This window comes from Marmota marmota, unplaced genomic scaffold, assembly GCF_001458135.2.
Source record: "Marmota marmota marmota unplaced genomic scaffold, marMar, whole genome shotgun sequence".
In the NCBI taxonomy this organism is placed as follows: domain Eukaryota; kingdom Metazoa; phylum Chordata; class Mammalia; order Rodentia; family Sciuridae; genus Marmota; species Marmota marmota.
In genome coordinates this window covers 556491-627758 of record NW_026000037.1, presented here as the reverse complement: position 1 = coordinate 627758, position 71268 = coordinate 556491, and the positions used below count along the sequence as shown (strand labels likewise).

At 49.0% G+C, this 71268-nt stretch overlaps 1 protein-coding gene across 3 annotated transcripts; it reads left to right on the top strand.

Annotated features, from left to right (window-relative positions):
- Positions 1-10726: 10726 nt before the first annotated feature.
- Positions 10727-29024, top strand: Ndnf (neuron derived neurotrophic factor). Of its 3 annotated transcripts, XM_048811970.1 has the most exons (5): positions 11086-12214; positions 12540-12669; positions 22282-22470; positions 25853-25977; positions 27018-29024. In XM_048811970.1, the coding sequence occupies exons 3-5, from the start codon at positions 22283-22285 to the stop codon at positions 28409-28411; spliced, it is 1707 nt and encodes a 568-aa protein (XP_048667927.1). In that variant the 5' UTR covers positions 11086-12214; positions 12540-12669; position 22282; the 3' UTR covers positions 28412-29024. The 3 variants fall into 3 exon arrangements, with proteins under 3 accessions (XP_048667928.1, XP_048667927.1, XP_015334483.1); XM_048811971.1 differs by lacking the exons at positions 11086-12214; positions 12540-12669 and adding an exon at positions 10727-10962; XM_015478997.2 differs by having other exon boundaries at positions 11086-12669.
- The last annotated feature ends 42244 nt before the right edge of the window (positions 29025-71268 follow it).

Sequence of the window (71268 nt, the reverse complement as noted above, 5' to 3'; positions counted from 1 at the left end):
GGGCGCTGGGCTGGCGCGCGCCCGGTCGCGTTCCCCTCCGGCCCCCTTCGGGGCGCTGTCCATCTCCTGCTCCGGGATGTCCGGCTCCCAGAAAGCTAGACCTTGAGCGGGAAATGAACCTGAGCAAATGTCTGGTTTTGTTTCTTGGAGTTCTTTTTAGCAACTTGGGTTGGTGAAGCTGTTTACTTCTCGTCTTTCGGCCCCACTGGATCACAATGGAGAATTAATTTTTTCATTTGTCTTGCTGATCTCACCGAACACTGCCCGCTCTCCCCGCCCTCCTCCTGGCCTCGCTTCCTGAACCCTTTTTCTTTTGGGAGGAGGGAATCTCCCACCTCCTCCTCCCTCCTCCTCCTCCCCGGTCCAGGGCGCCCGTGAGAACCAGAGAAGTCCCCCCTGGCTCCTAGAGGTAGAGATAAAACATCTCTCCCGAGGGAGCGGAGTGGAGGACTTGGTGGGTTGAATTGTTTTATTATCCTGAAAGAAGTGATGGATGGATGGGAGGGGCGCGATGGTGTGGAGCAGGGTGCTGAGGGCGACCGGTATTTATGATTATTAATTATGTTTATTAAGAGCGATAATAAGGCCATAACCCTAGCTAAGGACTGTGTTTACACTGGGTTTGATTTTATGTCAGTCTCTTATTACCGTGGTTTCAGAAAGTGAAAACACCAAACGGAATTAATTCCTCACACTCACTCTGCATATGGGATTCATCAGACCCCCCAAAGATACTGTCATTTACCAAAGTTTCAATCCGTGAACTTTTAGAAGGTTTTAGTCTTATGAAATGTCATTTACCTTCCTCTGCCTTCTTAAAGTTTTTAAAAAAATTCTCAACATAATTAATTATGGTCCCAATTCCCATTTTCAATCTAAACCTATATTTCAGGATTACATTAAAATATCCCATCATTGTTCTCTAAAAGTGATGCTTATGAGTTTAAATTCCTAGTTGGGGGAGGGGGACAACTGGGAACGAGGGGCCCAGAAGTTAGAGATTAGTACTATTTCAAATTTCTCTCAAAAACCTCTTGCTTCTTCCTTTAAAGAAAGACATTCCGGGCTCCTTCTCTCCACAGTGCCGAGCTCCGTGAACGTCCTTAATCTTTTCCACACACTGAAGCATAACAGCTTGCAGCCTTGTCCCCGTTATTGTTTTCATGTTTGTGTCAGGATGTTTTATTCATTAAACCTGTATGTCAAAGGCTGAGGCTCAGCGTGGCATAACGCTCTGTTTTAATTAGTAACTATCATAAAAAAGAAGCTCTGACTCTGTAATGGGTCTAAATTGCTATGAATTATGTGTGGTTTAAATTACGAATTCGTTTCAGCAGAAATGAAACCACGAATATAAAACATCTTTTAATCACTTGCAGATACAGCTTTTATCTCTGAAGACGTAACAAAATATATAATTGAAAAATACCCTCCAATGAAGGAGGGAAGCCCCCGCCCTTGGTTGTTTGCCCTGGGTCTTATTAGCACTCTGTGGTAAAGCATGGATGTTGAAGAGGAACGACCACATCACCAGCTTGCCCAGACCCTGCCAGGGTCTGCATCAGAACTCGAGCTGTGGGTCAGTCTTCAGATGACCGTGGAGAGGCGTCGTCAGTGGCATCCTGAGCCTGGCAGTTCAGACCCAAGTTTTCTCACTTGAATTCTTCCACCAGACCCTGCATAGGAAGGGAAAATGTGTTTTAGAACTTTAACTAATTGTTTGAGATGAAGGAGAGAGACAGAACTGGAGTGAACACAGAGTGGCCTTATTGCTGTCGCGGTTGGTGCTATTCAGCCTACTCAGAGAGCAGAATTTTTTTTAAAAAGCACAATAGTCTTGTTGCCACCCTTATTAGAAGAAAGGTCTTTTCCATCTGGGTGTGCTGGATGGTCGCTGGGGATGGGGTGGTGTGCCTGAACCATAGCACAGGAGCCGATGGAGGAGGGCTCAGTCTCCCTTCCTTAGTCTCCCAGATGGGGCGGTTGATTCCAGTGACCCAGCCCTGTGTCCCCAACCTTCCTGCTCCCTGTCTCCCTGTCTCTCTTGCCTTGGAGAACCCTGCGCCAGCAGGGACAGCTGGTTGAGTAAGGAACCTGGCCACCCGCTAGTCACCAGGAAGAAGATGCGTGGCTGGACCTTCTGCGTCAAGCCGCAGGCAGGCAGAACATGCAGCCCGGCTCAGCTTGCTCATTTGACCTTGAAATAATTTCTAAAACCTTGAAGTGTTTATTTTGGAATGATTGTTGTGAGGAACATAACTTATCCTTACCCTGTTGGTCCCCAACCATGTAGTAGAAACCACAGCACCTTTGAATAGTTACAGAGTAAACCGTAACAAATTGTTGCTTTGAAAACTGATTTCAAAATCCAACTCCTCCAGTATTTAAATACTCCCTTCAAGAATATGCTGTATTTATGCAGCAAAGCAGGGCACATTCCGCTTTTTTTTTTTTTTGCTCTATATTGCAAATGGAAAATGAAACCACGCGAGGGTGTGTGCAGTTGTACTTGGATGTCGCTTTCCACCAAGGAAGAAGAGAGAAGACCTCACTGCTGTTGTTAAACAGATAATCACATGGTGGGACCTGAAACACAAGACCTGCTGAGACCCTGTTGTGTCACGTAGTTGACCATAAATCCCATTATATTTTTTGGGAAAATCACCCCATTTCAGTGTGCTCTGTGTGTGTTCAAGTGTGTGCAGATTCATGAGTCCTGGAATTTGCTGTTCCAGAGCCCACAGGGCCCGAGCCAGTGCCGAAAGCAGGTATATTCTTGGGTACTCACTTCCTGAACACAAAACCCAAAGATGCATGCCTTCCCTCTTCCTTTTGTGTTTTACTAAAAACTGAAAACCAAAAATCCACGAATTTTAGTTCTTTGAAGTACTTAGAAAATAGGAAATGTATGTAGTAATATAAATTCTGTCAAGATTTTTCTAAAAGTTATTTTGCATTTAAAAAATTAAGGGTAAAGAATGTGAATAAAAGTAAACTAGCAATACAGCAACACATTTCCTTAGATTTTCCCTGTGGGCTGGAGAGATAGACCTGACCACAAACAGCTGGGTGCTGGGTCCTGCTATGGTGCCAGTTGTTTAAAGAACTCACTAAGCTCGATTTGATCTAAACTTCTCTCTGAATTCTACAAGCCTCCCGTTCATGGGAAAGCTATGGGAACTGTCCCTAGTTCACATGTCACTGTCCTTAAGTAACTTCCTGATCCTTCTGAAACAGATTTATTTTAGTAAGCTGGTAAATAGCTCTTGGCTTTTGTTTATCGATATTTTCATGTAGAAACTTTGAACATGATGCTTATTTAACGTTTCATCTATTTCTCTGAAGTATTCTGGCCTCACTTGTGAAAACTCTGGATTGAATCTTTTCTTTAAAAAACAAATCTGTGGCTAAAGTAGCATAATTGGATAAATGTCAAATGTGTCTTGTAATTCTGAAATAACTTGCTGCCTTTTTAGAGTTATGAGAAAATAAATCATTTTATAAAACAAGGTTCTATTAAGTTTGGAAGGAACTCTATAAGAATATATTATGCACTATTAGAGATAAACTAATTTGAGTGGAACTACGGGGCACCGCCCTGCAGTGTAGAGGCATTTAAACATAATAACCAGGTTACAGAAACTGAGTTAGAAGCATGCACATTTCTGACTGGGAGGATTTCAGTTCACACCACATGCTGGTGACGGCTGAAGTGCATGGAGACGGTACACATTTGTGGGTTTCTTCTAAGAGGAAGTCATTACAACAACACTCTCTTGCAGCTGTGTGCTGGGAGAATACACACTCCACGGCCTAAAGACGCAGCCCAGACAGGGACTCCAATCAATGTGAGTTCTATCAACAGTTAAAAGCCACGTTCCTGTCTAGTGTCCTCCGAGGCAACACCCTTGCCTACACAGATGTAGGTAAAGTGATCCTGAAGGTTAATACTCTGAAGTAGATAGATCTGACCTCAGAAAGACCTGTGCAGTGGTTTTTAAGTCACGGTGACTTTTAGAATCATAACACAGGAACCATGAACAAGTCTGTTTTATGCCCAGACGGCGGACACTGTGTTCCGACAGTTAGCACACACCAAGGGCAGCACAGGGACTGACTTGGAAGCACTGTGTTTAAGAAGGACCCGGTTTGTTCAGGAGCAGCCCTTCTGCTTGGATGCTGCCGGTGTGAGATGGCCTTGGCGTGCCCATGATCGTACGTCACGCACACCACTGTGACACCAACCCCACCGCATGCACGCTTTGGGGATGGCCTCCGTGCCTTCTGAGGTCAAGGCATGTGCAAAATAAACACTCAGATTGCCTTGGGGGACGGTGTGCATTTTACCCCAGCAATAAATGACATGACTTCTAATCAGACTGTCCATCATGCCCCCCAAAATATTTTGCTCAAACATAAATGTCCTTGGCCCATTCGCATAATCTTATTTAAAATACATTTAAAGACACAGTGAAGACATGTTTATGGGTAGGGATACACTAATGTGTGCACACGTGTTTCGCAAGGAGGCCTGAGTGTGTCTGCGTGTCTGCACCACGACTTCCTGTTAAGTCACAGCACTCGCTCAAGCTTATCAGTATCAGCAAAAGCTTCAGACTTACATCATTCAGAACTGGATCCCGTAACTGAAGAGACATGTGTGGCCGCAGTGTTGGTGCAAGGCCCGTCCCACTGGGCAAGGCCCACAGTGGCTCATCTCTGCCTGCCTGGGTCTCAGACATGCAAGTTCCACTGGTGATGTCTGAAAGTTTGAAAAAATAAATTGCTTTATCGTGGAAAAATAAAACCACCTCTTAAATGGGAGATAAAAATGTCATCTGTAACAATCGCACTGGCAGGATGCTTCATAGTAGGTGACAGGTGTGTCACCTACAGGAAAGCCACCTGTCCCAGGTGTTCTCAAGCCTCCTCAGGAGACTAAAACACAATCTCTTAATTATTAATGTAATTTTATTTTCAGAGTCTTCTGTAACTAGAGAATACCTTTCGATGGGGAACAGTAAGCTGACATCGGTTAACCTCTTACAAAGGTGTTTAGTAGCTGGATAAAACCGATGGAAACGAGGCTACCTTAAGACAAATTTTAGGGAGAAATAATATTTAATTGAGCTTCTTCGGCCTTTCCTCTTCTGAACAGCCTAGCTCTTCCATTTCTCTTTGGAAACTCTGTCTCGTATTTCAGTACAAGTTACCCCGGGGCCTGCTTCACTGGTCACACTTAGAATTGCACTCGGTTGAATTTGCTGCTGTTACCATCTTGAGAATCTTATTTTGGAGCAGGGAGTTTTGCCCTGGGCCCCACAGATTCGGTAAACTGTCCTCATTATGCCTTGGTGTGAATTCAGGCATAGAATTTCCATGTCCAGGAATTAGGCCATTGGAGATTATCTCGGCAAGTGTAGGCCCGGAGAATACTTGCATTTAAAAACTCGACGTTCAAGTAAAATGAAAGATGCTGGATATGTCTTCAGACGATGTGCTGGCTTCCCACTGCGTGAATCCCGCCCATCTCACAGCTTCTGAAGACGTCACCAGAGGCCCTGAGAGGGCTGCCTTTTCACAGGACTGTGGTGCACGGTGCCACCTTAGGTGCTTGTGTTCAGGTCACTCCTTTAGCGTTCACCTCTGTGGATGAGGATGTGAGTTGTGAATCTTAGCTAGGGGACAGATTAACCAAAGCTCTGGGACTCCACACGTCAGAGGGTCAGTGACCAACAAAACCTGGCAGAGGTGACCGCCTCTACAAAGTGAAAAGGCAAGACAAAGCCGTGACATCATAACCAGCCCTGACATCATCACGCCACCCCTGGATGTTACTCGGGAAAGATGTGAAGGGCGCCTCCCGTGCCCACGGTGGACCAGGACTCTCGAGTCAGTCCAGAGCACTGAGTTGTACATGAAGGTGCCTTTCCACTGTTACAGTGCTCAGAGGTTTGGAGACCACACAGCGCAGACACTCTCTACAGAATGAGAGGTCTTGGAAAGGGGGGAACAGGAAGCTGAGAAAGCCCCCAAGTGAATGACCAGATTATACTGCCTATTGTGTGCATGTTTGAATATGCAACAATGAACTCACTGCTGTTTACAGTCAATGCACCAAGAGCAGCTTTTAAAAAGGAAAAAAAAAAAGACCTAGGATATATTTTAAAGGAAGAATTAAGATAAATAAAATATGTAAGATTTTTAAAAATATTTAAATGCCCCCTAAATAAACCAGTTACTCTCAAGCATTTCATAGTTCTTCTGTCATCCATAGATGTCGAACCCATTATGTTCTGAAATTCTGAAAATGTCAGTATTCTGAAAGTTTTGAATAATGCTCTCCAACTTTTTTCATGTATATTATTACATTTTGAAAATGTTCTTTGAAATGTCACTGTTTTTTCAGTAACCTCAGTCATTTGCTGAAGCTGAGGTCATTTCTCGTGCTTGATTTCATGGTGTGGATGACAGTGCACATTGCCACAGCACCCTGGTCCTGTAGCTCACGGTTCTCTCTAATGTGTTTCCACATCTGTCACTTTAGCAGCCTGTGACGTGACGTCATATGCTCCTGCTCATGAGAAATCTGAGACCCAGTCTCAGTGAAGAGACAACCTAAACACACAAAAACTTTAAACAAAGTGGTAACTCTCTGGATTCAGAAGCAAAATTGACAGAAATGTCTACCAATTTCAGGGTGAGATGAATGGCCACATTAATTTGCATGGACATGATTTGCTTAGAATTTCTCACAACTTAATGATTCAAAAATGCCTTTTATGTAGCCTAAGTCCACAAGCTCATCCCCATGGTATGCCATGCACTCAATGTTGGCTTGTTTGTTTGGGGTAGTAATTTATTAGTAAGTGTTTAAGGAAGCTGGTTAAACTCTTTCACTTTTAAATTATTATTTAAGGTAGAATACGAACACATTTCAGAATAAAAAAACCCTCTGGTTCTAAAAGACAGACAGGACTGGCCTTGATAAATAGTAGTAATGCTCCACATCTGTCCTTCTGGAAAGGCTGACTTGACAGGGATATCACTGATGGTGAAGTGGGTGTCAGCCCCTGATCACAGCAGCTCCCAGGTAGACCTCCCTAGCCCCCCGACTTGGCCACTGCCGTCACACAAGTTATGCAGCATCGTGAAAGGACGTTATCCGTTTTCTGCATTAAGTCTACGTATCGCCATGAAATTACCTCTCCAGGCAGATGCCCTGCCCTTCTTCAGCCTTCGATCCGTCTGACTACCAGCCATCAGGTCAGGGTGTTAAATGCTCTGAGATACCTAGGAGATAAGTTATCTGGAGAAGGAAACAAAACACACTTTCTTTAGTAAGTAGAGCATAATAAGAAAAATTTGGATTAGAGAAATGGGCTCTAGATTTATTTGGGACTCACAATCCACGATATGGAAACACTGCTTTTGTGCCAGGTGGCAGCAGTCAACACGCTGCAGGATCCCCTCTGACATCGGTGGAGCTTGCTGGTGGGTCACGGTGGCTCCGGCAGGGCTTACTGGTGGTTCGCTAGCTGTTCCGCTACTCCACTGGCTGGGTAGCAGTCGTAAGGGGTAAGAGCTGAAGTTAGGTTCAGTTTTAGGACTTTTTAAATAGATGATTTCAACAATATTGGATGGGATTGTACCTTTCAATGAACTGATGAGAGCAATTGCAGACAGATGAAAGAATGCTATAGATATTCTATAAAAGCCTTTATAACAGGAAAGAAGACGCTCCGGCTCTGAAGGTGTTTATACACACCCATGTGAACACGTCAGCCCTGAGCTCCGGTCGTCATTCTGTGAAGATCTCCACATTTAAAGTGTGTCCACACTTTCGAGGCAGGGGCAACGGTGGGGCAGCCTGATGACCCCCTTTCCTCCGGCCCTGTGATCTGCCTGCTGCAGCCTTCTCCTGATGTGTCCCCAAAGCAATGGTTTGTCGTCTCCCTAGTGGTTGAAGGCTTATATTCCTGTATCATTTCATCATACTTTGATATAATGTCTTCCTTAAAAATGACTGTGGGGTCTGTTTGCATCGTCTGCCCTCTGAAAGTGTCCTTTAAAAAAAATCAACTCTTAATCCAGAAATAATAATGCAGAACATTCCGGGAACCGGTCCTGATCCACAGCTCTCTAATCCGAACACGTGCCTCTCAAATCCTCTCGTGCGTCCAGGCCTGGGAAGCCGCAGCACATCCACTCTGAGCCGTGTTAATCCAGCTTTGTTTATTAAGCTTGTGGATGTCGTCAGATACGGTGGATGATCAGATGCACAAACTCCTTCTCCTTGCTCTGTTTGAAGAAAGCAGCTCAAAAGGTGACCTGCTGTTGGGAAGGACTTTGCAACTAGTTTGAGAAACTGGCCACACTCTCTGTAGGTGAATAGAAGACTTCTTTTAAAAGCACATTCATGTCCTCTATTTCATTTAGTCTCCTAACAGTCCGAGAACAGTTGTCTCGGCTTTGCCGACAAGGGAACAGTGAGAGATGAGGGACTCCAGGTACAAAAGCCAACCTGGCTCAGTCGACCGTGGGCCTGTCCACACGAGTCTTCTTACCCCGAGTCAGGGATATTTTCTTCTTTTGCTTTGGCAGCTTTTAAACTCCTCGAACTTGAATAAATGAAAGTAGCAATTGCATGATAGTGAAGGACAGAAAAGTGTAAAAGAAAAAAAAAAAAACAAGAACAAAATTAAATTCAGATGTTGGTTAAAAAAAAAAAATCAGTCCTGAATTGATGGGAAACCAAGATGTGGGGGGACTTCACCTCAGATACTTGAGCTAGGAGAGAGCGAGGGGGAGAAAGAAAAAGGTCACAGCTGCTGCGGTGGCCCTGGGTAATCCGGCTCGGGGAGGCTGAGGCAGGAGGCCTGAGCAGCTTATCCTCATGGAGAAAATGAAGCTTTAGGAAGGGTCTGTGGAGCTCAGTGGCAGCACTCACCCAGCACGTCAAGGCCTGGGTGTCCCCAGCACCACATCGCTCAGGGAGCTCACCTTAGCTGGGTACTGGGTCCTCCTGGGCCGTCAGAACCAGGGTCTCCTCTTTCCAGAGCCGCCCCTGCCTTTGTTTCCAGGGTGAGGGGCTGGGGAGGAGGGCTCCTGGACAAGCACATGTAAAGACAGTGACTCTTCATTCCTCGTTTTTCCCACAAAAAAAGACAATTGCATACATGTATCCCCCCCTTTTAATTCTAGAACTAAGGATTTAGGGTTTGGCCGTGGTAACTACTCAGGTTCTTCTCACTTTCCATTGTGGGTTATATCTTAATCTTGGTAACAGTGACCTTAAGTTGCTGGAATAGCCTGTTGATATTTTGGGAGTTCAAAAATAAAATGTGTCCTCACTGGACCAGGAAAGACGTCTACAACTGGGCTACTCAAAGTATGAGCTCTGCCTTGGCACAACCTGTCCCAGAACTCACCCAGACCCCCTGAGCCTGGGTCCGCTTCCTATGGGAAATCTGGGCGCGTGTGGGCACAGGAAGGACTGGGAAGCACTGGTCTAGGCCATTCCTCTGCTTAGGCAGAAGGTCCCCTCCAGGGGGAAGCTCTGGCCGCAGGCCTGCGCTGCTGCAGCCAGACGTGGGTGTGTCTTACGCAGGAGAGGCAGGCCTCCTGCCTGTGCTCCGTCCTCCCAGGACGGCTATGCCCATGCCTGCCCCTGAGCTCCACCCACGACGGTAGGACATAGTTCCACACTATGACCTGATAGTAAACTCAGCCGTTCTAACATTGTCCCAAACATCTGTACCTGGCTTTGTATTCACCTCCGTGGTCACTTGGTGAGCTGGCTCCCTGAGAGTGGTGGGGGTTGGTGAGGTGTTTTCAGTTCCATCTGATGGGAGCCTCCCTCATGGCTCTAGGGCTGGCGGTCAGCCCTGCGACTGCCCAGGCACGGGTGGCACCCACTTCACCTTGGGGACGTCACGTGCACAGTTAGAAGATGGTCTGTGGACCGCGTGCAGCTGTCTTTGCAGACTCGGGTCTCACAAGGCAGGAGCTGCCAGTGTGGAAGGGCCTGGCTGGGAGCAGGAAGCAGAGTGTGAGGATGCCGGGACACCCGGTAGCAGAGTGGGTGGGGGGACCCCGCCTGCCCTGGACTCCCCCGGAGGGGGTGGGAGGCCACTGACCTACTTTGAGCAGAAGAGTGAAATGGGTGGTTGTGACTCAGGCCGCAGGGTCAGTAATACAGACCAAGGGGAGAGGCTGGAGTGACCGGGGGGCGGGGGGCAGCTAGGCGAGCCGCCGCAGCTAGGATGACTTGAGTATTGGGCTGGGCTGGGGGAGAGCAGAGGATTGGCAGGATTGACAAGATGGTCACAGCACCAGGAGACGGAAAACCGGGTTAGCCTGAGACCCTGGTCTAGTAATGGAGGGACTGCACCCCAGCAGGGGGCGTAGGGGCACTGATTTTCCTTCCTTCCTTCCTTCCTTCCTTCCTTCCTTCCTTCCTTCCTTCCTTCCTTCCTTCCTTCCTTCCTTCCTTCCTTCCTTCCTTCCTTCCTTCCTTCCTTCCTCCAGAGATTGAACCCAAGGGCACTTTACTACTGAGCCACATCCCCAGCCTGTTTTATTTTATTTAATTTATTTTTTTTTTTTGAGACAGAGTCATGCTAAGTTGCTGAGGCTTTGAACTCGAGATCCTCCAGCCTCAGCCTCCTGAGGCGCTGGGATTACAGATGTGCGCCACCAAGCCAAGCTCACATGCTGATTTTCACTCAGGTCGGACTCCAGCTGCCCTGTGGGGAACTTCTGCCACATTTCAACCTCAATGTGGTCCCTGCTCCACCCACAGTCCTGCCCTAAAGATCTTCTGTTGCAGGAAGGAATGGGGATGCTAGGACTGAGCCCAGGGCCTTGTTCCTCTAGGCACACAACCACCACTGAACCAGCCCCCAGCCAGATGGATTTTCCCACAGGAACAAGAAGAAACGTAAAGTACGCATAGATCAGGTGAGCTAAGCCGAGCCCATGAGCCACACAGTCTGGCTTCCTAGAGGACGGATCCTGCCTCAGTGGCCTCTGGGTTCCTGGGGGATTTGCAATAGGCACCTAATAAACAGGTGGGACTTCCTGGCAGTGCACACACAGCCCCAGATAAGAGACCATCTAAGTAAACACCACGCTGCCGCCATCCGAGGAGAGTCTCCGCGGTTCGTAGGTTCCGAGCTGTTTCGCAGTCTCCTGCGGAGAGTCAGGCAGTCCCTTGCTCTGCGGGAACACTGCCCTCCCTTCAGGGTGGCATCTTGTCAGATTAGCCCTTAAGCCACCACCTCCACTCTCCTTCCCTCTAATGCCCTGCTGGCCTCTGGGACGAGCTAAAGGGCCAGGGGCCTCTAATCGTCTTTCATCTGATCATGGGCCTGAGAGCAGCTGGTGTCCCCCTGGGCTTGGCTGTGGCCACTTGTTCTTCTCCTGGTGAGATGCCCGAGCCGCGGTGAGCCAGGGCTGTCCTCTGGCCCCGGGGCCCCCTTGGTGGCTGATGGGTGCAGCAGATTCCCAGGTGTGAGGCCTGGGTGGCCGAGGTCTGTCCTCCCTGCCTCCCTCTGTGTCCTCGCTGGGCTGGTTGGAAGTCCCTTCTCATCTGTGCTGAGCCCAGAGGGGCCTCCTCCCCCACCTCCTGCACTCACCTCTGCCTCTCTGGCTGCGGGGATCTCCTCCTGTGGCCTCCTGGGGTTGCTGGCCTGCCCACCGTCTCTACCCACTGGTGCAGGCTGCAGGAGCCCCAGGACCGTGCACCGGGCACCCGGGCGGGGAGCCCTGCAGGCCACCCGATGCCCTTGGAAAGGCCCTGCCGAGGACCTTCAGTGTATTATGTCACAGATCATAAAAGGTTTATCTGGTCAAAGTTCATGGAAGATACGGCCATGTGTTCCTCAGACGGAGGGGCAGAACCCCAGACCAGGCCTGGCACAAAGCAGGGGTGCCGTGAGCAGGAAGGAGCCGACACCGTGCGTGGGTGCTGGCCAGGGGAAGGGGAAGCCTTTCCTCTCTCAAGGTGTCTCCTGAGACAGGTGGAAACCGGAGCCAGGTGCACTGTGATGGGCGGTGGAGAGCTAGGTCCTCTCAGAGCTGTCCCGCCACCGCGCCTGTGCCGCCTCCAGACCTGACCTTGCTGCTACTGACCCTCAGCCCCGTGGCGTCAGCACTGTGTCCTGCGGCCATTGGCCACCCTCTCCGTGAACACTTGCTCTGTCATCACCACGTAAGGAGAGGTCACTGGCTGTCCCCATGAGGAGCACTGTTCCTAGAGCCACATCCACCCCTGGCCTGCCAATCACTTGTCACACCTGCAGGGAGACGGCAGTGGACCTGTCTGCCCTCTTGTCCTCTGAGCCCCTGCCTTTCTCCCTCTGCCTCTCAGTCACCTCCTGTGGCCCGTGGCTGTCCCTCTGCTGGGGCCTGAACGGTGTCCAGTGGCCTTGTCACGGGGCGCGTGACAGGTGTGGCTTGTGGGTTTACTTAGCCATCTGTTTGGATGTACTTTAAAGAGATCCAGCCACATATTCCAAATCATTTGACTTTCTCAGCAAATTTCCCTCCATGACTTCTGTGTCTGCCTTCCTCCGCTTCCTGCTCGGTCCCCACAGACCACCACTTTCCAGAGCTAGAACACACTCGAGCCTCGTGCCTCAGACGGGACGCCCACCCTCACTTGGGGTAAGAGTCAAAGAAGCAACTGTGTGTGCATGGGTGTGTGTGTGTGAGGGAGAGAATGTGTGTTGTGTGTGTATGTGTGTAAGAGAATGTGTGTGTACACATGTGTGTAGGTGAGTGTGCACGTGTGTGTATGTGAGAATGTATGTGAGTGTGTATGTGAGTGTGCACATGTGTATATATGACTGTGTGTGAGGGTGTGTGTATATGAGAATATGTGTTGTATGTGTGTGTATGAGTGTGTGTGAGGGTGTATGTGAGAATGTGTGTTGTGTGTGTATGTATGTGAGAATGTGTGTGCACGTGTATCAGAGCTTGTGTGTGTGTGTGTGAGGAGGTTCCTCAGTACTGAGCGTGACACTGTCATCAGTGAGCACAGGTCTGTCTCTGGGGAGCCGTCTCCACGTCTGTGCAGACAGGTGTGGGAATACCTGGGTGGAGACGTGCAGGTGTGGGTGCACTTTCCTGTGTGTGCAGGTCTCAGGGTTGGGGATTGAGCTGCGGCCCAGCCCTCTTTGGTTGGGTTTTGAGGCAGGGTCTCTCTGGGCTGCCCGGGCACCTGGCCTGGCTGCCCTCTGCCCCGGCCTCTGGGTGGCTGGATGGCGGCGGTGCTTGGGCTTTCTACCCACCTGCCTCGCTGCTTCACCCCGGCCCTTCTCTGCTCCTCGGCTCGTCAGGAGAGCACCTCGCTCCTCCCGCTCTGTGCTGACAGCTCTCTTGATAAAGGGTGGGTTGGACAGGCAGCTGCCCACACGTCACCTGATGCCACTTCTGCCAGGTGAGGTCCCTCTCCCTCTGCTTTGTCCCCTCTGTTCTCACTCGTGCTGGGTCCTTTAAACATGTGCGGGTGCCCGTGGGTGACGCGCTGTCACATCCGACTCTGTCACTCTCCACTCCTCTGCGGAGGCTGGTGGCCTCCCTCTGCCGTGGGTGACTGCAGTCCCTTTGTCCCATGGCTCTGCTTTCAGGAAGATGAGGTATCTTCCCTCTGTGATGTCTTTCCCTGACATCCATTTCCTACCGGACAGACAGACAGCGTGGATGAGCTCAAGGTCCTCCCCGGCTCCAGGGGCTCCATAAAGAGAACGGAATCCCACTCTGGCGACTGCTGTCCAGGAGGCTCCTCCCACTGATGATTGCTTCACTTCCTCATTTTGGTCTCAGCATAAGTGTCATTTCCTCCACCAAACCTGGAAGTGTTCCGTCTGAAGTCACTGTTTCAGGCTGGCCGTGACTTCTGCACAGGGGGGAGCAGGCGGTCCTCTTTTCCCACTACGGTGCTGTCTGTGTGTTGGCTGTGACTCTCCTGAACACACACTTCACGCTGTGCCCTGGGGAGGCCTGGCGTGCAGCAAGGGGACAGTACACAGACGTCAACTAACAACGCGTGACGTGCTGACTTCCTGGTTGGACGTGCGTAGACCATTCGTCCCTGGGACAGTTCTTTGGGCTCAGTTTGCAGTGTCGGCCGACAAGTTGGTGTTGGCGACTTCCTTGTTCTCTGGACTTTAGCTCTTTGGCATTCTACAGAATCTACAGAGTATCTTACTTCACTTCTTGCCTGAAATAGCTATTTTTAAAAATTCAGAATTTTAGGGTGCTGTATATCACGGGGACTGAGCCTTTGATGGCCAAGAGGGTTGTAAATTCTCCCGGCGGCTCCGAGTCCCTCTTGGTTCAGTGGAGAACAAGGCGTGCAGGTTGTGAGCCACTGTGGGGAGCGCGGCAGGTCACCAGGACACAGGGGTCGCCACTAAAAGCAAGAACGAGCCCCACAGGGCCCCTCCCTCGGGGCGGGTGCTCCTGGAGGTGGCTCCTGCAGGGTCTTCCACTCCCCCCACTTCACCCTGGTGGCTGAGGCCTTTGGCAGGGGGAGGCCGGGCAGGATGCGCACTCTGGCTCTGGGACTTCCTCCCCAGGCGCATGTCGGCAGATCCGCCTATCCTGGCCGTTTCCATGGTTCGCGGCTCTTCGTTGGCAGCAGTGCTGGTGGGAACCCAGGTCACTCACTTTAAAATAGGATCCTCTTTCAAGGAACTCTCATCTGCCTGCTTGGCCACGTTTTAAAGTTAGAGTGCCTGAGCTGGCCCCTCGGTGGGCCGGGCACCACAGGATGGCGTGCGTGACAGGGTGGAGACTCTGCACCCTCGGCAGGTTCTGATTGAATGTTGCTTCTCTGTATTAATTTAATATCCTTTTGGAATGAGAGTCAGCAGTCGTTCAGGGGAGAGCTTGAGAAGGTTGGAGGTGCCGCAGTGGACCTCTGTGTGCCGGTCACTCACCCAGAGATCACCGGGAGACGAGCCCTGGAGCTCTTCCTGCCGAGCTGCCAGCATGTAGACAGCTTCAGAGCACAGGGCCCGTGCCTGGTGCTGGGAGTTGGGGGCCCACTTGGCGGGTGCCAGAGCCCGCGCCTGGGGCCATCCAGGAACCTCCTGTCCCCTGCTGGAGTCCTCTCCCCAAGTGTGGAGAGCCGTCAGGTCACAGACTGTTTCCCTCCCTCACATTTCAACCATTGCAAAGGATATTTTTAGATTTTTTTCCACCAGCCAGCTAACTGCAGTCAACATTCTCATTGTTTGCAAAGACAACAGAACGCAACAGCCTCTGGGACGCCATTGCTGCTGTAAGGGGCACCCACACCCAGGCTGGCAAAGAGTAGCCGTCTCTGGCGCAGGGCAAGGACCCTGCTCACTGGGTCGCTGCAGGCTGGGGTCTTCCTCTGATCAAGGCTGCATCGGTTCTTTACAGCGAGATGAAATGCTTCAGATTTATTATCCGATGAGGCCTGCTTGATTCAACCAAAAACAAATACCCTCAAGTTTAAAAATAGAAGTGAAAAAGACTAAACATTTGCATTTAAAGAGGAAAAGAAAATGACAGAAATCTCTGTGGCAGACCATTCCTTGAAATTATCCTAAGTTATAATTATGCACTTTCCACTGTCTGTAATTAAACATTAGATTTCATTTATTCCAGATGCATTTGCTGCAAGTAATTCAGAATACTCCTCCTTCTTTTTGGCCATGTACATTTATTTCAAGTCTGTGGCCTGGGCACCATCGGGGGCCCTGGTAGTCTTAAGGGAATCTCCATGTGTTGTTTTTTCTCATTGTCTACTTGGTGGACCACGATTATACTCATGAATTTGTCCTTTCTAACATGCAGTGTCAGTGCACACTCGAGAACATCTTTAACAGGTCTGCTTGTGTCCTGCAAGGAACTGGCAGGGCCTTGATGTCAATATTAGAGAGGGGAGGGAATTGCTTTTACCCGCTCCCACGTGTGGGGAGACTTGGCCGCTGCTCTGTGGAGCCCGCGGCTTTGAGAAAAGCCTGGCCTTCCTCTCTGTTCACAGAGCCTTGGAGCAGTTTACTTACCATATTCGCAAGTCCCTTGCACTGGTCAGGTGGTATCACTAAACAGCAGAATATAAGTATTAAGCAAGTGCTTTAGTGGTTTGAAATTCCCTTACTTTAAGATTTTCAATGAACTTTTGTGTTTAGGTCCATTGAATATATTTTTAAAGTACTAGAAATTATCCAGCCATTTATACTTATTCACTGTTTACACAGTTCAGTTTCATGTAATAAATTTTTGGTGTTCACTAAGGAAATCAGAGGTCTAATCAAGATTGGTAAATTGACTACTTGACCTGTGTAATTACAGATAAATTTTGCAGCTACACACCCTGGAGCAAGTTTCTTGCTTTTAAGTATATAGTGTTTTTGTGGCAGTAGAGGGAGTCGTCCTGGATGCTTGGTTGATACAGTGGTGAGTTACTCTGGTGCCTTTAAGTTTTCCTTCTATTTACCACGTGACTGTTTGACAGTTCACAAGCATTTCCACAGGTTGGTGAGAAAGGGGTGTGCCAGGTCAGTTTGACCACTTATTTTAACTGCGTGAAGGTTCCATGGATGGAGAAGTTCACATTGAAGCCCAAGCTCTCTGGGTTATTTGTAAGTTTCATTAACCACTGTTTGCTCCGCCCCTGTGCCTTGCAGACCAAAACATCTGTCCATTGGCATTTTCTTTAAGGTCCTCCAGGTCCTCCCTACAGTCAGACTCTGAGGAGTCCAGCAGAGAAGGCAAAGAAGGGGGAGGAGAAATCCCATCACCTGCTCCTTAAGCTTTAAAAAGAAAGCCCTTCTGCAGATGCCTTGGGCATTCGCCTCTCGTTGTTCCCCAAGAGCGCAGCGACACCCCTTCTCACCCTTCAAAGGTCCTCAGGACCACTGCTCCTTGTCCTCACTCCCACATCAGCTGGTCACACTCATGATGTCTCTGGATAGTCTGACCTGAACAATGTGTCTATGTGTGAGTGTGTGAGTGTGTGTGTGTGTGTGCGTGTGTATGCACATGAACCTTACTACTACATCTGCTGGAAGACATTCACTTTGCAGCACGCAAACCCTCTCCTGCTCCCTCTCTCGTGGAATGCATGGCTAACTTGGGGTTACCTTATTTCAGAAACAATTTCTCCTTTTAACTGGGGACATGAGGGCATTCCAAAGAGGAATCATCTCACATAATTTATTTTCCAAAGGTGGAGGTACATCAGATCATTAGGATGCGTCTTTTCTCTCTTCAGCTTTGGTAGCACCTGAGGTGTGTGGCAGGTGTGAGGAGCTTTGACAGTCTAGACAATGTCAGAATTCTAGGTGGCCTCTGTAGCATGGTCCACAGAACCTTCCAGGCCGGCGGGAAGCTGGTCTTCTCAGCCTTGGCTGACAGCACGGGTGTTCTGGGCTGAGTGACCCTGCAGCCCAGCTGAATCAGTGTCCGGCGCCACCCACCCTCTGCTTCTGTCTGAGCTGCAGCCTGGGTAGTGGACAGACAGAAGGTTTCCTGCTGTACGGGGACGTTTCCTCCATTATCCACCAGATGGCCTTGGAAAAAGAATCACGCTGAAAGTGAGATTCTGGTTAATGTTATTTAATTTAAACTTGCAATCTAGCTGAGCTCCGGATACCTACAAGTAATAAAAAGAAACCAGAGGCCAAGTTATGCCATTAGAGGGCACCTGTGTAATCTTAGAAGTCTGTTCACATAGACCTGCTAAACCAGGCTGGTTCTTAGGAAGGATAAATTGTTTATGTAAAGTGACCGATTCTTAAACTGAATGTCTGAGAGAGAACATTTTATTGGCAGGGAACAAAAATCAATAAAATCTTAAAACCACCATTTAAACAATCTCTGAGTAAAGCTTCCATTTTGTACAGTGAATACAAGTTACAAAAATATACACAGTGTGTCTGCAAAGTAATTTTTGGTTAGTTGTGTTTGGAGCTTATTTTAAACGCATGTTGTTAAAAAAAAATCCTGCCTGTATACTGATGGAGTTGAACAAATGATTGAAGTTCCCTAATGGTTGAATTTGTTTTCCTCAACAGTTGAATGTTATTAGATGACATTTTGAAAACTGCAATGTGGTGAAATTGAATTCTTGTGTTTCAAGGTCCTGCTTAATCCTGAACACTTTTCAGAAAAATATCTATTTTGCCTGTATTGTCCTTTAATTAAGATGGTTTCAGAAACAAAAAGTGTGACCTGATGGAATTTTAGTTTAGAGAATATAATCTTTTTTGTTTAATTGGAACCTTATAGTCATACACAGTTGCTGGGTTCATCCCGGCAAACTCAAGCATGCGTGGAATTGATTCCAGCTCACACTCCCTCCCTCCCCTTCCCCATCTCCCCCGTCCCTCATCCCCTNGAAATGACACTTATGCTGAGACCAAAATGAGGAAGTGAAGCAATCATCAGTGGGAGGAGCCTCCTGGACAGCAGTCGCCAGAGTGGGATTCCGTTCTCTTTATGTTCGACTGGTTCTTTTTACTTATGCATAAAGGTGAGATTCCCTGTGGTGTATTTATGTATTCATACAACATGGTTTTTGAAGAGTTAGTTCTGCATTGCCTCCTTACCCTCCCTCCCTCTGCCACTCACCTCATTCTTCTGCGTTACTGGTCTTCCCTCTATAGGGCCCTCTCCTTCCTCCTGTCCTTTATTTTGCTCTAGCTTCTGCATGTGGGAGAAACACTTGACCTCTGCGTTTCACTTAGCATGAGATTCTCCATTCCCATGCCGTAATTCCGTTCTTTCCCTGTTACGTGTCTGCACCACAATTTCTTCTTAATCCACCCATCTACTGATGGCACCTGGCTGGCTCCACAGTCTGGCTGCTGTGGACATGAGGTGGCTGTGTTGCTGTAGAATGCTGACTGGTTTTTTTGGATAAATACCAAGGAGTGGGACTGGGTCCTGTGGTGGTTCCAACCCTAGTTTCTTGAGGAATGAGGGTGTGCTTTTGGTGGGGGAGGCTGGACACAGGCACCAGAACCCGGAACTTACTCCTTCTCTCTAACTCTCACGGTGGCTTGCAGCCACGCCCACCCTTAGATCTGACAGCTTTGACCACTCTGCTAAGGTTCCCTGAAGATCTGAAGGTTGAAAGGCCTCCAAATCCAAACCTTCTGAGCACCAGCGAGCCACAGTGGAAAATTCCACACTATAAAACTTCATCTCACTCACAAAATCATTTAAAATATTGTATAATATTACCTTCAGACCACACATAAAAGGTGCATAAGAAGCATAAATCTCGTGTTTAGGATAGGGTCCATACCCAAGATACGTCATTTTGTATGTGCAAATATCCAAACTCCAAAATAAAAATAAATCCCAAATCTAAAACATGCCTAGTTCTAAGCATTTCAATAAAGACGAGTCAACCTTACAAACACCTTTGAGAAGTGCCTGGGATGCACAGGAGCAGAGCCTCATGGGGGGTGGGGCTGGGGGCCCTGCTCTGCATCTCCCGTCATCCAGAATTGCTCAGTAGCATTCAGTGCTAAGCAGCTGTGTGGAGATTGTGCAGACTGGATCGGGTTTACTGGGCTTTCAAAGTCATTTATGATGAGTAGTTCATATTTTCACCTCTGTAGTGTTTACTATGGGCCCCTACCTGCCTATGCTGCTTTCCCATGTTTAAAATAAGAAAAATAGCCGTGCCCACCTCAGAGGGTCTTGGAGGGCATTGGGTGCACACCACGGGAGCAGTCAGAAAGGTGCCTGGCGGGCGGTGTGGGCAAGGTGACATTCACTAACACATCGTCTCACAATTCACCCCCGGCAACTGGCTGATGTAATGAGAGGAAGTTCTCCAGAGGGCCGCTGAGGAACTGGGGCCTCTGTGGCTGGCATTCCTCGGGTTCTGGACCAAGTGAATTCCTGGGGCACTGGTCCCCTTAGCTGGCCAGTCCTGCAGTGGACAGCCATGTGGACAGAGTGGAGCCCCTTGAGGACGGCTGTCCTGGAGTGGCCAGGGCAGGGGCTGCCTTGACCCATCCACTCCACAGTCCCGGGAGCACAGAAGGCTACCACTCCTAACTGTTTCCAAAGAGACTTTTCTTTAATTGTCCTCCTCTGCAGTCAGGAGGCGGCATTGTGGGCATGGTGCGTGCGACACAGAGAAGGGATTTTGTTGCGCCAACACAGGTATTTTTATGAACATGTGATTAAGGGTACAGACGGGAGCTGAGGGGGCAGAGAGGTGGTGAGCAGAGACCCACCCAGCTCAGCCCATCACATCCTCTGCTTAGAGTGGTCAGCTGAGCGTGGCCACCTCTTGTGGACGGGACCCTTGCTGATGGCTGTAGACACCAGGAGCTCCCACTTACACCTGCCCTGAGTACCCAAGGGAGAGGCCATTTCTGGGGGGCCAGGCAGGAAGGGTCGTGCTCAGTCTCAGCAGCTCCGTCCCTCTGTAGAGTTTGGGGATCTCTTGTCCACCACTGAGCCCTGGCCCCGGCCCTTTGCAATTTTCTATTTTGAGACAGGGTCTTGCTAAGTTGCTGAGGCTGGCCTCAAACTTGTGATCCTCCTGCCTCATCCTCTCAAGAAACTGGAATCACAAGTGTGCACCACTGCGCCCAACTTTGCACATTTTCATCTTAAAGACAAATGCATCCTTTCAAAAATATTTTAAGTTGTCTGAATCTATTTTTGATAGCATCCAAAGAAAGGCAAAATTAGAGTCAAATGATGTGTTAAGTAGAGGTTAATTAGTTGTATCTAAAATAGCGCCTATATAAAATAAAACTGGCATTCACCTCATCTCAAATTGCTGCAAATGTTGATTTGCATTAGAATTTTTCACTATTTAAATTACTAAAGTGTAGAAATACCACATTTCTCTAATGATTGAATTCCCTGATGTGCTCTAAGTCAGAGTGGTAAGGAAAACCGTTCCTGGCGTAGCTCTCTCTCTGAGAGCAAACCTACCAGCTCCTCAGGGGCACAAAGCCCTGAGCAGGCACCTGACGAGAACTCACCTGGTTGGGGCTCCTGACAGCCCCCCCCAGCTGGGGGTGAGGTGGGGAGAGGTGGGCTTGCAGCACCCCTGCGCAGCAGTAGAGTGGCCTGAGACCTTGGTGGGAGTCGGTGAACTGCTGACGGGTAACTCTGTGAAAGTCCTTAGGACGTGAGGCCTCGAAGGCCCGGCTGCCCTGCGAGTGGAAGCCAAGCTGATTTCTAACGTGGTGGGGCTTTACATGTGCCTGTGGCGTGGGAGAGTCTGGTGGCCTATACGCGTAGGCATCATTCATAACTTGCCTTGTGATTTTGCACAGATTACCCGTGAGGGAGTTGGGCGTCATAATCTCTAACAAGTTCTGATATGAAAATCCAGTCATGGAATAAGCAGAAGACTATTCAGAATCCTCAGTCAAGGGTTTCGTACAGGGATTGAGTCCAGGGTGCTTTACCACTTTTCCACATCCCCAGTGTTTTTGTTTGGTTTTTTTTTTTTTTTTTGGTCTTGAGACAGGGTCTGCCTAACTTGCTGAGGTCCTTCTGCCTCAGCTTCCCAAGTAACTGGGATTACAGGCACGTGCCACTGCACCCAGCTCAAGTTTCCTTTTGTGTGGGGAGTACCAGGGGCACTTAACCCCTGAGCCACATCCCCAGCCCTGTTTTGAATTTTTATTTAGAGACAAGGTCTCATTGAGTTGCTTAGGGCCTTGCTAAGTTGCTGAGGCTGGCTTTGAATTTGAAATCCTCCTGTCTCAGCCTCCTGAGTTGCTGGAACTACAGGTATACGTACCCACACCCAGCTTCAAATTTTAAGGAAGAATAAAATAATCTGTGTAGTAATTTTCTGGCTTTTGACAGGTCTCTGTGACTTATGTTGAAAATGATAGTTCAACCACATCAACAAGTTGTAACTTGACTGCCAAGGTGAAGTCCAGCTCACCTCTGGTAGCTTTGTGTCAGCTACAAGGGCTGACCCTGAATGACCGCCCTAGTTGAAGCGTTACACGTAGACTGAAGCCACCTGTAATGATCACCGTGGCTTCTGCCATAATTGAAGTGGGAAGTTAATGTGCCAAGTGTCTAAAAATCCTTTGAGCATCTGAAATTTTGGGGAATTCATTCTCAACATCATGAAATAGTTGGGAAAAAGCAGAGGGCAGATGCTTCCAGAGCGTGTGTGCCTTTCGGGGAACTGAGACACCCACGTGTGGCTCAGGGCCACCTCTGTGCTCGCTGCAGGAGGGCGTCGGGGAAGGCTGCCTGCAGAACTAACACGTTACGCCGCCTCTCTGTTGCCAGGATGGTGCTGCTTGGCTGGAGTGTGCTGTGGCTGCTGCTGCCTCTTGGCTCCAGGGCCCAGAAGCTGCCCACTCGAGATGAGGAGCTTTTCCAGATGCAGATCCGAGACAAGGCGTTTTTCCACGATTCATCAGTCATTCCAGATGGAGCCGAGATCAGCAGCTATCTCTTCAGAGACACACCTAAAAGGTACCCTCCCTGCCGCAGCTCTGTCCGTCTGTGAGCTGCTGGGGCCTCCTCCCTAGGGAAGTGCCTTGCAGATCCAGCCTGGATGGTTGCTCCCATGAGAAAGAAGGGTGGCCAAGGTGGGCTGAGGGAGGCCGCTGATCTTTGCTGACCAAGGCTTCCTTTGGGTGGAAGAGGAACCTTGGCACCATTTCACGCTCCAGGAGGATTATTTTCTCATTTTCAGGACTGTCGGATTAAAATGCAGTTCATTGAATATATATGTTTCTTCAAGGGTTTGCATTGAGGTTTACAAGGATTATGTTTGTTTACCAAATATGATCCAATTTTGAGAGAATGAAATCAAACAGTGACTAAAAATTAATACTGTTCATTTCCTTTAGTCCAACATCATCAATAAATTGGGCTCACGTGATAGTTTTAAATATTTCAACCCTAAGAATTTACAGATGTGTGTGCATACATCATATAAATTCTATGTAATAGACCAATTGTTAGGGGAGTGCCACAGACTGAATCACTGCAAACACACCCGAGGCTCAGCAGAAACAGTTCATTGTCAGGAAATCTGAACGGCAGCAGACCTCCTCTGAACTGCAAGTTTATAAGTCAGAGTCTAGGTTATGCATCGGGGTGGGCTCAGGTGGAGAGCAAGCTTCAAAACCTCGAGGACCACACCGCAAGGGGCGGGGGAGCGAGTGCATTGCCACCGGCTCCTGGGGCTGGCGGCCCCTATACTCGGAAAGGGAGCTCTGTGGTCGGGGCGCAGGAGGGTGTGGTCCGCCTCTGGGTGAGTGGGCTCTTGCAGGAGGGGGCGGGGTGTGGGAGCAGGGTAAGGTGTCTGGGCAGAAGTAGGGTCAGCTTGACTCAGCTTCTTAGTTAACCCTGGTCACGTTAACAGGAAACACGGATTTGATCTATAGTTGCTCACTTTGCCCTTCTCCAGCCCCTTCATAGTTCACCTTGGGGTAATTACATTTCAAAACCAGTTTCTCCTTTGATGCTGTGACACCTCGCCTGGCATTCCAAGAGACAAAACTGTCTGCTTCCACCATGATCCCTTTCCAGATCACGGAGGACGAGGCGCAGCGGTGGTCCTTTCAGTTCAGAGGCAGCCCCTCTGCTGAGAGCCCTGTCCTGTGGGTCACTGGGAGGGAGAGCAGGGGATCGGTTTCCCTGTGGTGACGAGAGGGAGCAGGAGGACGGAAGGTTGGGGTGAATTTGTCCCATGTACTCTGCTCTGGCACCAGTGCCCCATGGTTAATGGAATCCACTCACAGCGGGAAGGTTTGGGTACTTCTCCTTGCATAATGCCAGAAAAATTACTTGGTTGTATCTGCTTCTTTGTAAAATAGAACGACGCAGCTGCGGGTATGTGGTTGGTGCCCTCGGTGCAGCCTGGGCGAAGGATCAAAAGTCTGCTCTGCACAAAGTAGGCTGAGCTTAAAATCAAGACTGCTGACCCTTCCCTTCAGAGAGGGGAGTGGTCCATGAAACTCCCGGCTTGTCAGCAGGTCAATCATCTAGCTGTTCTCTCTGGCTGATTGGCGGCTGTTTTACAACTAGCTGTTTTGTTTTTATAGGGTCTTCAGTTTGTTTTCCCTTTGCCCACCCCACCCTCTGGCTCCAAATTCCTCTCTGGACAGTGAGGGAAAAATACACTTTGACTCAACTCTGTACCTCAGAGAGAAGGGATTCCGGGGGTGCACGTCCTCAAGTGGACTACTGAGGTGCAGACGGTGCTAGGGTTCTCCAGCCAGGTCACTCATCAGTGATCCCCTCACTGGGAAGTGCCCTTCCAGGCCCTGAGCCCGCAGAGGTCTGCTAAGTGCTGGGAAGTGAAGTCTCAGTGGGCCTCTGGGAAAGGGTGTCCTCACAAATTGCAGCAGGTGCCCAGAGAACCAGTGCAGGACCCCTGGGGTCCGTGGGGAACCTGACCCTGTGTGGGTGGAAAACGGAACAGCCAAGGAAGAGATGGTCTCCAGGAGACATGGGTCAGGCCTCGCCGCAGAGCGGGGAGGGGTCTGCAGGTGAGGCCAGCCCCGGGAGGAAGAGCCTCAACCGTGGAGGCCCAAGGCAGGAATCCCCGTGTCCAGGGACAGCGAGGGGCTGGGGCCGTGGCAGAGCGAGGAGGGTCTCGGGAGACCTTGCTGCTCAGGGCCTCATGCTCTGAGTGAAACAAGCCGCTCGCGGGGTCTCAGGCTGAGTGGGGGCCATCCACAGGCTTAGGTGATGGTGCTCCTGGAGGGAGGGAAGGTCCACAGGGTCGCTGGGGTCGGGAGGCCAGCAGGAGGCTCAGGCCAGGGGCGCTGGAGACTTGGCCGGGTGGCCACACTGTGGATCAAGGCGTCAGATTCTGGGTCTGTTTGACAAGTGGAGCCTGAAGTGTCTGCTGATCCATCCTGCCTGGAGGGGAGGAAGACGGTCAGCAGGCTCCATGCCTCTGTCCTGACAGGCAGGTGGCGGGACTCCTCCTTTACTGCAAAGGGGGACTGCAGGGGAAGCTGACCTTGGGGAGAGAACCAGGCTCTGGAGTGGGCGCCTGAGGCCTGGAGTGGGCGTCTGAGGTCTGGAGTGGGCGTCTGAGGCGTGGAGTGGGCGTCTGAGGCCTGGAGTGGGCGTCTGAGGCCTGGAACTCGCTCTGTGTCTTAGAGAGGATGGTAAGAAGGTGGCTGCACCTTGGATTCAGGTTCAGGTTGGCAGGTGAAATCTGTTAGCACACAGGAGGGAAAGCCGATCTGGGTGAGGTCACACAGGGCAGGGGGAGCCAGTGGGCAGGGACTGAGGTGTTGGACAGCAGGTGCGTGGTGAGTACAGAGAGAGCAGGGAGGTGAGGGGTCCTCAGCACCGCCGCCGTGCACAGGAGGGAAACCCCACTTTTCTTTACCGTGGACCCAGGGAGCAGCTCCTTAGGGCTCAGTGCAGCAGGACACGCAGCATTTACAGCTGGGCCACATTGGGATCTTTATTCCCCTTTAAAAACCTTCTGAGGCATTATGCAAACCACCCTCAGGGGAAGACTTTGCCTCGTGTCTTTAAAATTCTGTTTTACAATCATCAATGCGTTCAATGGAACACGAAATTTCCGTGATCAAGGAAAGATAGAGGTGCGCCCTCCCACTGTCAGACAGGGGCCTTCATTTTTAAAACTGTCTCTGAAATGTGAGCCTCGTCCACAGAGGTGTGGACAGTAGAACCAGGAGCAAGCTTCTCAGGAGGACAGGTCTGCCACACTGGGGCTTGGTGTCACCCCCTTGTTGGTGGCCACCCGGCTAAGCCCCTGAGACGCAGTCGCGGGTGACGTGAGCGGAGGCGCCTCTGGCTCGCTGTCTTTCCTTAGGTCTCCTGTACTTGCTGACGGTGCGTCTGGTCTGCCCTTCCCCAGGTACTTCTTTGTGGTTGAAGAGGACAATACTCCGCTCTCGGTCACGGTGACGCCCTGCGATGCGCCCTTGGAGTGGAGGCTGGGACTGCAGGAGCTGCCCGAGGACAGCAGCGGGGACAGCTCAGGTGAGCAGCGGCCCTGGTGAGGGCTGGGGAGATGGTCCAGCCAGGCAGCAGGGCACCGGGCTCCCGAGAAGCTGCAGCCGGAGAGGGGGAGGAGGGAGAGGAGGAAGGAGCCAGGAGAAGCTGCCGGCGTGCTCTGCTGGCCCCTGTGGCTACCTGCTGTCTCCCTGGACGGTAGGCCCCCGGGGGCTTTGAAAGCTACCCTGGCTTGGTTTCTCCCTCAGATGCCATGACTTGACCGCTCTGGGCGGTCCTTCCAGAGTTGAGGAATGTGAAATCTCACACGTCTGGCTTTCAGTCTGCGGTGAGATGGCCAAGGTTCCTTCCTGTGCTGGTGGTCAGGCCTTCATCAGGCCCTGGCACGTGCCAGCAGTGTCGAAGGATGGCCAAGTCAGGTGGCTTTGGTACTCCCGACACATCTGGACACCGAGCCTCAGCTGCTCGGACAGGTACTTGATTTTCTGGCTTAATTGGGTTGTCCACTCCTGCTGATGACAGTGAGATCGGCGAGCTGAGCCACACCCATGTGCGCTGGCCTTTGGGCAAGCTGACTGATGGTCAGGATCAACTGTCTCTAACAAGTTTGAAGCTCTGGACCTAACAATTATAGGTAACCTAAAAAATTATAGGTGATCTATACCTAACTAGATTTTGTGCTGAAAAAATACATCCATACAAGCCAAATACTCGATAAGGTGGTATTCATAATGGTCACACATCAAGCAACCGTATTATTTTTTATGACATCAAATTGAAGGAGGAAAACAGGATGCAAAAACTAGTGGTTCGTCTAGATCCGTTTGTGCATGAGAAGAAATTTACTAACCTATGGAGAAAATAGGAGACAGTGACCCCAACTGCACTTAGGCACTAGGAGAAGGAGGCGTGGAGTAGAGCACGGCGGTGAAGAGGCGGCTCCCTGTGTCACCTTCTGCACCGCCTCAGTGCTCTGTGAGGAGTGTGTGCTCTCTTTGTCGTGGAGAGCGAGGTGAGAACCGACAGACCACGTGACCTGTAGCCCCTGCTTTGCTCCTGTCTTGCAGGTGACCCCGAGCCCCTCGAGCAGCAGAGGCATCAGATGACACACGAGGAAGGCACGGAGCTGTTCTCCTACAAGGGCAACGCCGTGGAGTCCTTCGCCTCCTCCAGTTCCCCCGCGGGTCTGTACCAGCTGGAGCTCCTCTCCACAGAGAAAGACACGCACTTCAAAGTGTACGCCACCACAACTCCAGAGTCGGACCAGCCGTACCCGGAGCTGCCTTACGACCCCCGAGTGGACGTGACCTCCCTGGGGCGCACCACGGTCACGCTGGCCTGGAAGCCGAGCCCCACGGCCTCCTTGCTGAACCAGCCCATCCAGTACTGCGTGGTCATCAACAAAGAGCACAATTTCAAGAGTCTCTGTGCAGCAGAAGCCAAGCTGGGGGCGGACGATGCCTTCATGATGGTCCCCAAACCTGGTCTCGACTTTAGCCCCTTCGACTTTGCCCATTTTGGGTTTCCTCCCGACCACCTGGGCAAAGAACGCAGCTTCCTGGCAAAGGCTTCTCCCAAATTGGGCCGTCCCGTGCACCCCAGGCCCAAGGCGGACATTCAGAAAGTCTGCATAGGCAGCAAGAATATCTTCACCGTGTCTGACCTGAAGCCGGACACGCAGCACTACTTCGACGTCTTCGTGGTCGACACCAACACCAACATGAGCACCGCCTATGTGGGCACCTTTGCCAGGACCAAGGGGGAGGCCAAGCAGAAGACCCTGGAGCTCAAGGACGGCAAGGTGACAGACGTGTTTGTCAAGAGGAAGGGGGCCAAGTTTCTCCGCTTTGCTCCTGTCTCTTCCCACCAGAAAGTGACCTTCTTCATCCACTCTTGCCTGGACGCTGTCCAGGTCCAGGTGAGAAGAGACGGGAAGCTGCTTCTGTCCCAGAATGTGGAGGGCATCCGGCAGTTCCAGCTGAGAGGAAAACCTAAAGCCAAGTACCTCGTCCGCCTGAAGGGAAACAAGAAAGGGGCTTCCGTGCTGAAGATCCTGGCGACCACAAGGCCCGGCAAGCAGTCCTTCCCCTCTCTGCCCGAAGACACGCGCATCAAAGCCTTTGACAGGCTCCGCACCTGCTCCTCGGCCACAGTGGCCTGGCTGGGCACGCAGGAGAGAAACAAGTTCTGCATCTACAGGAAAGAGGTGGACGACAACCACAGCGAAGACCAGAAGAAGAGAGAGCAGAACCGGTGCCTGGGACCGGACACCAGGCCCAAGTCGGAGAAGGTCCTCTGCAAGTACTTCCACAGTCAGAACCTGCAGAAGGCGGTGACCACAGAGACCGTCGGAGGTCTGCAGCCCGGCAAGTCCTACCTGCTGGACGTCTACGTCATCGGACACGGCGGGCACTCCGTAAAGTACCAGAGCAAAGTCGTCAAGACCAGGAAGCTCTGCTAGGTCCCGCGGGAGGGACCCCAAGTCACTTCACCTGTTGATTGACAGCTCCCACAGCCGAGAGAAGTCGTCACCTGTGCTTGTGCCACCGAAGGCAGGAGAGCCAGGGATACTGATGTTTACATAGCAGCAGAGAGACCTGCTCCAGCGCCCCAGGTCACCTTGTGTGCGTCCGACATCACTGGACGTCAAAGACACAGCCCGCCTGGGAGAAACTGCCGCCCCTCGCTCTGTCCGCTGCATGAACTGCTTCTAAATTATTTTATTACCTAAAAGTCTAAAGTACGCCATTCATTGCACACATCCACAAAGGCAAATCATCCCTCTCTATAGACGCTAGGAGATTTATATATATATATATATACACACACATAAATTATTTTATAAAGTCTTGTTTTAAATGTCAGTGTTTCTATGATTGTAAACTATTAAATTCTTTTGCTGTTAAAGGACAGATCTAATCTAAGTATTCTTAAGTGGACAGCCCTCTAGTAATTTACATATTACTATTGTAAATTCTTATTTGTTGAGTAAAAGGTTTAAATTCTGTATGTATCTCATGTACAAAGTCGACACACATTATATTCGTGTACATAAAATTAAAGATATTAGATTATGTACTGTCCATTTTTCCCGAGCAGTGACTCTGATGTATCCAATTTCTAATCTGACTTTAAAATTGAGCCTTTCTGTAGTTTGACACTAAAATCGCCCACTTTTCAGTGATTAAAAGGGGATGCTGTGTCTCTACGGTTACACTGGCCCTAGAACAGCTATGAACGTGTGTGTTTCCACATTGAATGGCAGTCAGCAGTTGTGAGTGGTCAGAGCCACGAGCGCTTGAGTTAAAGGAACAGGAGCACCAAACCCTGTCACCTCGCGAGCAGTCGCAGACGTTCCCATGATCCAGAGCACATCACATTTCAAAGTGCAGGACCAGGATGTCCCTAGCACCTTCCATCTGCCCGAGTCTTAGCAAAACAATCATTTTGACCTTTAGCTGATGCGACTTAGCAAACAGCAACTAGGACTTAGAGCAGAACACGTGTGCGTACGAAGCTGCTGTTTTATTTTTGTGGGTTTTTCAAAAAGTAACTGGGTGTCAGATGCGATCTAGGCAACTAATAGCGGAAACTGTTTATCCAATTCCACAGCAGGCAGTGCTAGGCGCCCGTGCTCCAGGGGTCTGTTCCCAAATCCCCAGGTGTCGCAGGGACCAAGAAGGGTCTGGAAGTCGCCGCGTCTGGCTGATCTGACTGCAGGGATTCTGTTACTGCCGTTATCTCCTTTTCTCATCCATAACCCCGGGGTGACAGATTTGAATGGTGGTGTTAGATGTCCTTTGCCATCTCTTGTAGAGTTCCCCCAGCTGATTAGAAGGTCCTAAGACCACAGTGGGGACAATGTGACCCTTCCCCTTCTCACTAACCCTGGTGCTGGCCTGGCCTTTCGGGTGCCATTTTCCTGAGCAGCATTCTGTAGGGTAGAATCATGACGCTACCGTGGTAGAGGTGGCGGCCCCTATGAGGGGTGCGCTGCCAGACAAAGGAGAAGATGTCCCCCAGGAAAGCCCAGAGGCACGCCAGTCCAGGAGATGGACACATCTGCACAACAGGATGGCACCCGAAGATTTCAAAGGATGAAGGTCACGTACCCAGGGTCACACAGGTAGCCCCAGAAGGAGAGACTCAAACTGACCACAACCCAGATGCCGTGCCTAAGTTGCAATCACGGGGCCTTGGGGGCAGGATCAGCCTCTCCAGTTCCTCACATGACTGACAGAGCCGGTGCTAATGCTGTGTGGTGAATCCACCCATTATCGCTGCTCCTGAGGGCGACAGCCTTAGCTCAACATTGCCTAATGACAGGGAAGCCCTGGGACCGGGCCGGGTCCAGGTAACCAAGCTTTTACTCTTCAGCCAGCGGCAATGGGGGTTTCTTCATAGTCTGGATCAATGTGAGAATTCTCTCATGGCCCCAGTGAAATTTGCCATTTTTAAATCTTAGGAAAATGAAATGCACATTGTGAATTTCTATCATTGATGCATGGGTAAACCTAGCTCCTGTATTTACTAAAGTGCTTAGGTTTTAGGAAAATTCTGGTAAGCTAGAGGCAAGAAAGAAAAACTTGTTCTTAATTAACAAAAGAACTAGAAAAGGAAATCCCCAGCCTGACTGCCGGACCTGGCCTGGACAGTCTCCCAGCCCAGGAGGCCCATGCCACAGAGGAGGGAGGGTCTTCAGGACTTTGAGCTCACCTCCTGGCTATTCAAGTGCAAAAAAAAAAAAAAAAAGACCCAAGAGAGAAGTAAAACCTTCTCATACCAAACAGCTAAGTTGTGGCTTTGTCCAGACTCTGGCATCCTAACCAGAAGAGAAACCAACAATTATGTGTAAAGAAGAATCATTTAGGTTTATTTTCCTAAAAGAAATAGACTTTTTGTGTCATTTATCATTTCCAGCCAACATATTCTTCGAGACCATTTCAGATTTCCTTAAGAATGTGTGTTGCCTGTAACGGACCACTTCAAATTTGTGAAAAAAAAAAATGGCCATTTTGTTATTTTTAGAGACACAAAGTGTTTCTAATCTATGCGTGTATGCACACAAACTTGAGATAGTAAGATCATTAGTAAGATCATGGCTTTAATGATCAGCTCTGTTTCTGTGAATTGAAAACTTTCAGAATCTATAAACAGTTGTAGCAGATTATTTTCTAGATTAAATCACTCTATAATCATGTCTAGATTAATTTTTAAAACAGCCTTAAAGGATCAGGGTTAAAATGGATCATGCATTCTTGATTTTTGTTAGAACACATTGGAAAAAAATCATAACTTCAGGATCCCAAATAGCCAAAGGATGATCCCTCAATTTAAAAACTCAGAGATGCATTTCAGAGTTTGAGGAATGCTCGCGGGTTCTTCGTGTTCTGTGACCTCCTCTGAAACCACCCACACAGGCTTTGTTACACGGGTCAAGGGATCTGATGGACCTAAGGAGCCCAGGGTCCTTTCAACAGCTCACCAATCTTTCCAGAACTTGTGCTCTCCTGTCCCATTTTCCAGCTGGGGACACTGAAGCCTGCTTGATACCAGCTCCTGTGGTCCCATTCAGCGTGCCAGGATGTCGCGAGAGCATGTCTTCACTGTGGGCAGCCCACACAGCTTTCCCAGAGTTGCCTCCACGCGCTGGTTGACGCTGAGTGAGACTCACATCTGACGGGTTGTCTGGAGACCTCCCCCGCGTGCCCGCTCTGACGTGGCGTGCCACAGATGAAGCCCTCGGGGAAATGCCCTTGGCTTCTGTCCCTAGGACTCTCTTGCACTGAACTGGGCTGAGGAACCAGGAGGCATCAGACACACTCAGCGTCCTGTTCTTCCCTGAGAATTCTGGCCGGAGCAGCACACCGTGCTGGGGGGTGTGGGCCTCAGCTGCTGTTGTGAGAGGGGGAAGCCGAGAGAGGAGAGCAGACAGAGGACATGTATGTGCAGAGAGGCCCAGTTCATCTGCTCACTGTCTCTGAGAAGCCTGAGAGATGGAGAAAAGCAAGGGGTCTCACGCGGCCTGGCTTCATGAAGGCTTTGGATTCTGTCCTGCGTGCCCCTCAGGCAGGCAGTCCTGACCTGGAGCACCACCCTCTCCTGTAAAGCCCGAGACCCTTCCCATTTCCTGGGAGTGTTCCTCCCACATCTGGACGCGATTTCCTTCCCTTCTCCTGACATTCCTCCTTCCCAGCCTCTGAGAAACAATCTTGGTAATCAAAATTTGGAATGTCTTTTTAGATCCACCCGTCTATCTCTTGAAAATGTATTTTAAAATATTCTTCTAAAGTGCAAAAGAATTGATTTCCAAAACAGTTGGCCCAAGCTTGAAGAGTTCAAGGTCTTAGGCTTGGTGACACTCTTGTCATTGTTTAGATTCCACCAGACACAGGCCGGGAGGAGGGGACAGTGCAGGGCAGGACACCAGGACCTGGGGAACATACCCACTAAAAACCGAACCAAGAAGGAGATAGCCACTGAGGCTCGCCCTCTGCTGTGCCGAGAGGACCTCGGGCAGGGGAGGTGGTCCTGGAACCTGAAAATGCAGGCTACAGATCTGAGCTAGCCTCCCGGGACAGAGCCACGTCCCTGCCTCCTTGAACCTGGGAGCCACTTCCAAATGGCAGTGGCCGTGTAGGAGCAGGGGAGCAGAGGTCGGAGCGGACCAGCCCTGGCTGTGGGTGGTGAGGTCCAGGCAGAACAGTCTGGGAAACACAAGGTCTTGCAGCAGAGAGCGGTGATAGAATGTGCGTTTCTTATTGTCAGTTTACGCAGCAGTTTTAAAATATTGCTTTCCTCTCTCCTCCCATGAATACCTGCCAAGAGTAATATCCAATCAGATTACTGTGAAATAAGCACATACCCACTTCTTGCCTGCAATTCCTTCCTGGTGCAATTCCTCCAACTGCATAAATAGGACAGCACAGAACAGAGGAATAGTCGTTTCAAGATCACTTCAAAACCCCCAGAATGTCCATATTTAATCTAACTCTTGCAGCATTGTGCTCATGAGGAAAAGAAGTTCATAATAGACAGAACCAATTAGTACATAGCTGGCACAGAGGTGACACTGTTTCTGTCAGCTCTTCACTGCTGTGACCAAAAGACCTGACAAAAACGATGAGAAGGTGTTGGGGGCTCACAGTCTCAGGGATCTCAGTCCACAGATGGCCGACTCCATCCCCCAGGGCCTGAGGTGAGGCAGGACATCATGGCGGAGGTGCATGGCAGAGGAACGTGGCTGGGGACACGGAGCCAGGAAGCAGAGAGAGCTTTGCTCAACAAGGACAATATGTGCCCCAAAGGCACACCCCTGGGACCCACCTCCTCCAGCCACCTCCTACCTCCTACAACCACCACCCAGTTCATCCCATCGGTGATTAACTCACTGATCGGGATGAGGCTCTCATAACCGCGTCACTTCTCCTCTGAACTTTCTTGCATTGTGTCACACGTGAGCTTTGGGGGACCCTCACATCCACACCGTAACAGACTGCTCACTCTCCTCCTTTCATAAGATGTTCTCTGACTTAGCACAGGAGCTGACACGTGGGCTACTCAGCAGGTCGGCTGATTCAGGCAGGAGTTAGAAGCACTCACTGCCCAGGAGATAGGGGAGTGCCTCGTGGCCTCTGCTGTACTGGCCTCGTTTGTGCCTCTGCAGGTCCACACCCCAGGACCGGGTCAACTGATTCCACAGGGACAGCAACAGACAGCTTGGTCTCTGGGCCATCGGGGAAGGGGACCCACACAGTCACACGTGTGGCCTTTTTGCCCTGATGGAGTTCCCATGCATCAAGCAGCTATGAGGAGCCCAGCACATCCATGTTTCCTGCTTTTTCTGGTTGTAGTAACAACTCCAAGTGGGCGGTACACACACATAAACAATATTTAAATAGCAAAGTAAAATCCAACCCATGTTATAATGGCAAAATGTCGTTTTCAAAACATTTTTTAAAAACTCCTATGGTCGACCACTCTTAGATGACATTTGTGTCTCCTGCCCGCTGAGTGAAGCCTGCCATTCTTCCTCAGATAAAGGAAGAATGCACAATCATGAGCTCCTCTGAGGTGTCCCTGGGTGATCTTCAGCTGTGGAGAAAGACAGTCAGCTGTGAATTTTCTACCAGTCCCGACGACTAAGAGCAGAGAGTGTGCTTCAGATACAGCTCAGCCCTGAGCAAACTTGACCACTCCAAATACCAAACCCCGTTCCTTTGCCAAGTCCACGGGCAGGGTTCCGGGAGGCCTGAGCTGCAATGTGCAGATGAATACTTCGTTCTGGGGGGTTTGGTGCCAAAGCCTACAGAATACTTAGGTTCTGCTGGGGAAGTCTTAGAAGAACAGAACTTCTGTTTTTGATATCTCTGAGGACTTGAAGCAGCTCTTCCAGGACTTACTGGCTTTCATGAGGTCGCTCCTGCTTTAAAAGTCTCTTGGTGGCTGACTTATATTAAAAAGAGGAAAAGAGCCTGTTTTGACTCCTCTGAGTTTTCTCTACTCTACAGAAGTTATGCAAGTTAATAAAAGAAAGAACAGCGGTGAGAAGGGCATAGACATGGGACTGTGGGTATTTTTCTTCACATTCTGTGGACATGAGTCCTCTGGTTTGTAAAATGAGAAGGGCAAGATCTCCACGCCTCCTCTGGGAAAAGCAGGACACTGACCTGTAAGTCCATGCTGAGCGCCGAGCACTGGAAGTTGTCTTTCACCCCCATAATGGCCCCCAGTGAAGACTTTTCCGTGGTCTTCTTGAGCAGACCAAAGAACTAAGCAATTACATACTGTGCTCAGTCACAAAGTCCACACAAGGCGAGGCGGGAATTTGTACCCAGATGCATCTGACTCCAGATGTATGCATCTTTCCCAGTCCTCCTAGGCAGCTGTAAGCACTAGTGCTTGTCAATGAACCAGAATTCGCCAGAATAGAATTCATGAGGTGCAGACTGATAAAAAGAAGGGAGAAAGTTAAGTGCATTCAAGACTGGCCTGGACATTTAGAATAAATTGTCTTTGACATGGACAAGTGAGAGCTAGAGTCAGAAGAGAAATAGCCAACAGGGTATGGTTAAGTTCCTCTTGGGTGGACCTTCCCTGTCTTATAGCATCTTACACTACAACAGCCTTGCTTGCTACCTGCCTACACTTAATTACACAGAAGTTGCTGTGATACTTACCTATGATGTAATAATGTCAATAAAACTTTATTTAATGCCTTTGTGCTTTAGAGTACACAGAGTTGTCTGGGATCGTCTTTGTTTTGCTTCTGTTCTGCCCTTGCACACATTCACTTTCTTTTGTTTGCATTTTCTGAAAGCAGTTATCTGTGGGGCCTTCGCTGTATGCCCAGCCCCGAGTTGGAGGTCACCTGCTGGGCTAAGGCCGGGTCTTAACCCACAAGATCACCTCAGGAGGTGGGTGCTGCTATTTTCTGCCTTTCACTGGTGAAGAAATTGAGGAACAGAAAAGTGAAGTAACGTTCCCAGTGTCACCCAGCTAATAAGAGAGTGGCCCTGAGTCAGACTGGGAATTGGTTGTAGTCAGGCCAAGGCGGAAGGGACACGTCTCACCTGCGACCTTTGGGAAGGAGCCCGCTGCCTCCCAGAGGCGCTGGCAGAGATCTACTTTCAGAGTTTGATAGACTGGGGTTCCTTCTAGGAGGACTCGTTTTGAGGGCACATGGGTGCTTGTGGTTGGAATTCTCCTGAGTCCCTTTACAACACCTTCATTCCCATGTACATTGTCTTTTATGTTCTTGGCGCTTAAGACGCTCACACAGGCGTGAGATCCTGGGTCCCAACCTCAGCTCGGGGAAGACGCTCAGATGCACGGCCACTGCCTCTTCCGGGCCACACACCTGCTGGTGGGCCTGTGCCCCGTGTGGGAGAGGAGAGGGCAGAGGACAGGATGCAGGGGGCCCTCGACCTGCGAGCTGCTCCACATGGCTCCCTTGGTCCAGCTTTCCTGTACAGTGGGAAGGAGGGACCAAGTCCACGCTGCCACTTCTGCACACCGCCAGCTGAAAACGACGTCTTCTAGCAGCGAGCGCTTGTTTAGACAGGCCTCGGCCTCCAGGGTGACCACAGCACTGCCCGTGGCTTCAGCCTGCTCTGACTGCTGTCCAGGGAGAGAGCCTTGAACAGTCCTCTGGCTCTGGCGTTTCCTCCCTGTTCCAAACACAACATTGTCATAGCACATTTTTGTTGTGAACGGTTATACCCAACAGCTTGGTAACCAGCTTCTTCCATTGGGCTTATATTTCGGCCCACGTCCCATGCCAGCACCACCTCATTGAAAGAAAAACACTGGTGCCCTGTGGTGCTTTTGGGTGGAGGTGTGGTCCCTTGTAGGCAGAGGAGGCCTGACCCAGGGCCCTACCAAGCCCGCCTCGGTTCCACACCGAGCCCCCAGGCTGCTCTTGGGGATACTCTTGCATACCACCTTCCTCTCCAGGGAAGAAAGATGCTTCCGGAAACCGTGAAACCATTTCCATCTCCAGCCCCTAGAACTGCAGGGCGCTCCCCTGTTGATACAAAACAGCCCTGAGGGCAGCACATGCTATTCCAAGAACCAGACAGATGTAGTTAGACGTCAGTTCCAAGAAAATGTTCCTACAGTGCAGTTTAAGTGGGTTTTACCTTCCCATTTACATTGGGACCCTTTGAGGTGATCCCAGGACTGCTCCACAGGGTCGGGCTGACGTCTGGGAAGGCCCCCGAGCTTCCAGCTCACAGACCCCAGTGCTGGTGACACAGTGGGGGAAAGCAGGTCACCCCAGCTTCTCCTCATGATGCAACACCCACCCCCACCCCCCGAGTCTGATCCAATGAGAGAGAAGAGGCTGTTCTTGTTTTCCTTTTCTCAGTTTCCTTTCCCTGTGGCGAAAGTCCTTGAGTGTTGATGTGGACAGTGCCTCACTGTTGATGGTCAGCCAGAGGCAGGACCCCTCCAGAACCTCCCCAGCTCCTCGCTGCTGCTTGCTTGTTCTCTCTCTTTCCCACATTCTCCACCCTCATTTCTCATAGACCTGCTTGACATTTTTTTTCAAATACCATTTCATTATTTTGTTCACTATTTTTTCATGTTTTTCCACTCTGCGAGATTGTGTGTGTGTGTGTGTGCGCGCGCATGAGCTCTTACTGCACAGAGGTTTGAAATATATGTACATATATAGGTGTGTGTTTTATATATTCATGTGATTTCACTTTCATTTCAATGGCTTTCTTCTGCACCTGTTTATTCTGAGCCTCATTTGACTTGTGAGTGGTATCATAATACACAGATTGCGTTCCTTTTTAATGCCTGATCTAGTTCATGTTCTTTATTGTTGGTGCTGATGTTCAATAACAATCTCACCATTTCTGTAGAGGTGGCAGTTAGTGTCACAGGTGTCAACGTAGACAGTGGACATTTACCTTAAGGCTGTATCCTATTGCTAACATCAGTGCTGCAACTGGCTCCCTGCTTCCTCTAAGAGGGGCTGGAAAGTGCTGGGATGCTTCAAACTCACATAGTAGAGATCCTGTTCTGAGCAATGCTCACAGCTCAGCCAAGTAACAGCACATCTCACCTCACATGATCTAGCCCCACCTGGGCCTCAGCAATACTTCAACACACAGGATTGGAGAAGAAAAATCCCAAATCAATAACCAAGGTCCAAAGAGCATCAACCAGAGGGGGACCTTACTCCTGGACATCTTCTCGTACATCAAGAATAGAAGATCCAAAACAAAGAGATAAGTACAACAAATGAACATGTATAAACGAGGAAGGGACTTCATCTCAATTGATGCACAAGTCCAACACCTCTGAAAACATGAGGAAACAGGCAACAAGTCTCCCCCCACAGTTCACAATCCCTCAACAAAGGATCCCACAGATTGTGATGTGGACAAAATCCCAGAAAAAGCATATAAAAAACTGATTATTAAAATGTTCCAGGAACTAAAAGAAGATCTAAGGAAGGAATTAAGAGAGCAAATAGAGGAGTTCAAAAGCCATTTTGATAAAGAAATGGAGTTAATGAGAAGAAACTGATTAGAACTCCTGGAAATGAAAGATACAATGAATCAAATTTAAAATTCACTTGAAAACATCACCAACAGATTAGATTGCATAGAAAATAGAACTTCAGGTTTTGAAGGCAGGGCATGTGAACTTCAATACTCAGTATGCAATAAAGAGGAGGGGAAGACCATAATCAGGAACTCTGGGACAGCATCAAGAGAACAACCTGAAAGTCATTGGGATAGAAGAGAACATGGAGATACAGGGTAAAGGCATTAAGAATATCCTCAATGAGATAGTAACAGAAAAGTTTCCCCACATTAGAAATGAGACATCCACATATGGGAGGCATATTGGACCCCCCAATAGACAACATCAGAACAGAGCCTCTCCGCGACACATCATAATCAAAATGTCTAATGTAGAAAATAAGGAAATATATTCAAACTGCAAGACAAAAATGTCCCCAATATCAAATTTAGAGGCAGACCAATAGGGCTCATTTCTGATTCTCATCTCAGACTCTCAGATATGGCTCAGTGGTTAAGCTCTCCTTGGTTCAATCCCCAATACCAAAAAACAAACAAACAAACAAAAACTTCAAAAATCACAACAACAAAAGAACAGAATTAAGTATAGCAAACAAATTAAAATGGCAGGAAGCTTCAAACACATATCCATAATAACACTGAATATAAATGGTCTCAACCCCAATTAAAAGACATAGATTAGCAGGATCAATCAAAAAACAAGATCCAACGATATGCTGTCTGCAAGAGATTCATCTCCTAGGCAGAGACATCCACAGACTGAAGTTACAAGGATGAAGACAAGATTCCATGCAGAAGGAGTCTGAAAACAAGCAGGAGCAGCTATTTTCACTGCTGACAAAGCAGACATCAAGCAAAAGTTTATCACGAGACCTCTGGAGGCCACTATGTACTAGTAAATGACCCCCCCCCCAAAAAAAAAAGAGAGAGAGAGGAGATATGATGGTATAAATATATATGCCCCAAATGTCAGTACACCTAATCTCTCACACACACACACAAACACACACACACACTCACACACACACACACACACACAACGTTAAATCCCAGATGGACCTTAATACAATAATACTGGATCATTTCAACACACCCTTATCATCAAAGGACAAGTCATCCAAAAAACTTTTAAAAAGATATTTTCAACTTAAATAATACTATGAATCAAATGAACCTAATAAACATCTACAGAATATTTCACCTCCAACAGCTCAATATACTTTCTTCTCTGCAGCTCATGTAACCTTATACAAAACAAAGCACATTCTAGGTAACAATGTAAGTCTTAGTAAATACAAAAAAATTTGAAATAATGCAGTGCATAGCATCAGATCATAAGGGAATGAATCTAGAAAACAATAGTGAGAAAAATAATAGAAACACACAAACATGTGGAAATTAAAAAATACTTATTTAAATGAAGAATGAATAAAAGAATAAATGAGAGAAGAAATCAAGAAATTCTAGGAACAATAAGAACAGAGATACAATATATCAAAATCTCTGTCACAGTATGAAAACAGTTCTATGGAAAAACTTATAGCATTGAGTGAGTACAGTAAAAATTATGCTTCACTCCAAGACCTTAGAAAAGGAAGAACAAAATAATTCCAAAATCTGTAGGAAGTAGGAAATAATTAAGATCAGAAATGAAATTAAGAATTAATTAATTAATTAATCTCCAGTAGGAGATTACTAGAGCTGATAAATGAATTCAGAAAAGTAGCAGAATATAAGAATTCAACACTCGCAAATCAATAGCTTGCTTATGCTCCAACAGTGATTCTGCTGAGAAAGAAATCAGGAAAACCATTTCATTCACAATAACCTCAAAACCAAAATACCTGGCAATTAATCTAATGAAGGAGGTGAAAGACCTCTACAATGAAAACTATAGAATACTGAAGAAAGAAATTGAAGATCTTAGAAGAAGGCAAGATCTCCCATGTTCTTTGATAAACAGAATTAATATTGTCAAAATGGCCATACTACCAAAAGCAATATACAGGTTCAATACAATCCTAATTAAATATCAATCTCCATCAAAATATCTTCAGAGAACTAGAGAAAAACAGTCCTCAAATTCCTTCAGGAGAATAAGAGACCCAGAATAGCCAACGCAGTTCTTCATAAGAAGAGCTATGCAAGAAGACCAACATGTGTGATCGCAGGTGACACTACAGAGCTACAGTAACAAAGACACATGGTGTTGGCATCACATAGACATGAACACCACTGACATAGGATAGAAGACTTAGAGGCAAACCCACATGTCGATCCGTCATCTGATACTTGACAAAGGTGCCAAAGATATTTGTTGGAGAAAAAATAGCTTTTTTTAACCAATGGTGCTGGGAAAACTGGATATCCATATAGAAGAGTGAAACTAGATCCCCATCTCTCACCCTGCACAATCTTCAAATCAAAGTGGATCCAAGATTTAGAAATTAGACTAGAAAACTTGCGGCTGCTAGAAGAAAACCTAGGATCAACACACTGTCTTAAAGTGCAGGCACCAACTTCCTTAACGAGACTCCTAAAGCTCAAGACACAAAACCAGGAATCAGTAAGTGGGACGGCATCAAATAAAAAAGCTTCTGCACATTAAAGGAATTAGTGATTTACAGTGTGAAGAGAGACCTACAGAATGGGAGAATATCTTTGTCACCTGCTCCTCAGGGGATTAATATTCAGAATAGATAAAAACTCAAAAAGCTTAACAACAACAACAACTGCAAAACAAATATCCAAAACACATCCCAATCAACAAGTGGATGAAAGAACTTAACAGATATTTCTCAAAAGAAGAAAACCAAATCCCCAACAGATATATGAAAAAATATTCAACATCTCTAGCAATCAGGGAAATGGAAATCAAAACTACACTTAAGATTTCATCTCACTTCAGCCAGAATGGCAATTATCAAAAACACAAAAAATTATAATGTGCTGACATGGCAGTGCACGCCTGCAATCCCGCAGCTCACGTGGATGAGGCAGGATGATCTCAAGCTTGAAGCCAGTCTCAGCAACTTAGCGAGGCCCTGCCTCAAAAATAAAACATGAAAAATGGTCTGGGGATACAGCCCAGTGGTTAAGCACCCCTGAGTTCACTCAGTGGCGATGATGATGATGATGATGATGATGATGGTCTAATATTCTGGCGAGGATGTGGGGAAAAGCATACACTCATACATTGTTTGTGGGGATTTAAATTAGTACAACCTACAACCTCTCTCTGGAAAGCATTATGGAGCTTTCTCAAAAAAAAAAAAAAAAAAAAGAAAGGGAACCACCATATTACCCAGCTATCCACTCCTTGGTATTTTCTGAATGAACTAAAATCAGGATACCCTAGTGTTACAACCGTATCGACGTTTGTATCAGCACAACTCTCAATAGCCAAATTATGGAACCAACCCAGATGCCCATCAATATAGACGAATGGATTAAGAAAACCTGGTGTATATACAGAATGGCATTTTATTCAGCCACAAATAAGATTGAAATTATGTCATTTGCCAGTACATGGATGGAAATAGAAAACATGCCACGTGAAATAAGCCAGACTCAGTAAACCAAGGTCAAATATTTTCTCTCATATGTGGAAGCTAGAGCAAAATCAGGGACAGAAGGAGGAGATCCGATATTGTAAAGATAGAGGGAAGATTAAGGGGTGGAGAAAGGGATCGGGAGGGAGGGAGGAGGGACAGGAGGGGAGGAAATGCAGACTGGATTTAACAATCATGTTATGTGTGCAGCTAAATGTACCTTCATGTGTGCCTGTAAAGCATCAATCAAAAATGAACAAGTAAACAAGTAAAAGAAGATTAACAGAGGAAGGGGAATGGGGGAGGAGGGGGGAGAAAGCCGGGAACAGGGACTGAAATGGAGCGAGCCAAACTCCACACACGTGTGACTCTGTCAAGGTGGACCCGATTACTCTGTGTAAGTCTAACGTGCTGGTAAAAAAGCACAATGAAGCACATGAGGGCTGTCTCTATACAGGACAGCCAAACTAGGACTTGGTGGTCCACGGAAAGTGTACAGAAGACGACAGATGATAGCATCTGCCTTTGGGTGAGATAAAATGAATGCTAACATCTGGGTTGTTGTACAAGCCCTGGATTCATATGTATTTACAAACAATGTGCCTTTTATGTAAATATACTGCAGTTGTAAAGTTGCTTGTTAACACCATGTAGAGATTCCCGCAGCCTTAACACACGGGGCTTGGGTAATGCTCATGTGTTGCAGAAGAGAATACCTTTTGAGTCTTCTTTCTCCTATTTCCTTTGGTATTCTTAGGTCATCCTTGCCTCTCATGATTAACTGGGAAAAACTTCTTCTCTCCCTAAGAGACAATGTGTACATGATTAAGAATTCTTGTCTTCATCGGGCATGATGGTGCACACCTATAATCCCAGTGGCTTGGGAGGCTGAGACAGGAGGATTTCAAGTTCAAGGCCAGCCTCAGTAATTTAGTGAGGCCCTAAGCTACACTTAGAGGGGCCTTTTCTCAAAAATTAATAAGGGCTGGGGATCCAACTCAGTGACAAACCACCCCTGGGTTAAATCCTCTGTACCAGAAAAGAAGGAGAAGGAGGAGGAGGAGGAGGAGGAGGAGGAGGAGGACAATGACGACGACTATTGTTTTCTTACTATTTGATAAAATACAGCTATAACATATTTCATTCTCTTATTTTTTGTGGGTATTATTCCTATTTATTTTATTGTTTACTCATTGTTTTATTCACATGTATTTTTTTCCCTGACTCAAATTTTAATTTATATTTTCCTTTAAAATTTTCCATTTATGTTAAAATTTCAAATTTATTGCTGCAAAGTTGTTTAGAGTGTTAAGCTACAGTTTTAAAATAGTTTACAGTGTACAGTTTTGTTTGTATCATCATTTTTAAAACAATATTATTTTATTAAGTTTCCCAAGAGCTTGGTTCTTCTACTGTTTGTTGTTTGTCTTATTGTCTCAAAGGGAGCAGCGTCTGGATTCACCCATCTTCTAATGGTTTCTGTGAGTTACATGCTGTTGGTTTCTGATCCATCTTTGTCTTCGTCTCTTTTTCTTTCTTTGCATTGGTGCTGCATTTCAATGTAGGCTCTGGTCACTTTCTCACTGTTCCACTTGTCTCTGGTGTGCGTCTCCTTCCAGGCACTGGGGTGACTTTCCAAGCACCTTCCTGAGTGTTTACCTGGAGTGGGCTTGTCAAGTCCTGCTGCGTTCGGAAGTCTCACTGTGGTTTCTTCCGTGATCTGTGAATTGGGGGATTATTTTCTTTTGGCTATTTATATAGACTTGATTTCATTATGGTAGGAGAAATGGTCTGTGTGCAGTTGATTCTTCAGAAGTTGTGAAGATTTGCTTTGTTTCTGGCTCACGTTCCATTTGTGTAAAGCCTCCATGAGTTTCCAGAGAACCCATGTCTCATGCCACCAAGTCTGGGTGGGCAGAATGCCTCTTCACAGGTCCGTGAATCATGGGCCTCAGGTACTGTCATTTGGTCAACTCGATGCAAGTTCTCTGAGAAGTGTGCTGAAATATCTGACATGTCTGGACTTGCCAGATATTCCATTTAATGCTGTTGGTCTCTCGTTGTACATTGTGAACCTGTGATGTTGTGTGCCAACAAGCTCATGATCTAAGAACCCAGTGAACTTCTCTTGCATCTTTAAGGAACAGTGTTCACACAAGATGGTTATTTCCTTAACCAGCTCCTGTGTAAGACACTGATTCCATCCCAACTTTCTTCAGGTTGGCATTTGTTGGGTACAGGTTTTTCCACCTGTATACAATGTTTTAAAATCATCTTTCTTTTGAACAGCATAATAGTAAACATGCAAATGAAGCTACAGACTCGGGGATATGTTGATTGAAAGGCCTGATACTTCCTTGAGTTGAATTTCACATTCTGGACTCTTCCTAATGGTCAGAAAAGACATCCCACAGAGAAAGAGTGCCCACTAGGGTTTCCCGCATTCAGTTCTCATGAGCTGGAGCGAGGGCGTCCTGCGGAGACCTGCACCCTCTGTGGCAGGCTGGCATCATCCCTGAGTGGACGGGGCACCCCAGCCACCTGCAGCCTCTGAGCAGAGCCCGTCATGGGAGCAGCCCTCTAGCTGGGGACGATTCTCCTCAGAGGGTCATCACAGTACTTAACATCCTCCTGTTGAGTCTTTAAATGGCTCTTTACAAGAAATGTCTGCAATGCTCACTGGGCGTGGAGAGGGAGGCTGATGGAACCCTCTGCACAGCTCTCCCGCGGGAGTGCAGGGAGGGTATTGACACGGCAATTCTCCTGATCCCCCAGGAGGGAGCCAGTGTGTGTGTGTGTGTGTGTGTGTGTGTGTGCGCGCGCGTGTGCAGGTGCTCACACAGTGCTGGGGATTCAACCAGGGCAGCACACCTGCTAGGCATGCCCTCTATTCCCGAGGGGCACCCCTTACACACAAGGTCCAGGCAGCCACCTGTCAGGCTGGCCAGGTGGACCAGCATGCCCTCGCTGACCTGCCTTCCTGGAGCTCAGAACACCTCCTCACCCTGGTCGTAAGTGGGACTTTTTCAGCCTGGGCTCTGGTATGAGAACAGCCTGGTGGTTTGGGGGTGAACTTCATGGTGAGGACGTGCTGCACTTTTAATTACCAATTGAAATTTACTCTACACACCTGAAACTTGAAACGTGAAGAGCACCAATGTGGCCATGTCTTTGAGATGAAGCATCTAAGCAGAGTAGACACAGGATGGACAGCAACCTCACCTATATACAGAGCATTGAACCGCAAACAACATGATTTTAAATAAGATGAGTTCAATTCACACACATTAAACGATTGCTTAGAAGAACATAAGGTGTAGGCCCTATGCATTTTTTAAAACCCATTAAACTCAAAAGCACAAAGAGTACGTATGTCTTAATGTATGCAAATTCTTAAATCATTTACAAGCCAGAAGACCCCTGAGTAGTTTGCAGATTTGAGCAGAGAATCTACGAGTATTATAAATGTATGAGACAAGCTCACTGGAGGGGTTGTGCAGGAGGTGCTACCTAAGCAACTTTGTAAATGAATGGCATTTAGAAGACTGTGGACTGATTCTCAAGAGTGTGTGCAGTGGGGTCGAAGGCTAAAACCAAAGTTATGCAGTGAAATTGGGCAGCTAGGTCAGTGGACGGCAGGTTCAGAAGGCAGGGGTCACACGGTGGGAGCTAGAGTCCACAGGGAGGCAGGGAGGAGGGCAGGTGATCGGGGGTGATGGAGGGCCGGGGTGCCCGCGTGTGCCCACATATGGACCAGTGTAAATGAAGTGGCTGCTCACCGACGTGCTTGTCAGCGTTGGTTCACAGACGTGAGCGCACACACGTACATGGTCGGCCTGCAGGGCGCCATAGCGAGGAGCACCCCTGTTCCTGGTCTTGGTTTCCAATAACATTCTCCCACAAGAATTCGGGGCTCCTGGGAGAAACAGCTGACACAGGACTGAGACTGCAGGGACACAAGCGGTCCCTTATGTCGCCACGAAGCAGAGAGCGCTGGAAAGTCGTAAGGAAGCTGGGAGCTCACCGAGATGGCTGTGTCAGCAGGATGGGGACCGGCAGAGAGCGGCTCAGGGAGCATGTGTGCTGGCTCGCGGACGCAGCGTGAGGAAGCCATGTGTCACCTGCCCATGGTGACCTAGGGGATGGAGAACAGAGACCAGAGCCCCTGCGAGGCCACCTTCCTCTGAAAGCTCTTCCCTCGACACAAGGACCACGCACATGGTTCCTTCCAAACTGTGCCTGTGGGAGGGGAGGGAAGAGCTCAGGCGGAGGAAACCTGGCCCCAACACCTGTCGCCTCCGTCCACACCCCAGGAACGTCTCCAGACGAATTCCCGCTGGGGCCCTGCTGCAAAGTGTCTGACCACTCAAGTCTCCAAAGCCAGGGCCGTCCAAGGAATTGCCACCGCCATGAGGGGACACAGGGAAAACCCAGGGGGCACTGTCAGTGTGGGTTTGGTTGACAATGATATATTGACACTGGTTCATTATGGTGACAAGTACGTGACGCTAATGACAGAGGTTCCTGGGCATGAGGAAGGCCCAACACTGACCCTAAGCTTTTTCTATACACTTAAAGCTGTTCTAAAAAGTTTGAAAAATAAACTTCAGAAAATATGTCACCCTAGAAAAATCTAAAAACTTGCTTCATGTGTCTAGTATTGAGAAATACAGTGTCCTAGTGAATCCCCTGGAATGTTCTAGGTGTGGACATACTCCCCAGTTTCCAGACACCTAGGCAAGAGTGTCCACCTTCTGAGCTCACTGGGTGTGAAGCGGACAGTGAGTGACTGTGAGAGTTTATTGACTTGCCCTTTCAGTCCACAGAGCACTCTCCATGAACCAAGCACCGTCCAGGTGTGGGGTGTACAACGAGGAAAGCTTCCCAGAAGGTCTAGCCTTCAGAGGGGAGGGCGTGCTGTCCAGGAGGCTCCTGCCTCCTGCAGCCACAGTGTGTGACCAAGAGACAGACGCCCAGAGATTTCCTGAGCCTTGGGTCAGGAGGAAAAGGGGAAGAAGGCACCCGGGCTATAGAAGCCACAGAAGCAGTCTCCATCATTAAGACACGACGTAAGAAAGCAGTGAGCCATAATGTCCTGCCTCACCTCAAACCCTGAGGAATGGAGCCTGCTATCTATGGATTGAGACCTCCAAAACTATGAGCCCCTAAATAAACCTATCCTCCACAAAAAGAAAAAGAAAGAAAGAAAGAAAGAGAAAGAAAGAAAGAAAGGAAGGAAGGAAGGAAGGAAGGAAGGAAGGAGAAGAGTTGGCAGAATGTGGCCCGCCCTTCACAGACAGGGTGCTCCTGGCCCTCCCGGCCCTCCCGGCCCCCCTCGCCCTGCTCCCGTGCCGTCACACACACACTGAGACGGGTCCTTCGTGCTCGGGCTCCTGCCTCAGCACAGCAGAGTAACTGGGCCACGGATGCAGATCAGAGCTGCAGACAGAACACAGCCACCGAGCACCGGGCCAGAGCCATCTGGTTATGAGGGAGCAGCGGCCGGAGGTTGGCAGAGCACTCAGGGAGGAAGAGCCTTCTAATGAATCAGTAAACGCTTAATCCCCGTCTACACGGACAGGTGTGAGACAGGGATTTTTACCAAGAAAACAGAAATGAAAGTAGCACAGGCTTATAATTGTGTCAACTCCAGCTTCAGTGTTGGCTTCTCCATCTCCTCTCAAGGTCACCTTGGATCAGTTGCCTAATTAGGAAACCAAGGATCAGGAAGTTGAAGGCCAATGGCACAGTTCACACAGCTGAGCTCTGGACTCAGGCTGACTCCAGTGGCAGGCTCTGTCCACTCTCCCAAACTGCCTTCCTGAGCTGAAAGCCCCAGGGACTGAGCGCATCAGCCACACGGTCCCGGAGCCCCTTGTTCCCCAGGAAGCCAGGGTGCGTGCCGGGACCTCCCCACGTTCTCCACGCCCACCTCCTTCTCTGGTCCTCTTTCATTTGCCATGTGCAAGGGAAGACCTGCGTCCCGGGTGAAGTGGATCACAGTACTTGTATAAAGAATGAAAGTGGGAATAAGAGTTCAGAGTTACCTGCTGATCTCGAATGGCCGCTTCCTCTGTGTTTTGCACTATTCCGCTGCTTTGAACCCCTCTGGGGTTGCTTCTTGGTTGACTTCCTTGGGTGATGCAGAAGTATCCCATGTACCATAAAAGCACTGGAGAAATTAATAAGAGCAGGTTTTAGGTAATTCACTGTAACCTTCACAGAAGGCAGCAGGAGGGAAGACATAAGCCCTTCCAAAGAAAAAGGCCTGCATGCAGAGTCTGCTGTGTGAGAAGGAAAGAGAGGAGAACAGCCTATGTTCCCCCAGCGGGCCTCAGGCCCAGAGCCCTGGATGGAAAGCCCTCCGGAGCCTCTGAGGTCCTGGGCCAGACGTCATCAGACCTGGTGACTGCCGGTTAATGGGGAAGACGGTTCCTGTTTCAGGGGGCCACAGGGCCTGCACCCTCATGGGCTCAGATGCTGCAGAGAAGTTTGGGGCTCAGCACACTAACCAAATGAAGGCTCCATTGTCCGGGTGGTGGCTGATTGCTTGGAAAGCTGACATTTCCAGCCCATTTACTTCCAACTCACCCCCTGCAAGGTGTTACTCGCCTGGCCAGCACCGAGTTACCCTGCACAGCTGTCGATTCCTCTGTAATTAAAATCCTCATGGTGAGAGTGGAAGGATGGCCCTGTACGTCATTTTCTCGTGAGTTTGGTGTTTCGTTCCTATTGGATCGTTGTTCAGGCTTGTCACCAGGAGCTTTCTTTAGTCTTTTGGCTGCAATGTTGTTTTAACAGAGCAAATGGAATCTGGAAACCCAGACAAATATCTGGTCATCATTTTCCATGGATAAAGGAAAGATGCTGTTAACCAAGCAGCCTGTCAGCCTGCTGTTTCAGCTGTATTCGGAGCTGGATCTTCACGTTTATAGTGAAGATGCTGTTGTTTCAGAAATTCTCATGAGCAGATTTTAACGGAGTTGGTTGACTTTTCTACTAGGCACAGGGTCACAGTGTCAGGAACTGGGGAAGGTGGGAGCCCTGAGTTGACCTCCTTTCACTGGCTGTGTTAAGTCTTGTCTGCAGACCCAAAGAGGCCCTTGAAATTGCTACTGGGGACCACTGAACCACCGCAGTCCTCCTGATTTTTTCTGTCTTTGACCTCAGCTGGCCAGGCCAGGGCTGAAGGCCTGCTGAGGTGTGCGGGTGCCTGCCTGTGAAACTCCTGGCTCTCTTTCTCGGAGGCCCTGCCGACCGGGCTACCCTGCTACAGCAAAGTCAGGCTGAAGACAGCAGGCCCCTCCCGGTCCTGCCCTGCACCAACCTTCATCCCGAAGTCTTTGGGGAACCTGGTACCAGCCTTCCACAGGGTGAGATCATAGCAGGAGCCATAAATAAACTCAAGGTTGCTGACACTCCTGCAGACAGAGGATCACAGAGGAAATTGCCCTGAAACCAGACCTGATTTTAGATAAGAGGAAACCTCAGCCTTCCCGCTTTTTCTTCTTTTGTTGACATTAGTGTGACTCAAAGTTCTCTTTAGGTTCCTTTTGCCTACTTATAAACCAGATTGGAGTCCTGAAAACAGAGCATTAATAGGGGTTTGGAAAGCACAGGAATTTTGAGACTATAAAAATCAATGACTTCCCTTTGACTCCATTGCCAAGCCATGGTGGAGCACTTATCACCTTGATAAAAGAAGAGGGGTGCGTATTACTAACAGCCCATGTCTCAGGAGTTGGCCAAGCCCAACTTTAAATGCTTTACCCAAACATCGCACTCTACCATGGACCGACCGAAAACAGCTGTCCACAACAGAGTGGCCATGCTCCTACTGGGGTCTGCTGAGTGTTCCCTTTGGGCACCTCTGAATGGTTTCCTGACACACGCCTGTTGGGAGACACTCATGTGATGGTCTTGCTGTTTCAGTCTGAAGTTATTAGGACCATTTTGGGACCTCCCCATTAACAACATAGATAATGTGCTGCTTTGAAACATGGGCTATAACACACCTGGTAATTTCTAGTAAATCATAAAACCACAGAGATCTAGACTGTGATAGATAACTAACCGTGGACGAGTTCTCACAGACAACCCAGGCCGGCATCCCCTCTGAAGGTAAAGAGATGCACTCAGAGTGGGAAGGCAGGTTTCAGAGGCTGTTCCTAGATTCCTTCTCAAGGGCTTTTCCCTAATGCATATGCAAACATCTGGAAATATTCTTCGATCCCTCGATTCACAGACACAATTTCAAAATCAGAAAGCTTTGACCCAATAATTATAATGATCCTTCCAAAGTGCCTTCAACTGCCAAAACTGTGCCATCCTGAGCTTCAGATTTGGTGTTAAAGTGAGCGTGGGGAGTGGCTGGTCTATTCCTCTACGTTGGCACTGATCATCAGAAATGCCTGGGTGGAGCGTTGCTTTACAAACTCCGACTGGTGATACAGCCTTAGGATGAGAGCGGGGCCTGAGTGAACAAGGCCACGTTCTGCCCCACACAAGTCCTGAGGGGTCTTGCCAAGGTGCGAAGGAGCAGTGGCCACGAGTAACAGCGTGTGAGACTCGCCAGGTCCCTGCGGTTGGCAGGCCTCTGTGTGGAGCTAGAACACTGCTCCCAGAGCTACGGGCAGGGGGCAATATCAGATGCCCACGCCTGCACAGAGCCAGCTCCACATCCCCACGCCTGTAGGCAGGAGCCGTCCTCAGGCGCGAAGGAGAAGGGGCCTAGCAGGCTCTGGCGGGGCTTGTCACATGGGAAGTGGCAGAAGGCTTCTGGGGAGGCCAGCCCCTGCGGGCAGAGCAGATGGAGCCTCTCGGGCCCCTGTGCCACGAGCAGCAGTGGTGGGAGCCCCGGAGACGCCCAGGATGAGCTTCCTGGACCATTTAACAGCCTGGAGCCCATCTGTGAGGTTCTGCTTGTGAGTGAGTCAAGGCAGAATCCCAGCAAAGAGCCAAAGGTCTGAGGAGAAGTCCACGGACTGAGACATCTTCCTGCTCCTTCTAAACAGACACAGAGCTCACACGAGAGAAGTCAGCAGGGAGCTCTGTCCCCTCCACTCCCCGTCTGAGCTCAGGTGACTGGCTAGTGGGCCCAGTTGAGTGGGTCACTGGTCATCTTATTATCACAAATAAGCATATCTGCTTCAGGTATTTTTGAAAATATAGGAGTTGAAAGGTGCCACCATCCAACCTTTCAAACACAAACACTATTGCCATTTTTATAAACGTGCTTCCAATTTTCTACGCTTTTCTTTCAGACTTTAGTTTTATGTTGATCTTTGTGACTGTGATAAGATGTAATGGTCATATTTATGTATATGCACACACACATGCACACACACAGATATACACAGGCACACAGACACACAGACACACACAGACACAAATATGCACACACACAGAGATGCACACAGATGCACACAGACCCACACAGATACAGATACATATAGACGTGCACACACAGACACACAAAGACAGACATACAGACACATGGCAGACACAGACACGCACACAGGACACACAGACATGCTCACGTTCATAGACACAGACACACAGATGCACACACAGGATACACAGACATGCTCACGTTCATAGACACAGACACACAGATGCACATACACAGACACACAGACATGCTCATGTTCATAGACACAGACCACAGATGCACACACAGGGACACACAGACATGCTCATGTTCATAGACACAGACACACAGTCGCACACACAGACACACAGACATGCTCACGTTCATAGACACAGACACACAGTCGCACACACAGACACACAGACATGCTCATGTTCATAGACACAGACCACAGATGCACACACAGACACACAGACATGCTCATGTTCATAGACACAGACCACAGATGCACACATAGACACACAGACATGCTCACATTCATAGACACAGACACACAGATGCACACAGAGACACACAGACCTGCTCACATTCATAGACACAGACACAGATGCACACAGGGACACACATATTTGTTTTATTCTCTCTAGCATGTCTTTGGGGTGACTTCACCATTCTCACTCCATGTAGTTCAGAAGGATTTATCGCTCTCCTTCAGGGTGTTTAACCCTAGCCACGGTAATTGGCTTAAAGGTCATTAAGAACAACAATAGCCACAGGTGACCCTAGTGATAGCTGATGCCCATCTATTCAGCACTTATGTTCTGAGAACGCCAATCCACGTGGATCAGTTGTTCACATGCACCTTTTCATGGACTCTCCCCGCATCCCACAGAACAAGGACACCGAAGCAGAAGATACAGACACCTCCACAAACCACACAGCCATCGAGTGGCAGTGGAGGACTGGAACTAGGCGGCGGCTCAGGGTGCATGCCGCGATGCAGTAGGGCCTGCTGGGAGCAGGCCCAAGGTGGGGTAGTCAGGGGGCAAAGCAGGCTGTACCTAGTCCCCAGGCTGTCCTGGAGACCTCTGACCTCCAGATTGATCCCTAGGAAACATTCAAGACTCTTCATGGCTTCGTTATTTTAATAGCAAGATGAGAAACAGACCAAATGTCCATCGGTAGGACACTAGTGGTCAGGGGAGTAAAAACAATGGGTGCAATGGCTGCCTGGGGCCATCTAAAGAATAAGCCAGCTCTGTAAAAGGACTTTGCTAGTGCAGTTAGGACAGAGGCCTCAGGCCTTGGAGGCCTCCTGACGTCAGGACATTGGAGGCTGAACTTGCCGAGAACACTGGACACTTGTTATCAGAAATGTCATGAAAGAAGCACCTCGGAGACACCAAGTCCTACAGATGTCTGCCTTTGGCCAGGCACACTCTGGGCAGGTGTTGGGATATCACGCTGCTGCAGGGAAGCGCTCAGACCCCTGGCCTTTGGGATCTCAGCCAGTGCAAGGCTCTGCTGCTGAGCTTCCCAGTGTCCCTGACGGCTGACCCCATGCCCGCCAGACCGGGGCTCCTCAGCTAGATGCCACATCCCTGGGAACAGCCACACTTGCCCTCGGATGTCTCCCTCCTGCACCCCCTGGAGCCCGCGCTCGGCTTCCTCCACACAGGAAGGAAGACCCCACAGCTGTCCAAGTGGCCTCTGTGGGGAGATTCCCCCTTTTTCTCTGTCCTTCTCCCTCCTTGACTCCCTCCCTCCATCTTCTCCTTCCTTTTTATAAAAATCCCTTCGATAACTCTGATTTAATTCTGCTGTACCTAAATATAAGTAATGGAATTGTTAACAGGCTGTATGGTCACAAACCCAAATTCACCATTAGAATACTACCTGTTTCCAACAGTGAAACCCAGCAAACGGCGGGCTCATCACTCTGCTGAGACAGCGAGTGACAAGTGTCCTGCTCTAGAGAGGTGGCCCCCAAAGCCCACGTGTGAGGCTGTGCAAGAAGGTCTAGAGGTGGAATGCCTGGTCTGTGAGAGCCTCAACCCAATTAGCCCCTAAAAGGGATCAGCTGAGTGGCCACGAAGGCAGGTGGGCTGTCGCTGGAGGAACTGGGTCCCTGGGGGTGCAGGGGCTAATTGGGTATATATTCTGTCCTTGCTGAACAGAGTTCCTCCTCTCTCTCTCCCACCTCTCTCTCCCACCCCTCCCTCCCTCCCTCCCTCTCTCTCTCTCTCTCTCTCTCTCTCTCTGTCTCTGCCCCCTGGTGTGATGTCCCGAGCTCTTCCCTCTGCCACACACTTCTGCCATGATGTTCTGCCTTACTTGGACCCTGAGGGATGAGTCAGCCATCTATGGACTGAGACTCTGAAACCATGAGCCCACCCCGATTTTTCCTCCTCGTTGTCCTCGTCGGGTCTTCTGGTCACAGCAGTGGAACCACTGAGTAAGGAGCGTTGGAGAGTGAGCACACCAACAGCAGGTGTGCTGAGAGGTGGCCGTGGCAGGGCAGGCTTCAGAATCTTGGGAAGCAAAGGCAATACCTGACCTCTAGAGAGATTTGTTTTAAAGATGGGAAAAAGTTAACTTCAAGCCACCGTAAAAGTGGAGATTCCTTGAAAGTGTAATGATGCAGGATCCTGCGAGAGTGACCCACCTGGCCACCGAACCAACCGGCGTTGACTGAGATTGCTGCTCGCATCACACAGGAAAGCCTTGGGGACCCTCCGAGAGGCCATGATTAATTACCAAAGATGAGCCCAATTCAGGGGAAACACCGGGGGACTCAGAAGGCACGTGCTGCCTGAAGAAAGCAGTGCCTCGGGAGGCTCTCAGCGTCCCCAGCTCGGCCCTCTCTGAGCCTTGGGAAGATGGAGTGCCTCCTGGGCTCCTCAGCCTCCCCTTACACTGAGAGGGGCCACTCCGTACAGGAATTCCACCTCCCTCCGAGTTGCAGGCTGACATGGCCAGCCCAGGACACCTCCAGGCATACCCACCTCATCAGCAACAGTGACAGCCACCTCAGAGCCTTCTGCTGAAGAGACCCCGGTAACCTGAGGCCAGAGACCAAGGTTCTGCAAGAAGCTGCCCTCAACCTTGGTAAAGACCTCTGGACACTGTGACCTTAAAAGCCAGGGAGTCCCAGGCGTGGACCCCGTCTTCCCAGGGCCACTGGTGTGCATCCACCTGGACACCCTGAGCCAAGGGTCTGAATCCTCCAGAGGCAGAAGGCTCAGGGCGAGGCTGTGAGCCAGGATGCGGATCCACCAGGCTGACCGCCAGCCGCCGGCTCCACCGGGGGAGACAATCCCACCTGCCATCTCACTGCACCCCTGTCCCTCTCACAGTCACTCACACTTGTTGGTGTCCTGTGATGAGCCCTAGAGCTTCCCCAGAGACCTCCAGCAGTCTGTGAACGCCATTTCTCAGGAGGCCAGCCTTGCCACCTCTCCCTATTCCAGAAGAGAGTCCGGGGCTCAGTGCTTGGGCCCTGCCACCTCGCCTGCCTCCGCCCTTCTGCCGGGTCCTCGGTGCTGCCTCTCCCTGTGGGCCCTGCATCTCCAGCTCCGGGAGGAAGCACCGACGAGCCCTCTCCTGACATCCCTCCAGCCCTGTCACTGGTGTGGCTTTGCCAGCGCTGCCCTGGTCCTTCTGTGCTTCACCAAACGCCACGTGCCTGCCACTTGTGAGGAGCCTGCGGTTCCGAGGCGTAGGCCGTGATGGAGGTGCTACTTCTGGTGACAGGTGAAGGCCCTGCTGCCTCCTCAGGAGGCGGAGCGAGAGGGAGAGAGAAGCTGCCTCACCTCTGCAGAGCTCCTAGGAGGCCACCTCCTGAGCTGTCACTGCCAGCCCTGGAGCTCAGGGGACACCCACCACAGCCAGGCTTAGAAGCAGACGTCAGGTCTGTCCCTTCCAGCTGCATAAGTCACACTGTTTTTGGTTTTTCCCCTAAGATTCTCCAGGCTGCTCTGCAGCAGTTATTTAGTTCTGCTCAAGAAAACTGCCAGTCGGTGTCAGGGGACAGGCAGATGTGAGTGGTGGGGACATGAGGCTCATGGATGGGCCCACTGTGCTGCCCCATGTGCTTCCTTTTCCAAGAAGCCATGTACCTGAGTCCCACCTGGCCTAAGTGACAGGATATGTCACAATGCTCAGCAAACTACCTGTTACCTGCAGGAGAAATGCAGACCTGAAATTATGTTAAGGGAGCCCAAGTGACCCTGAAGGGCCATGTTTGTGACCTTACACCAGATCTGGAAATTCAGGGAGATAAGGATGGTTCCTTCTAACCGTAAAATCTAAAGAATTGTGGTTAAGAATCCAATTAGAACTGGTCAGCATGGGCTAAGGTGACCTAGAATTGTCATAGGGGACTTCAACTCTGAATCATCCTGCTGTCAGTTGGAAGTCAGGAGGTGGACCCGGGAGGGACTGTTGGAAACCTCTCTGGAATCTCCAGTAACACTGGAGTGCAGGAGAGACTGGTTGCCTCTCTTCTCTCTGAGGACCCGCTCTCTCCCTTGAGAGGTCGGTCCCCTTTCCCTTTTCCGATCCCTTCAATAAACTCAGGTCTGTCACTCTGAGTGACATGTCTGAAGTCTTTCTGACTAGATGGCAAGAGTCGAGATTTGAAAGGGGGTCTTCACACTGCCTCAGTTTCCCAGAAGTCCCCAGCTCTGTAACAAGGGCCAGGGGCTAAACATCATCTGTTACAACCTGTGCCCTACTGAGAAACCGCTTCTTACGTGGACACCGGACTTCTACATCTCGACAACTTCTGCACATGATGTAATAGCTAGAGACTTCCAGAGATGGATGTCTAGAAGCCTGAAAAATGAGTGAAAAACAAGAATTTCTTAGGGAAACTCATGAGGGAACATCTGCCCTCCTGCTTAGGGTGCAGGGCCAGGGCTGTTATTCCAGCAGCAGGCAGGATGTAGTTAGAAAATCATGAACAAAACTGTCTGTTTTATCACGTGATCAGCAGCACTGCAAGTGCCCTGAGGTTCTCTCTGAAACTGATTTAAACGTCTTAATGAGGACTGCTCGGAAATCACACAGCCCTCGAGTCACCTTGGCTGGACACAGGGCAGTGTGTGCCTCGGCTCAACCTCCCCATTGCACCTCTATAAATATCACTGTCCAGTAGAAAATTCTGAGACGAGAATTAAGGAAGATTCCATTTGAACAGTCAAACTCTCTAGAACAGTCCTATCTGGTGTAGGGTCCAGGGAGGACCCGTTCCTGGGTTGAGTGTATTTGTCTAATCTCCTGACCTCTTACTTGCTTCTAATGAACAATGACCATTCTGCATCCAGTGACAGTCTCTACTGCAGTTAGCTAAGGTCGACTGTCCTGAACCTTGAAAGCCACTGGACAGCCACTGTAGCATCACCTGATTCAACAGCTCATTCTGCAATAGCAGCTGAGACGTGACCTTATTCCATGAGAAAGGACCCCTCTTGACCCTTTGTAGGTGGTGGTTATCTTCAGTCTCCTAATGAGAAGTAACTAAAGTTACCAGAATCAATTATCTATCCTTCAAAGCAGGAGCTAGTGCTCTGGACTCCTTTGGACAGACAAGAAGTATTTTTCAGATCCGTGTCCTGAGCTGAGAGCAGCAGCCCCGCTTGCGGCCATGACTTTAGCAAAAGCTGCATTGGGCCTTCAATGGGTGTGCCTCATGTAGTGACCAGTGGGTCAGGTCAGGAGGCTTCCTGTTGGTGCCGGCACCTGAGGTGCTCCAGTCATGAGGGTTGCCGACAGCCTCCTCTGTGCTTGGATGTGTGGTTTGCTCGGCTCTGGTGTGAAGCAGGAGGGCTTCGCTGGGCTCTGGTGTGAAGCAGGAGGGCTTCACTGGGCTCTGGTGTGAAGCAGGAGGGCTTCACTGGGCTCTGGTGTGAAGCAGAGGGCTTTCTCATGTGCGTCGCTCCCAGAAATCCTCATGGTCTGGTACGGAACAGGCACACCACCTGCCGCCCTTCCAAACTAAGCCCGCCCTGGGAGCAGGCCCCGGGAGCCAGATGGTGCATCTGCTCCCTGAGTGAGGGGGAGAGGGCTCGACGGAGGGGGGCGTGCCCAACCCCGACTAGAGCAGTGGGTCCACGACACGACCGGACCGCACGTGCCAGTAAAGCAGCTCTTCTGAGGCAGAGGTGGGTACCCTGAGCGGCCAGCCACGCTGGCCGAGGCGAGGAGCACAGGGACGAAGGCAGCCCTGGCTCTGGAGCTCCTGTGTTCTCTGAGCCGAGGCGTCAGCTCAGAAGGAAGCGTCCCATGTGAAAGGCCTGGATTTGAAAATCTGACAAGCAAGGGTCAGGGGAGCTTGGGCTCAGGGAGCTAACATGGACCGCAGTCCCGCACTCCACTTCTCTGCCTCTTCCTCAACCAGTGTCCCGCGGCCCGTGCAGCAGTCCAGGAGATGGTGGACTCTGCTTCCTGTGCGAGCTGCGTGAGTGGACTGAGGCTGTGCCAGCCCCTCAGAGCACATCTCTGGTTCTCTGCCCGTAACTGAACTGAGAACTGAAAATGCTGAGTCTTCCGCCTTTGTCCTTAAGTCTGAGAAATCAGAGAGCCGCCCACCTTCAGGTCCCTGCCCTGATGGTCCACCACAGCAGGCACCTGAGCCTTGCCTCCAGCCAGCCTTGGTTCCAGGTGACCACAGGGTAAAGTAACGGACCCGTTGCCTTTATGGGCCACATTCCATTTTACACAATAAACACATTGTCCCCAGGGCGTCGGAAAACCAAAGTCAGGTCCCCCAATTGTAGGCAATGATGCTGAAGGCCATGACGCCTGACCATGTGAAGTCCACACTTAGAGCACAGGGACCGGGCACCCCTAACCACCCGTCACCCCTAGTCTGCTCTGTAAAGCCCTGTTGTTCGGTCACCTCTACTTTTTGAACTTTATAAAAATGGATCAGAACCGCACACACATGGTTTTGAGGCAAGTAGCAGAACAGACTTGTGCCTGGAGGTTGAGAAATACGCCATCTGTTAGTCAGAGTCCCTTAACGGTGACAAAATACCAACTTGTAAGGGGAAATGGTTCCATCATGGTTTTGGGGGCTCATTCCTTGGTTGGGAGGCAGCACATCATGGTGGGCATGAGCGCTGGGGAGAGGTGCTCACCTTGAGGTGACCAGGAAGTAGAAAGAGAGTGACAGCAAGACATGAGTCTCACGGTCTCCTTCCAGGACACAATCCCAGGGACGTCAAACCTCCCGCACGGCTCCTCCTCTTAGAAAGGCACCACTGCCTCCCAGCAGGGCCCAGCTGAGGACCCAGCCTTTGAGAGGCCGTGGCACCATCCCCCAGAGCCACGCACCCTCAGGTACCTGGCCCAGCGTGTCCGTCCCGCACACGCTCCCCCCCACCCCTCCACCCCCGTCCTTTCCACAGCTGGCCCCCTCCCGGGGCTGTGGTGGAGCTTTGTGTTTTTGGAGTGTTCCCTTCTGTCAGCATGCAGTGACTGCACTCACCCGTCACCGGGGGCTGCCCTGGGTCAGTTTGTATGACACGTTTCATCGTGTGAAGGGGAGAGCAGGAAAGGCGTGAGCTCATGTTTCACATAAAGCACTTCTTTGCATGTTTAAGCCGTGTACTGTTAGCTATGAACGTGCTCCGAATGTCTCCATCGTCTCGTCACAAGGACACTTCCTCCCGTGGCCAAACCCAACACAGTCTCTTAAGAATCACAACTATCCTATGAAGGGTTCATCATCTTTCAAATGCAGTTCCACAGAGGCGGGGTGTCCCACATCCCTAACACTTCTCCCGGAACGGGTCAATATGCACAGCAGCGGGGGGCTTCAGCTCTGCAGTACCTCCTCTGCACGATCCAAAGTCTGCGTCCTGCTCCACAGCATTGTCAAACTGCCGAGTCCTAACACTCTCGTCGAGAGTGCTTGCTGGATTTACTGTGCCGCGCACTGCCAGATACAGGGCCTTCACCTCAGGCTGAAGCAGACCCTGGGTCACAGCGAAATTTATGGGGTTTTCCAAAGGGACAACCCTACACTGGGGAGCAGAAGCCATGGCCTCTAGGACACGCTGGAGCCCTCCCTGTCTTGACTAACCGCTCTGCCGGGAGTGGACCCCGTGACTTCCAAGGTCACGGCTCTTTCTGACTTCCACCCGGGCCTGCACCTGTGCTTGCTGTGCTTGGCGACAGAGTCGTGGAGCTCTGTGTGCTTCAGAGTTCTCTTGTTTTCTTTTCTCCTCAGTCTCGCTTGGCCTCAGTGACCCAGCCGTCAGGTGATGCCAAGGTTACATACTTTAATAATGCTTAGCACAGCTGGAAGGGTAGCCACCAGGGCTGGTTCTCATGGACTGGCCGAGAATCCGGATTATCTCCGGCCATTACTCATTATCCTCAGAGTCATTCAATGGGAACGAATTCAGCCTCTATTAATGTACAGGTTTTCAAATATAGTTTTGAAAAGCTGTGTTTCTGTTCTTCCATCCATTCATCCATCCTTCCTTCCATCCATCAACCCACGCACCCACCCATCCACCCATCCTTCCATCTATCCACGCACACCCATCCATCCACCTACCCACCCACCCCTCCATCCATCCATCCACCCATCCTTCCATCTATCCATCCATCCACACACACCGTCCATCCACCCACCCACCCACCCATCCATTCATCCTTCCACCCATCCACCCACCCACCCACCCAGGAACCGTACACTTGCTGGGCACCTCTGCGCTTACACCACTCTGCACAAGTTGTCATGGATTGTACCACAATGCAGAAGATGGCTGAAGTTGTCTGATTCTTGGTTCACAAGTTCAAGCAAGCATACTTTTGGACTTGTATTCATTTGTTTTCTTTAGGGTCAAGCAGGAAGATAATTCAACTTTGGTCTTTACCAGAGTCCCTTGTACATAACTAAGATCCTGAAAGTTATAGGGAAGCGCTAACATATCAGCAAGGTTCTTTAGGTCAGCTGTCATTTCCCATGCAGGTTACTGATGAGATGCCTGCACAGGGTGGCAGCTTAGATGGCCCAACAGGATCAGCCATTCTGACCCTGCTGTGCCACCCTTGGGTGCGGACATCTTTGCCAAGTTCTGGGGGCCAGGCTGGCCTCTCTGAGTGTCTTTGCAGCCCCTCTTTTCACAGTCTCTGCAGGAGAAGAGTGCAGTTGCCCCACTGCTGGGGCACCATTCCTTTCCCAGTCTGGAAGGACGGTGATCTCTCCTCTCTGCTCCTCCTGGGTGCGGCTCAAGCTTTAGGGACTTGAAGCCACAAAAGGGAGCCTCAGGTAGGGCTTCCTGCTTTTTGCCTAATGAAATAAATTGCAATCCCCAAAGAGGAGAAAGAGATACTAGAATTCCCAGAATGTCCTGACTTTTGTGCTTATGAAACCATTCTTGGAATCATCTCCAGGGCCCGGAAAATGTCTTGCCCTCAGCTCGCCAAAGACTGTACCTGCTGCCCTGGGGCGTTGGGGAGGGGAGAACCTCGCTGGCTGGTCAGGCAGGACTCACTCCTGGAGTTGGAGTTAGGTGTTCTGCTGCAGTTTGTCTGTCCATTCCACAACTCATGCTGAAACTGGCGGTCATGACAGTACTGAGCAGGGGGCCTTTACAGTACTTGATTAGCCACGAGGGCTCCACCCCCAGAGAGTGGACTGACGCTGGGTAGAGGGGCTGTGAGTGACCTGATAGAGAGGAGGTGTTGGCTGATTTCTCTTGTGCACTCCATAATACACAACATGTAGGTACCAAGCTTTCTTATTAATTCCTAATTAATGAATTAATTGGTGTCTGTGTCACGTTTGTCAAAGCTCTAAAAGATCATTTTAACCAACCTGGGAGACATGAATCGTCTCAGTAAAGGAAGTGAAAAATTACAGAAGAATTTTAGTTTGAATCCATCCCATTTATTGATTCTTGATTTTACTTCTTGCACTTTAGGGGTCTTGTTCAGGAAGTCAGTCTTAAGCCAACATGGTGAAGATTTGAGCCTACTTTTTCTTCTATTAGACGCAGGGTCTCTGTTCTAGTGTCTAAGTCTTTGACCCACTTTGAGTTGATTTCTGTGCAGGGTGAGAGAGGGATGTTCAATTTCATTCTGCTACATGTGAATTTCCAGTGTTCCCAGCACCATTTGTTGAATAGGCTATCTGTTCTCCAATGTATGTTTTTGGCGCTTTTGTCTAGTATGAGATAAGTGTATTTATGTGGGTTGGTCTCTGTGTCCTCTATTCTGTACCGTTGGTCTACAGGTCTATTTTGGTGCCAACACCATGCTGTTTTTGTTACTGTTGCTCTGTAGTATAGTATAAGGTCTGATATTGTGATGCCTCCTGCTTCACTCTTCTTGCTACGGACTACCTTGGCTGTTCTGGGTCTCTCATTTTTCCAAATGAATTTCATGATTGCTTTTTCTAGTTGTATGAAGAATGTCATTGGGATTTTAATAGGAATTGCATTAAATCTGTATAATGCTTTTGGTAGTATGGCCATTTTGACAACATTAATTCTGCCTATCCAGGAGCATGGGAGATCTTTCCATCTTCTAAGGTCTCCTTCAATTTCTTTCTTTAGTCTTCTGTAGTTTTCATTTTAGAGGTCTTTCACTTCTTTTGTTTTATTGATTCCCAAGTATTTTATTTATTTATTTTTGAGGCTATTGTGAATGGGGTGGTTTTTCTAACTTCTCTTACAGTGGATTCATCACTTATGTATAGAAATGCATTTGATCTATGGGTATTGTTTTTATCCTGCTACTTTGATGAATTACTTTATGAGTTTTTGAAGTTTTCTCATGGAATTTTTTGGATCTTCTAAACATAGAACCATGTCATCAGCAAACAGTAATAGTTTGAGTTCTTCTTTTCTTATTGCATATTCCTTTAATTTCTTTCATCTGATTGCTCCAGCTAGAGTTTCAAGGAGTATGTTGAATAGAAGCGGTGAAGGAGAACACCCCTGTTTGTTCCAGCTTTTAGAGGGAGTGCTTTCAATTTCCTCCATTTAGAATGATGCGGGCCTGGGGTTTAGCATAGACAGCGTATACAATGCTGTGGTGTGTTCCACTATCTCTTGTTTTTCTAGTGTCCCCATTTGGACATAATTGAAGGGTCTCTTTCTTTGTCATGTTTTAATTTATTTATTAAAGAAGTAAGGGGAGATTCAAATATGAATTAACAAACCATGAAACTAAGGTGAGTAGTGGGACCACTATACTTTTTTTTCAATATTAAGAAGTAAAATATGTGAGATCATTTCAAAACCAGGAATAAGTAAAAGGAAGAGATGAGATTTGAATGTAAGAATAAGTACACACTTAGAATACTTGGTAATCGAATTAGGAGAGAGAAGCAGGTCATATCTAGACTAGACAGGATTTCTATTTCTTGTTGATTTGAGGGTACATACAGAGACAAAGTGACATAGGACACTGACAAACACCACGAGGACCGAGGACACCCACAACAAACTGGCTCATGGTGAATCAGCTCATGTGCTTGTTTCCTGGTGCATGCACACGTTTGCACACATATAACTGGAAATCCACTGAGGCCCTAGAGGAGAAAAGTTAAAAATAGAACAAAAAAGGAGGTGCCTTTTCAAAATTTCACAACAAAAATCCTAAGTATCTAGATGCCATACTAATAATAACGTTTACAGCTTACAGTACTTTTCTGAACTGTGAGTAATTGTTGAATGAAATTTGCAGGAGACTATGCTTTGGACTAAGATTCTGCTTTAGGGTCAACAGCCTAGATGAAGCCAGAGTGGACTTTCCTGGGCACAGTGCCCGAGTGAACTGGAAAATGGCCCTGTTTTCCAAACCCCGGGGCTTCCAACAACCGGGAGATGGGAGCTGGAGTGACAGGTGGTGACCTGGAGTGCCCTGATGAAGATGGTCCACCCCCTGTGTCCCGTGCTGGCCCCTTGTTCCCACTCAAGCTGCATCACAAGGCCATCTCTCGGCCGGCTCTGGGGAGAGAGGGTGCAGCCCCAATCTTGAGTTGCTTATTAAAGCCAATTAGATTTTTAGACTAAGTGTGTCGGAATTTTTCTTTTTTGACATAACAAAAACAAATTTCTGGTGATTGTGCTGGAGTTGGTCTGAATGTCAGTCTCTTCTTGATGTAGAAAACAGTATTGCTAAGCTTTGTCACGAAAGGCAGCCACCAAAAAGGAGAAGAAGGAGGCAATGGGTGGTTCTAGAAGGGCGTCCAGCATCGAGGGTTCCCCCTGAATTCTGGGATGTTTGTGATTTTAATGGCTTTTTAAATTTGAAATGTAATTTATATTCTGTAAAATGCACAGTTATAGGTACAACCTGAGGGGTCCCCCAAAAGCTCATGTGTGAGGCAGCACAGGAGTGCCCGGGGTGAGAAGATTGGGCTACAGAGCCTTGACCGATCAGTGGGTGAATCCCGTGGCAGGGGTTGCCTGGGCGGCAGCTGAAGGCAGGCGGTGTGGAGGAGGAAGCGTCACTGCGATGGCCTGTGGGTTTATATTTTGTCCCTGGTGAGTGGAGCTCTCTCTGCTTCGTGGTGGCCCTGTCCTGAGCTGCTTCCCTCCCCCACACCCTTAGCTATGGAGTCGGCGGTCTGTGGACTGAGACCTCTGAAGCTGTGAGTTTTCCTCCTCTAAGTCCTTCTAAAAAAGCTAAAGCACCATCCTTGCTCTCCGCGTCCTCCTGTGGGTGGAATCCGCCCTCTGGGGTAGAGATGGCCGAGCTTGGGCGCAGAGGCTTCACTTATTCAAGTCACAATCCTTCTGCTGAGCATTTTTCAAAGTATCCACTGCCCAGTTGTTTGCTTCTTCCTCCAGCTGTGCCCACGCTCTCTTCAGCCCGTTCTTTATGCCTGGCCTTGGTGACCACCCAGGAAAAGATCAGCTGACATGGACATGCAAGCACACAGCAGGCCCAGGTGAGTGTGTATAGGGAGGCGGGTGAGAGACGCAGCCTGCAAAGCTCAACTTTAGGGTTTTCTCAACTTTGTAGAACAAAAAAATACGTAGAGAAAATGTATATCTGCATGAAATTTGAATGATTATCTCTGAGTGGTGTGAAGCTTTTGTTTTATTCTTCATATATTTACGTATTTCAAGTGTCCTACAATGAACATGTTTTCAGAAAAATATTTTAAACAGTTCACATATATTTTTATGTAGTCATTTTTAAGGAGGAGAACCACCCTTAATGAAATGGCCCTTTTGCAGACATTTCAATGAGCTGCTCTTGTGAATGTGGTCTTCTAATTGGAGCTTAGAGGCAGGGACCTGGCGTTCCTGTGACCTCCCCAGGAAGGGCCTCACCCTTTCAGCAGGCCTAACCTCTTCACTTAACCTCTGCTGGCCCTTTGTGAAGCGAGCACAATAGCCTTCCTTGGAGACTCACAATGGCCAATCGGCTTAGGTCTGCAAGTGTCTTAAAAATGAACCCTGTATTCAATACCTTTGTGATCTGGGGTATTACTTAAAGAAATAATGAGGATGATAATTAATTACCCTGAGTGTCCATGTACCCGAGGTGAAAGAAAGCATGACTTCTTTATAACGTGTCCGGCCCAGATGTGGGTAGGAGAGAGAGCTGGATGAGAGAGAGCAGGCGTGTGGCGGGGAGTCGGCCACAGAGGGGGCCCCTTCCCACGGGCACTGGTCCCTTCACCGAGTCTACCTGTTTACTTACTTTTGAGGTCGACTGACGGTGGGCTGGTGGCCCGGCAGTGTCCCCATGGACACTGTCACCTGTAGTGTGAGGGGAGGAGCCGGCACACGGGACTTGACTCACTGCTGTCATCAGGCCTCCCCTGCACAGCAGCAGAGCGTCACCTAGCAAGCCTCCCTGCTGACTGCAGACAAGATCTTCCAATCCAACCCAACCTAGTTAGCTTACCAGCAGCAATCGCCTTTCTGAGGGTTAGGAAAATAATAGGCTACAATGAAGTACTGATGAAAGTCAAATGGCATTGAAATAACTTCTAGAAACAAACGTTACCAACTTTCATATTTATAAATCACTTGCTTGTAGCAAATTAAAATGTATTAGAGGAAAAAACATGTCCTTTAAATCATCGAAAGTGTAGGCCCTGAGCTGGGGCATGGGGTGGGAGTAGCGTTTTCCCTAAGGGCCGTCTTAAGCAGTGACAAAAGGCCCACTTAATTGTTTAAGAAAGTAGATTATGTCTTTGATTTCTTCTGAGGACTGGAAGTTCCAGGCAGTAGGGGACATGTGGTTTGGGTTGACTTTGCATCTGTGTGATTCATTCCAGGCCTTGTGACCCCACTGCCCACCCCATCAGCCCCAGGCGGGGAGGAGCCAAGGTGGGGGAGAAGGGCTATTCCAGGAGGAAATGCAGTGCACAGGCGCGTGTGACCCTGCCCATGCCCTGCAGGGATTCCAAGGCCTGACCCATTCTCATCCCTCCTGTGTCTCCGGGGAACACCCCTCACTACACGGGGCTCTGGCGGTACAAAGTCTGTCAAGAGCAATTTTTGTAAGGTGGGGTGTCATCTTCCAGACCCCCAGGCTGAGACTCAGACCACAACTGGCCCCCAGTTTCCCACACTCTCATCTGCATCACAGAAGCCTGGTGCCTTTAGGACCTTGCAGGAGGCCTTATCCGGAAAAGCTCTTGGCTCTAATTTCGTGCTTTTGAACCTTGAATCTTCCAGGGGTTCCTTCCTGGTTTCCAGTGTTCTTAACCTGCTTTTTCTGCTTTGCCATTTTAATCAAGAAGTGAAAAATATAACTCAGGATTAGGGAATAATATTTCCATATTTGCTGAATATCATTCACACAGCGCTCTTGGATTGTGTCAAAAAGAACCCACAGTTTCCCGAGTCACAGACCTGCAGCCGTGTTGTTGGAGAAATGCACACATCGGGGCCTTCACCTCGGTTCAGGAGTCTGAATCAGGAGTTCTTCAGATTTTCTCCTCAGCACTGTCCCAATCACTAAGGTAAAAGGAGAGCCCCATGCGGGGAGCCTCGGGGTCCAGTACTTCTCACTTTCTTGCTACTGAATGTCTGAGCTGTGGAGTACGGACCTTTGGCCTCCAGTCAAAGCAGACTCCTTGTTCTATCAGGAATATTAATAATGGCAAAAGATGAAGCACTGTGACGCAGTATTGGGCATGGCATGACCTCTGTCTCAATAACCTAACGCCACAGCTGACCCTTGTCCTGAAGACCCCAGCCCTCTGCAATTTCAGTCTTATGTGTCTCTGAGTATTTTTCATGTTTTCTAGAATTAAATAAAGCTGAATAGCTAGTTGAGACTGGACTGAATTCTGGAAATTCTTCATATTATTTTGGTTTTTTGTTTGTTTGGGGTACCTGGGATTTAACTCAGGGGTCTTTGACCCCTGAACCCATCCCCAGCCCTAGTTTGTATTTTATTTAGAGACAGGGTCTCACTGAGTTGCTTAGTGCCTCTCCATTGCTGAGGGTGGCTTTGAACTCGTGATCCTCCTGTCTCAGCCTCCCAAGCTCCTGGGATTACAGTTGTGCACCACTGCGCCCTGCTAAACCATCTTTCTTGACTCACTCTCAGTTAATAGCCCGGCACATTGGTTGGAAAAAGGAGGAACGTAACATCCAGTTTCCTGTATGAAACCCCAGGGCACCAGCAGCCCTGGCCCCACCCTAGCCCTCCCAGCCTAAGAGAAGCTTGGTTTCAAAGCTCAGGCTGCAGGCTCTAGACCCTCCTTCCGCTTCACAGATTCACTTATTACAAAATCTGGTCCATTGGCCATGCCTGCCAACAGTGGAGAGACTGGAGGTCCCAGACCTGGTCACTGAACGAGCTTCAGGGAGCACGGTTTGGCTTGGCGGTAGAGCTGTGCCTCCTCTACCCTGTGTGCAGCTGGGGGGTGTACGCCTCACGGCCACCTGTGGAGGGGGACTGCACTGTTCCCCTCACTCCATCCACACCGGAGCCAAGCCCCGCTTTCCGAGAGACAGCTGCACACTCTTGGTGTCTCTCTGGGTTCACTCTTGCTTTCCCAGATGGTGCCTGCTATGTGTCTCCCTGGGGTCCTGCCCATCTCACTCAGCTCTTTCTCCTGGGGAAATACTGATGGACCAACCACAAAGAGTCTGGGCTGCCGTGACAAAGTCCTCCAGAATCTCTTCAAACAGACAACACAGGTTACTTCTTAAGAAAATAGAGTGCTATCAACTGAGATAGAAATCTCAACCACCGATAATCTGCCACTAATTTGCCTACTTAAACGTTCTTGTGGAATGATAACAGCCTAGCAATTAATAACAACTACGTATGGAGCACTTAGGGTATGCTAGGCTATTTATGTTTTATAGTCATTATTTCATCTACTCTGCACAATCCCAATAATTATCATAGAATTTATGATGAAGATTTTGGCTTAATACAAACAATACTGTAATTGAGACAAAATGCCTACTTTATATTTTGCCAAATGACGTGATGCCCACAGAAACGCGTCTGCTCCGCCGGTGCGCTTGCCTGCCTCTGGGAGCATCTGCGGAATCGAGGGAATCAATCTGCCCAGTGTTCTGTATCGGGACCTTTTCCCCAAGCTACCTAAACCTTCCTGTGCTTGTGAAGATGGAAGAGAAAGCCCGTAGGGATGGACCAGGGTTCTGGTCGCCGGCATTCCACAGGCTAGTGCTGCTGCTAATGTTCCTAGTTGAGTCAGTCAGCTGAGCGGCAGCATCTCTGTGGAGGGTCCCAAGAGTTGTCAGCAGAGGAAGCGACAGAGTAAATGATCAGACTGAAATCCCAGTCCGCCCTTGAACAGTGGGGAAAGGTTTGGCGTGAAGGACAAGCTAGAACTCATTTTTACAATACATCAACATCTGATTAATACTTCTTGTTATTTCTTCTGTTTCTCTCTTGGGTGTTGTTTAGTTGATGTCTATAATTTTAGCCAACTTGATACTCCTTCTAAACATGTTACTGTTTAACATTTTGGACTGTGTTTCTAGACTGCCTAGTGCAAGCTGTATCTCTAGTGGGTAATTAGGTAATCAGATACCACTAGGCTTTGCATTTATAATTTTTAAATAAAGAAAGATCATTCATAAACATGATTAAGGAAAGCAAAGGGGGGGATCCAAGGTGTGTATGCCAACCATTTACAACCAAGGCAGAGAAGGTGACCGCTGTCAGACTCGTCCCTATATGGTCACTAGCAAGAGTACACAGTCTCATGGCTGTCACAGAACCATCAGGAGTCCCTTAGAGGAGCCCCTGGGCATGCTGCTGCCCTCGGAACACTGAACATGCCTCTTGGCCCTGGGCCTCCAAACCTGAAAGAGTCAAGGTCAGAACAGTATCTTGTGAATTCAGACAAAGACTCTGAGCAAAAATGTCTTCAACACAAATCTTCATCAAAAATTTTATAATAATTATTGGGATTATGCAGAATTGATGAAATAATGACTATAAAACATAGATAGCCTAGCTTATACTAAGTGCTCCATACATAGTTGTTATTAATTAATTGCTAGGCTGTTATCATTCCATAAGAAACTTCTAACTAGACAAATCAGTGGCAGATAGTTGGTGGTTGAGATTTCTATCTCAGCTGAGTATACATGACTTGATAGCACTCTGCTTTCTTAAGCAGTAACTCGTGTTGTCTGTTTGAAGAGATTCTGGAGGACTTCCTCACAGCAGCCCAGACTTAGGAATTTGGGGTCTGGGGTGGGGAAAGGAGTGTGTTAGATGCCGACAGAACATTTGAAGGCAGAATGAGAGTAGCAGGGGTGGGCAGAGCCAGGCCTGCTCATGATGGCGTTAGCTGATGGCTAGTGGCGGATGGGCCTGCTGTCCCCTACCCCAGTGACACCTACGCATGAGCAAGGGATGGAAGAAGACTCCACATGAACTCTTCACGTAAATGAATTATTCAAGTTACTTTTGGAGGAACACTTTTCTTTGTGCTTAAACTTTTCAAGGATGATAAGACTGTTTGCACCACACGTGAAGATAGTGAAATGGAGTTTGAAGTCCAAAGGCTTAAAAAGCCACGGTAAAACTCAGCCAGAGAGAGCAGCCATCATTAGTGAAGAGGGGAAGAATCTTTTAAGTGAAATACCTCGTGCTATTGTGTTCTGGCAAAAAGTAATGTTGGCTTTAAGTGTGTGGAGGCGTCTGAGGGCTGGTGTGCACACTGCAGTAATTTAGGTAAGGGAACACGGTTGTAGAAGGAGCAGGAGAAATATTTAGTTTTGTTACTTTAAACAAAAATACGATTTTCTTTTTTAATAATTTCATTAATGCCAGTAAATATAATGCATAAACATCACATTGCATAAACAAATCCATATTTTTCTTTATAACAGCAGGGCCAAACACTGAAGAACCAAATTCCAAGTTGGATTGAACTGTTCTTCAGAGATGTTCTGTTACTTTTTTTTTTCACTCATGGAAGATTGTGCAAGATCTATGTAAATATGAACACACTATAATTATTTGTGCAGTGAAATTGATTCTCTGTAGTAGGATTAGAGGAGGGACATGAGGGCTCAGCTCCACCCCTGTTTGTGTACCACTAGGAAGAAAGGGTCAGCTGGTAATCAGGAGTCCAGCCCTGCAAGGCTTGCGCCCAGCTGAAGTGGAGAGATCATTTCCAATGTAGGGTTCAGAGGAGCAAAGACAAGAAGGAAAGAACAAAGACATGGTACCACAAGTAGAGGCATTATAGGAGACGGGGAGGAAAGGGCATGTGGGCTGCTAGGCGGGTGGGCTGCTGGGCAGGTGGGCTGCTGGGCAGGTGGAGTGCTGGGCAGGTGGCTGATGGGCAGGCAGAGCACTGGGCAGGTGGGCTGCTGGGCAGGTGGAGTGCTGGGCAGGTGGAGTGCTGGGCAGGTGGAGTGCTGGGCAGGTGGGCTGCTGGACAGGTGGGCTGCTGGGCAGGTGGAGTGCTGGGCAGGTGGAGTGCTGGGAAGCCGTCATGGAGAGAGACTGTCTTCAAACACATCACTGTATCCATCCATTAAAGATGACTGGGACTTGGCATTACGATTACAATTTGGAGTAGCTCCATTGAAGGAGGGGTTGGAGGAGTACTTGTCCTTTGCCAAGTAAAGTATCCACAAAAAGGTGTGTTTCCTGTGCGGTTAGTTCTCCCCGTGTTCTTACACTTGTTCTCAGTTCTGGAAGCTTGTGGACAATAATCAAATGTAGAAGCTGGAGAGCCGTGTGGGAAGGCTGGTGGTGTGAGCCCGCGAGGGTGCAGGTGTGGGGAAGCCTGAGGACACCCCGATGTTGACATGCTGATCCATTCAGGGCGTGTTTACTGGAATTACTTCCGATTGCCCGGAGGCAAAACAAGGGAGAATTAACTTTTAAAGTAATAAAAGCCTGCATAAATCTAAATTCTCTAATCTCGTGAATAATTGCTCACTGTAGAGCTAGGCTTAATGAAAGACCCTAATCGCTGCTTTTGCACTACGGAGTGACGCGGCTGTATAGAAGTGGATAAAGGCAACACACTCTATGAAGTTATTACCCCTGAGTGCACCACCTCATCCGGGGCTTAGCCGCCTCCCAGCTGAAGAGAAACAGTTGACTTTGTGTGTTTTCTGAAAGGGGTGGGTGGGAATTTTGTTTTAACACATGCGGTAACAAAACATGTCTGCAGTTAAAGAGCAGGACAAGGAGACATCACCAGCACTTTACACACCATCGCAGGGCCAGCAGTCAGTGTAGGACCACCTCCTTACCAGGGCAGGGTGGAAGCGAACTTGAAGTCCTCAGGCATTATGCATACTGCAGGTATAAAACAGCAAAGAGAATCTTTTCTCCAGCGAGTCTCCCAAAGACCATGAACTTGTGGGATGTTGATAGTGATTGTGAATTGTAGCTGATGACTCTCGTGAGCCTTGCAATTCACACAATTCTATATTATAATAAAAACCTTTATCAGAAATTTAACTGTCCAAGCAAGTCTAGGACAATTATACCTTTAGCCATTCAAATAACAAATGACTCAAAAAGTCCACATGTACTTGTTTAGTAAGTGAAACTGAAATGTTGAGTTGTCTATTTGAGCATGAAGAGTGCAGATCTGAGGTGAACTACTTCATAAAGCCAACCTGGACGCAGACGGGCACCGTGGCCAGCCTGCTAGGAGAGGGGACAGAGCTGACTTCAGGAGGAGCTTGGGGGAGGGACCTGGCAGCTTTCTCTGTGGGGCAGAAAGGGGTTGCTGAGAGGGCACGTGTGGGGGCAGGCTCCAGGAGGAGCACCCTGGGGGCCTGGACGTGCCCCGGAGCCCTCAGATGTGCTGGGGAATCAGAATGCAGATCTGCAGATTTTTTCCCCCAAGAAAGCTTGCAATTTGTCCTGGTCTCGG

Excerpts from the sequence above, each read along its gene's own strand:
- Ndnf (XM_048811971.1), top strand. The coding sequence starts at position 22,283 with ATGGTGCTGCTTGGCTGGAGTGTGCTGTGGCTGCTGCTGCCTCTTGGC. Across the intron at positions 22,471-25,852 it reads TTCAGAGACACACCTAAAAG|GTACTTCTTTGTGGTTGAAG; the intron begins GTACCCTCCCTG and ends GCCCTTCCCCAG. Across the intron at positions 25,978-27,017 it reads CAGCAGCGGGGACAGCTCAG|GTGACCCCGAGCCCCTCGAG; the intron begins GTGAGCAGCGGC and ends CCTGTCTTGCAG.